Source organism: Lactuca serriola, chromosome 7, assembly GCF_051521515.1.
Source record: "Lactuca serriola cultivar US96UC23 chromosome 7, Lser_US96UC23_V15, whole genome shotgun sequence".
Lineage (NCBI taxonomy): Eukaryota > Viridiplantae > Streptophyta > Magnoliopsida > Asterales > Asteraceae > Lactuca > Lactuca serriola.
In genome coordinates, this window is record NC_136414.1 from 128643904 (window position 1) to 128715992 (window position 72089).

General features: G+C 41.0%; 1 protein-coding gene across 1 annotated transcript; it reads left to right on the forward strand.

The window, feature by feature from the left end:
• Nucleotides 1-29360: 29360 nt before the first annotated feature.
• LOC145064910 (topless-related protein 3-like) lies at nt 29361-36315 on the forward strand. The gene is made up of 25 exons (XM_079012276.1): nt 29361-29648; nt 30059-30238; nt 30334-30447; nt 30527-30685; nt 30763-30937; nt 31032-31161; nt 31241-31356; nt 31448-31583; nt 31677-31786; nt 31869-31938; nt 32008-32081; nt 32180-32275; nt 32383-32475; nt 32553-32680; nt 32762-32999; nt 33079-33249; nt 33328-33414; nt 34006-34155; nt 34236-34346; nt 34729-34908; nt 34978-35106; nt 35181-35276; nt 35363-35545; nt 35644-35825; nt 36023-36315. The coding sequence occupies exons 1-25, from the start codon at nt 29569-29571 to the stop codon at nt 36165-36167; spliced, it is 3333 nt and encodes a 1110-aa protein (XP_078868402.1). The 5' UTR covers nt 29361-29568; the 3' UTR covers nt 36168-36315.
• The last annotated feature ends 35774 nt before the right edge of the window (nt 36316-72089 follow it).

Here is a 72089-nt window from a genome sequence, read left to right on the forward strand (position 1 = left end):
ATGCAAAGGCTTAAAGGTTTCGACTTTATGGCTTAAGAGACATTAGAGAGCTTAGATCTGAGATATGAGCCTAGGTCTTAATCTATTCAGACTAAAAATGAAGGAAGTATGAAACTGGGACTTACGATAGGCTTAATCCCAGTACGCGTTGCGTAAGGGGTCAAGTTCCCCGATTCTGGATTGTCGGTGTACGCCTCGCGTACAGGAGGTGGTACGCCCCGCGTACTGCCTTCTGTTGACTTTCGTTGACTTTTAGGGTTTTGGTCAACATTTGGACTTTTGAGTCAAGGAAGGGTAAAATGGTCTTTTACCCTTCTGTGGAATTATAGGAAGGGTTTAATCTAGCCTTTGAGATCCGTTGTTTATTTGAGGAATTGGTCTATGTGGTTAGGCGGAGGCTAGATCAGTATTCCGAGTTCGAGATTATCCGAGATACCCGAGGTGAGTCTTCTCACTATACATTACCTAGAGTGGTATCTATGTGCAGAACGGAGGGTCTTATGTGTTACGTGTGTGTTTGAGATTATGTGTATTGTGATATATGTATGTTATATGTTATATAGACCGGACTGGAGAGTCCAATGATATAGACTAGACCGAAAAGTCTAGCGATATAGACCATACCGAAGGGTCCAACGATTCAGACCGGACCAAAGGGTCCAACGAGCTGTGACCGGACCAGAGGGTCCAACGAGCTACGGGACTGGTGGGTCCTGTTGAGACACATCGACCAGAGGGTCGTACCCAGTTGTAGCCTCGAGTGGCATATGTGTTGTATGTGGTATTTTGGGGGACTCACTAAGCATTATGCTTACAGTGTTTTGGTGTGATGTATTTCAGGTACCAGTGAGGATCGCGGGAAGGCGCCGGCAAGAATTGTACACACTGAATGAGGATTGTATTTTGTGATCTTGGGATATGTTTTATGATAATGACATTTGATGAACATGAGATTTGAGAATATTATATAAGCTTTATGTTGTTTGAAAAATGAAAAAAAAAATTGTTTTAAAATTTTTATGTCGTTACAAGTTGGTATCAGAGCCTTGGTTTGAGGGATTTAGATGCACCTTCGGGCATATCTGAACTCAAACTGAGGATTTAAGAAAGTTTTTCATAAAAAGGAACATTTTTTCTAAAAGGATAAAAGACTTTGAGAAAAGCAGAAAGAAGCAGTGTGTACGATCAGCCAGCGCCCGAACGGTGATTTCCCAAAATACCCTTACATTATGTGTTATGATATGTGATATGATATGTTATGCATGCTAGAGTCGGCTAGGTATTCCTATTAGGACTAGAGTGGCCTGATTTGTGATGCCTTAGCCTAGGAGATTACTGCTGCTATGAGATGCTTCGAGAGTGAGTAGGTAGCAGTGAGGAGCTTATGAGAAGTCTACCGAAGGGTAGCCTATGTTTAGCGAGATGCAGAGTACTTGTGATTTGGGATCCTAGGAGGAGGACTTGGAATGAATGTTGATGCGGTGTGGAAGGTAGTATAGGACCCGTACTACTGAAAACACTGGATCAGTGCGCAGTCCAAGTAAGAATCCTTAGGGTACTAAGGAGCAAGTAGGGATGGGTTATCGAGTGTGAGTACACTCGAGCGAGTCTCTGATACTTTTGTGTTGTATTTCAGAGACATCATGGTTGGGATGTGCCACAGGCCAGAGACCAGCGGCGTGAGTGACAAGGAGCTTCATCAGATGATCCATGATGAGGTGGCTGCGGCTATCCACGCAGAGATACCGGAGATGTTTGGGTCTATCAAGACCACCTTGATTGAGGCATTTGACGAGAGATACGTAGTGGTTACTGAGGCTGCGGCTGCTATAGCTACTGCAGCTATGGCTGCCGCTAGACCTCAGGGGGTGACTCGTTGCTGTTCTTGGAGTTCAACAACACGAAGCCACCGGAGTTTGATGGGACGCATGATCCGATTGCTGCGATGAGGTGGATTTCTGATATCGAGGGATGTTTTTACACCTGTTCGTGTCCGGAGCATCTGAGGGTTCGGTTTGCACTGAACCAGCTTCGCTTGGAAGCGAAGGACTGGTGGAAGTTTGTGACGGCGGATTTCACTACTGCGGAGATTTTGGCGGTGACCTGGGAGAGGTTCACCACCATGTTCAGGGATGAATATGTTCCCCCGATGGAGAGGGAACGGTTGGCACAAGAGTTCTTGTCCCTCAAGAAGGGGACGAAGTCTGTGACGGTGATCACACGGATGTTTCACGAGAGAGCATTGTTTTGCCCTGAGCACATGTCGTTTGAGCAGGCACGCATGAGCCGATACTTGAGCATACTGAGGAGGGACATTCGTGAGTTCGTGGTGAACTCGTCATACCGGACATTTGCCGAGGTCCAGGAAAATTCCCGGAAGAGGGAGATTGAGCTGGAGACTCAGGTCAGGGAGGAGGCCGAGTCTCAGAAGAGGGACATATGACCGGCACAGGCTCAGCCGGCCGCCAAGCGGGCCAAGCCCGCTGATTCGAGATCTGGAGGTCCGAAGGGCCGCACTTGTGGGAAGTGTGGCAAGAGTCACGAGGGGGTGTGTAGAGCTGGGGTGTGTTACAAGTGTGGGAAAGAGGGGCATTATGCAAGGGATTGCCCTAAGGGATTCACGGTTTGCTTTCATTGCAACCAGACCGGCCATCGGAAGGCTGAGTGCCCACAACTGCTGTAGGGATCGGCACACGGATCTGCACCTGCTGCCCGAGCTACTGAGATCTGGCCAACAAAGGCCGAGGCACCGAAGGCTCGCGGGAGAGCCTTCCAGTTGACAGCGGAGGAGGTCTGCGCAGCGCCCGACGTCATGGCTGGTATGTATCCTTTTATTTCTTATTGCTGAGTTTGAGATTTTGTGCTTATATTGTGGTATGCTTAGGTACTTTTCTTTTGAATTATGTACCTGCTTTGGTGTTATTTTACTCGGGTGCGATTCGATCTTTCGTGTCAGTAGCGTTCAGTCAGCACATCAGTATCCGACGAGAGACGTCGAGTCGACCTCTACGAGTTTCTATAGCCGACGCGCGAATGATATATGCTATTGATGTGATTCGAGGATGTGTACTCGAAATTTTTGGTGTTGAGTTTCCGATAGATCTGGTACCGATTGTGATGGGGGATGTTTGTGTCATTGTGGGCATGGACTAGTTGAGCCGATTCGGAGCCGTTATCGACTGCGAGCGTCAGTTGGTGACCATACGATACCCTAGTATGGGAGTACTTACGGTGTATGGCGAGGGTACCCAATTTGGGTCAGCATTTTGTTCGGCTACCAGAGCGAGGAAAAGTTTACAGCAATGCTATAAAGGGTTCATAGCCTATGTGATGGACGTGCGAGTTGCCGCTAAGAGGTCGAGTTCTGTCGTGGAGGTCCCGATAGTACGCGAGCTCCCAGATGTTTTTCCCGAGGAGTTGTCGGGTGTGCCTCCGGAGAGGCAGGTGGAGTTTCACATTGATTTGGTTCTGGGAGCAGCGCCTATCGCCAAGGCGCCTTATCGCCTTGCGCCGCCCAAGATGCAGGAGTTATCCTCGCAGCTTCAGGATCTACTGGGGAACGGATTTATTCAACCTAGTAGCTCGCCGTGGGGAGCATCGATCCTTTTTGTCAAGAAGAAGGATGGCTCACACCAGATGTGTATTGATTACTGGGAGCTGAACAAGTTGATGGTCAAGAACCGTTATCCGCTACCGAGGATCGACGATCTATTCGATCAGTTGCAGGGTGCATCTTGGTTCTCCAAGATTGACTTGAGGTCTGGATATCATCATATGAGGGTGCGGGATGAGGATATCCCGAAGACAGCATTCAGGACTCGTTATGGGCATTACGAGTTCATGGTGATGCATTTTGGGCTAACCAATGCACCGGCAACGTTCATGGATCTCATGAACCGGGTGTGCATGCTGATGTTGGATCGTTCGGTGATTATGCTCATTGATGATATTCTAGTGTATTCGAGATCCAGATAGCAGCATGAGGAGCATCTGAGAGAGATCCTTGGAGCATTGAGATCGGAGAGGCTTTATGCCAAATTCTCCAAGTGTGATTTCTGCTTACGAGAGTTCCAGTTATTGGGAAACCTCATTAATTAGAATGGGATATTGGTCAATCCGGCCAAGATTGAGGGGGTTATTGATGGGTTTTGAGCATTCTAACACTTCCTAAGTGTACATGCAACCCTAATAACCTTGGATCTATGTTTGTCTAATTATCATGCAAAGTTGAATTCCAAGGTTATATTCCTATCTAGCATACATGGGGAACATTTTTAACTTGAATGAAAGATAGAATAACTTACCTTGTTGTTGATTATGATCCTTGAAACCTTGTGAGCCTAGCACCCCAAGTGTGATGCCTCAAATGCTTCATACAACACCAAATGCAAAGGAGTAAACTTTTTGAGAGAATACACACTTGAAAAATCGGCCTAGCCCTCACTTGTTCATGTGTAGCCGATTTTGGTGGAGAACATGTTCTTTATATAGTGTTGACACATCTAGGGTTACACCATGTAAACCCTAATGTGTCTTGACTCTTTATTTCCATGACCCATGGGTTTGTAACTCCCATGGAGCATTATATGGGTTTAACCCAACTTGATAATCTATGGAGCCTCTTAGCCCACTATACAAGTTATGGATGATTTACATAATCAACCCATATATTTAATTAGTTATCTTTTGATCACTTAATTAATTCTAAGTTAATTCTTGATCAAACTAATTAAATAATACAATTAATATATTAGAACTTATAATATATTAATAAACCACAAGTGTTATTTCTCTCATTTAGTCTATCCAATTTCATGGTGCCATGCAACCCAAATGGACCATGCCGGGTCAGGTCAAGTACATACCAGAAATAGTTATGGACTTAGACACATTATCCAACAGTCTCCCACTTGGATAAGTCTAATAACTATAACTGCAAGTATGACTTCAGGAACCGATCGGCAATCATAGCTCTTTCAAGGTATCCCGGAACTGAGAAGATGATGATACGCCATTTAAGATAAGTGATCATATAATCCTCTATTCTAGATATCAGTCGGACAAATGCATGGAACAATGTCTTACTTATTGTCCAACAGTTTGTTTCCCGATTTCCGATTTGTTTGACAAAGAACTTAATTGAACACATCAACTTAGTTCTGACCGGGTCTGGTACATAGGTCAAAACAAAATCATCAAGGGGCCCAGATATCAGCTTCTAATCCAAGAAGGAACAGATAAACTTTGACTCATATGTTTGTTCTACTACTCATTGAATTATACACAAAAGCACGTTTTATAACATCTAGTTACCAATGCGTTTACATGCAATCAATGCATAACCAACTCATAAGTAACAAATCATATCTCTAGGTTTGAAGATTTATATGATATTACCGTCTCACGATCACCCGAGATAAATTCCATGAAGTGATACCAGTGAGCGTGGGTTGAGTCTAATGCTCAGAACTTATGAGCACTCATGATTGTTGTAGCCATGTCAAACACCTTAGACCTGTGCAACCAATCATGACAGTCTTGATTCATACCTACTTCCGACATATGACCGACTGTGGAGGTTCGAATAATATGATATACCAAACATAATTATTTTGGAAGTCAAAACATGCAAAAGAAATATAGTAAACGATCGACAAGAGATAGCAACACTTTACTCATAAATAAAACACATTTTATTCATCATCTAATGTCGATTACACTTTACAAATTTCAAGGTTATCTAACTACTGAATCTAATATCATCCTTCAGCCCTATGCTCCGAGCATGCTGGAGATGCTTAACCCGAGTCAGTCCCTTCGTGAGGGGATCTGCTGGATTCTCATCCGATGATACCCTCTTCGCCACGAGGAGTCCTTCTTCTATTCGATGTCTAATGAAATGGTATTTTCTGTCGATGTGTCTGGATCTCCCGTGATCCCTTGGTTCCTTGGCTAAGGCAACAACACTTTCACTATCACAGAAAATTTCCATTGGCTCTTTAATAGCTGGTACAACTCCAAGGTCTCCAATGAAGTTCTTCATCCATATCACCTCCTTTGCTACCTCGCTCGCTGCTATATACTCTGATTCACAAGTTAAATCAGCCACTGTCTCTTGCTTGGAACTCTTCCAAGAAATTGCTCCTCCGTTTAAGGTAAAGACCCAGCCTGACTGAGAGCGGAAATTATGCCTATCAGTCTGGAAGCTAGCATCACTATACCCTACAACTCTCAATTCATCACTCCCACCGAGGGTAAGAACCCAGTCCTTAGTCCTCTGTATGTACTTGAGGATATTCTTTACTTCAGTCCAGTGTGCCTTGCCATGGTTCCCCTGATACCTGCTAACCATGCTTAAAGCAAAAGCTACATCAGGTCGAGTACACGTCATAGCACACATGATCGATCCTACAGCTGAAGCATAAGGTACTCGACTCATTTCGGCTATCTCAGCCTCAGTAATCGGGCTTTGTGTCCTACTCAATCTGGCGTTACTCTGGATGGGTAACTCTCCTTTCTTGGAGTCTGCATGCTGAACCTCTTCAGCACCTTATCCAAGTAGGTACTCTGACTACGTCCAATTAGTCTTTTACTCCAGTCTCTCAAGATCCTTATCCCTAGAATATAGGCAGCTTCTCCTAGGTCCTTCATAGAGAAACACTTCCCAAGCCAGGACTTAACTTTCTGCAGAGTTGGGATGTCATTTCCTATGAGTAGTATGTCATCCACCTACAATACCAAAAAGCTAACTATACTCCCACTAGCCTTGACATATACACAAGATTCATCTTCACTCCTAGAAAAGCCAAATTCCTTGACTTTCTCATCAAAGCAAAGATTCCATCTGCGAGGTGCTTGCTTTAATCCATAAATGGATTTCTCAAGCTTACACACTCTATTTGTGTACTTTGTGTTGAAAAAACCCTTTGGCTGACTCATGTAAACATCCTCAGCCAACTTTCCATTAAGGAAAGCAGTTTTGACATCCATTTGCCATATTTCATAGTCATGAAATGCAGCTATGGCTAACAGAACCCTAATAGACTTAATCTTGGCCACTGGAGAAAAGGTCTCATCATAATCAACTCCCAGAGTTTGTGAGAAACCCTTTGCAACCAGTCGTACTTTATAAGTGTGTACATTACCATCCATGTCGGTCTTCTTCTTGAAGATCCATTTGCACCCTACAGTATTACGACCTGGTACATTCTCAACCAAGTTCCAAACTTGATTGTCATACATGGACTGTATCTCGCTGTCTATTGCCTCTTTCCACTTGGCTGACTCAGGTCCTGCCATGGCTTCCGCGTAACTGTTAGGTTCATCCAGACCTATCAGTGTCTCATAACTGATAAGTGTATCACCTTCCGCAGTAATATGGAATCGATAGTAATGCTCAGGTTCATTCCTAACCCTTGTGGAACGCGTCAGAGGTACATACTAGTCAATTGGCACAACAGGAGTTTCCTCCTCAAGTTGAGCGCTAGGATTTGAAGTTCCTTCACCACTTGACTCTTGAATTTCTTCAAGGTCAACTTGCCTCCCACTGTTTCCTAGGCTTATGAACTCTCTCTCTCGAAAGACAGCCCTCCTAGCTAGAAAGACCACATTTTCACTAGGTCTGTAGAAGAGGTAACCAAAGGATTGATGTGGGTAGCCGATGAAAATACACCTCTCACTTCGAGGTTCGAGCTTATCATGAGTCTCGCGTCTCACGAAAGCCTCGCAACCCCAAATCTTCATGTGGTCTAGTTTGGGTACTTTACCAGTCCACATCTCATGAGGAGTTTTGGCAACTTTCTTTGTAGGGACTAGATTAAGGATATGGTCGGCAATCTCTAAGGCATACCCCCAAAATGAGATTGGTAGCGAAGCTCGACTCGTCATGGAACGAACCATATCCAACAAGGTTCGATTTCGCCTCTCAGTTACACCATTCAACTGCGGTGTCCTGGGAGGTGTCAATTGTGAGACAATCCCACATCCCCTAAGATAGTCAAGGAACTCTGAACTAAGATACTCACCACCTCGATCGGATCGAAGCATCTTAATGTTCCTGCCCAACTGATTCTCGACTTCCTGTTTAAATTCTTTAAACCTTTCAAAAGTCTCTGACTTATGCTTGATTAAGTAGACATATCCATATCTACTGTAATCTTCAGTAATAGTCAAATAATAACGATTTGCATCCCTTGTGGCATGTTTGAAGGGTCCACACACATCCGTGTGTACAAGATCCAACAAACCTTCACCCTTCTCACAAGAACCTGTGAAGGGTGACTTTGTCATTTTTCCAAGTAAGCATTATTCGCAACTATCATCTGACTTTAGGTCAAATGACTCCAAGACTCCATCCTTTTGGAGTTGGCCTATACGTTTCTTGCTTATATGTCCAAGACGACAATGCCATAATGATGTTTTATCCAAGTTATTATCATTAACATAATCAATACATAATACATTATTTCCTAAGTTATCAACCACATATACAGTTTCATACACACCATCACAAGGTAATGCTTTAAAATAAAGAACATTATTAAAGAAAGCATTAATCGAACCAACTTCATTATCAAATGAAAAGGTGAAGCCTTGTTTATACAATGCATGAAAGGAAATAATATTTCTTGCCATTTCTGGCAAATAACAACATTTATTCAAATCTAAACTAAACCCACTACTTAGCGATAAAGTATAAACTCCAATCTTGGTGATAGGTAAAGCTTTCCTATTCCCCATGATTAAGTTTATTCTTCCATGCTCCACATTCTCACTTCTTCTTAGTCCCTGCAAATCAGAACATATATGAATACCACAACCGGTATCAAGGACCCAAGAGTTAGAATGGGGTGAGTTATTAGATAAGATAATGTAAATACCTGCATGGTTGGGTTTAACTTTCCCATCCTTCATATCTTGCTGGTATTTTGGGCAGTTCCGCTTCCAATGTGACTTTTCATGGCAATAGAAGCATTCAGCCTCTTTTGGGTCAGAAGAAGGAGTGATGAAACCTTTCTTGGTTCCACTTGAAGAAGAGCCATCAAGGGTCCTAGCCTTGGTACCCTTCGAAGAACTCTTCCTCTTCTTCCCTCGACCTTTCCCGATTGCCAAAACCGGGGCGGAGTTTTGAGTAGGAGTGTTAACACCGAATTACCCTTAAGACCTGTTTCTACGGTCTTGAGGAGTCCCTAAAGTTTGTTGAGTGTGACCTCTTCCTTATTCATGTGATATGTCATGCGGAATTGATCATAGCACGATGGTAAGGAGTGCAAAATGATATCTATTGCAAGCTCCTTAGGGAAGTTCACATTAAGCTTCAACAACCAATCCACATACCTTTGCATTTTCTGCATGTGGCTTGTGACGGATTCCCCATCCTTCATCATGGTTGTTATGATAGAGCAGATGATTTCATACCTCTCTTGTCGTGCACTTTGATGGTATCTTTCCATCAGATCTTGGTGCATTTCAAAAGGGTAGAAGTCCTCATAGGACTTTTGGAGTTCCGCTGTCATGGTGGCCAACATGATGCATCCCACTTTTGTAGCATCCCTTTCATGTGCCCGGAAGTCAACGATCTCCTGGGGAGTTGCAGTGGTCTCATCAATCTCCTTAAGCTCCTTGTCAAGGACATATTCTTTGTCCTCGTAGCGGGTAATCATCCTGATGTTTCTGATCCATTCATTGAAGTTGATCCATCTAAAGTGACTTTCCCACACAAGTTCATAAGGGTAAAGGAGCCATTAGGATTAGAGCCAGAAACAACGTTGTTTGAAGACATCTGAAAGAAGAGGACAAGATTAGTTTAGATATTAAGAGATTCCTTAATAAAACACCCAAATGTAGTATTAAGGCTAGGATCCAATCACAATATATTATAACTTAGAAGAGGTATGTCGTAATCCAAGCTATAACATATTTGAAAGGTAGGTGAATGACGATTCACCAATTTCCACCATAAAAAAATATATATATATATATATATAATTATTAGGTTTTTAATTGGTTATTAGAAATTCCTAGATTCTTTTGAGATTTAATGAACTTTTCAAAGGCATGTTTCAATCTCGATTGTGCCCTCCAAGTTTTGTGACTGGGATACCGAGGATCACAAAATGAGGTGTAAAGTAACCATGCAAATCACTTGGTACCCTTAAAGTTTATCACTCAATCGATGTGCCAGTAAACCACACAAGCTCCACTGATACTATGATAAACCTTAAGTCACCCTTTACCTACCTTGTTAAGTCCAAGTTAGTGTGTCGGTTAACCACACACGCTCCACCAACGGCTTAAACAAAGTGTAAAGTGTAATTTCATGGATTAGCACCTTATTCACATTTTTCCTAAAGTAACTAAGATTAGGAATTTAATAAAAGCATTTAATTACTTTATAATATTAATCATAATTTTTAATGAGAATTTATAAGTCCTTGTCTTACCCGTTCGTCTAACGACCCTCCACCGATCAAAGAAGCGGTGGGTGAGAGTGGACACCCATTAAGTTGCCATTTTATAGGCAACAACCTTATACCCCCTTATAGAATGGCTTTGTGAATGAGGTGTACTAGCGGTAAGGCAACTTAATCTTATACATATATATATTATTAACTTATAATATAAAGTATAAAGGTTGAATTTTAACTTTTAAAATTCTAAGGGTTGGAACTAAAGTTTTAATCAAGACTTTACTTGTTCCAAAACTTGAGGGCAAGTTTTGTAAACTTTCAAAACTTTTCATTTCTTATAACTAATGAGTTAATTGAGTAATAAAATGAAGACTCTTCATTTTTATAACTCTTGTGTTCTTTTAATGGCTTTAATAAAAGTGTGACTTTTGGTTTTCCATAACTTGAGGACAAGTTATGGACTCCATTAAAACACATTATGATCATGAATTAAACTACCATGAAGGTTACAAGCAATTCCTATGATCATCTAGTCTTCATAAGTTCAAGAACATGAATATGAACACTTTCAAGAATCAAAAATTACACTTAAAACTTGTAATTTTGATAATTGCCATTGTAAATGGATTAGCTTAAACATTACACCATCTAAAACAAGTTTTAAAACACCAAAACAGTTTAGGGTAATGTTTCTAGTCCATTTCTAGCAACAAATGTCGAAATTATAAAAATTGCAGCCTCTACTCGTCGAGTGCAAGAACAGACTCGACGAGTAGCTTGCATTTGTTCATGGACTCGTCGAGTCCCCCATGGACTCGGCGAGTTCATACGAGCAGAAAACAGAAAATCAATTTTTTCAAGCAGTTTGCATAAATAATCAACAAACAAGCCTAGGCTCTGATACCACTAATGAGTTTTGAGCATTCTAAAACTTCCTAAGTGTACATGCAACCCTAATAACCATGGATCTATGTTTGTATAATTATCATGCAAAGTTGAATTCCAAGGTTATATTCCTATCTAGCATACATGGGAAACATTTTTAACTTGAATGAACGATAGAATAACTTACCTTGTTGTTGATTATGATCCATGAAACCTTGTGAGCCTAGCACCCCAAGTGTGATGCCTCAAATGCTTCACACAACACCAAATGAAAAGGAGTAAACTTTTTGAGAGAATACACACTTGAAAAATCGGCCTAGCCCTCACTTGTTCATGTGTAGTCGATTTTGGTGGAGAATATGTTCTTTATATAGTGTTGACACATCTGGGGTTACACCATGTAAACCCTAATGTGTCATGACTCTTCATCTCCATGACCCATGGGTTTGTAACTCCCATGGAGCATCCTATGGGTTTAATCCAACTTGATAATCCATGGATCCTCTTAGCCCACTATACAAGTTATGGATGATTTACATAATCAACCCATATATTTAATTAGTTATCTTTTGATCACTTAATTAATTCTAAATTAATTCTTGATCAAACTAATTAAATAATACAATTAATATATTAGAACTTATAATATATTAATAAACCACAAGTGTTATTTCTCTCATTTAGTCTATCCAATTGCATGGTGCCATGCAACCCAAATGGACCATGCCGGGTCGGGTCAAGTACATACCAGAAATAGTTATGGACTTAGACACCTTATCCAACAGTTATGATGTAACGACCCAAAAATCATGACTAAAAATTTCTTTTTAAAACATTACTAAACCATATTTATAAAAACGTATCATAAGTCATAACATAACTTTCGAGTATTAAATTCAAACATAATCTCATTATCAGAGTAAAACATTCCCCAGGCTAACTGACTATGGTGTGTGCACTGCAACCTCTCCGAGCTCCTCTTTTGAAAACTGAGTACCTGAAACCAAAACTGAAAACCGTAAGCACGAAGCTTAGTGAGCTCCCCCAATCTACCACATACCATACAATAACATATAAAGCACATACTGGGCCTTGCCCACTGCATCGGACCTAGGTCCGGACTAACTGGGGCCTTGCCCCCTGCATCGGACCGAAGTCCGGAAACTGACTGGGACCTTGTCCCCTACATCGGACCAAAGTCCGGACTAACTGGGGCCTTGCCCCCTGCATCGGACCGAAGTCCGGAAATTGACTGGGACCTTGTCCCCTGCATTGGAACGAAGTCCGAACTAACTGGGGCCTTGCCCCCTGCATCGGACCGAAGTCCGGAACTAACTGAACATAACATAACATAAACATATCAACTAGCATGAACACACATATACTGCATACTGCATCGGGCCGTAGCCCGGAACACATAACACATAAATCCTGTTTGAGCCACGAAGGCATCAAACATACTAACTACTGCATCAGATCAAAATCCGGAAACTACTGCTAGCTAAACGGGCTGGCATTGTGGCCTTAGACCCGTTCCTATTGGAAGGAAACTCACCTGAACTGCTGAGCTCCGCCGATAATCCTCTGGCTGCTAATCGACAATCCCCTGAGCCGCTGCTCCTCCAACTCTCCGAGCTACCAATATCAATATGACACTTAGTTTGACAGTCCTCTAAAAGTCAACTAAGTCAACTCTGGTCAAAGTTAAAATCTTGGTCAAAGTCAACCTTCCAGGTCAACCCTACTCGCCGAGTCCATATGCTCAGGGTCCTTCTATTCGCGACTCGACTCGCCGAGTCAGTCCATGACTCGCCGAGTCCAACGATTTCCGAGTCCTGACCTGTCCAACTCGCTGAGTCTCCACCCGACTCACTGATTCGAGTCTCAACTCGAAGGGTTTGGGGTTTCACGACCTGACTCTTCGAGTCCACGAATAGACTCGCCGAGCCCAAGGCAATCTTCAACCAACTCGTCGAGTTGTTCTTCCAACTCGCCGAGTTCATGCCCAACTTCATCCGACTCGACGAGTTGTTCATCCCACTCGTCGAGTTCCTCCTCATCTTCATGCTACTCGCCGAGTCCACTAGAAGGACTTGCCGAGTCCATTCAGATCTACATACATGCAGAGGACTTTTGAGTCATGCATGGACTCCAAACTATAGATCCACTCTTCTAAAGCCTATTCCTTACGTAAAGTGGAAAACTTTACGTGTAGCTAAGGAGATCTAGGCTCAAAACACTATAAACTAGGGTTTGAGACAAAGGGGCTTAACAATCAACCCATAGACTGATGCTTTATGATTCTCTAGGCCAAGATACACATAGATCTGAAGTAGCCACTTCAGATCTGGGCTTCTAACTCGAAATGGTTCATAAACTTGTCCTAAAAGCCCCAAATCTCATGATAAAGGTTGATCTATATGCAAAAGAGGGAAGGTAGCGACTCATTACCTTCAAATGTTCTGGAAGACCTCACAAACTCTGGATCTACTGCCAATCCTTGAATCCCCAATGGGTGCCTTCTTCCTTCTTCCTTCAAATCACCCAAAATGGCAAGAAAGCTTGAATGAGCAACAATAGAGGCTTAGGGTTTCTGGTTCTGGAATATAGGGGCCGCAAATGAGCCGTAAGGAAGAGAATAAGATGCTTAAATAGGGTACCAAGTCCCGAAATTAGGGTTTCCCAACCCAGACCAAACTCGCCGAGTCGGTCACTTACTTTACAACCGGATCCTGCTCCAACTCGCCGAGTTCCTCCCTGGACTCGCCGAGTCAACCCTCTTTAACTTAGGGTTTCTCCTTTCCTTTCTTGACCTTTCAGATTTCGGGTGTTACAACTCTCCCCCACTTAAACTAAACTTTATCCTCGAAGTTCTCTATGATCAACTGACCTGCAATCCGCCTCAACACCCTGCCTGGTGACTTTAACCCTTTTGTCCATCACTCCAGCCACTCACAGTGCTAGTCACTACTGTTGGTACATTCTGAATTCTTCTTTTTTCCATAATTTCCTTAACGTTATTTCCTCCGACTGAAAATTTTGTTACCCCTCATCCGCCTACCGGATGCACTGAGACCACCCTGGTCCAACTAATATGCCGATATCTGAGTTACCAGACTCCCACCGGTCCCTACACCCCATCGCAACCTACTAGTTGCTTCCAGCTACTTTTGAAGATACTTCGATTATATAACTGTTCTATCCACTCTGCCGCTTATACTGAAACGATGCTGCCGGAACCAGCTTGCTTATCTCCCATCTGATTACTCAACTCCTACTAACTCGAGCCTTCCATCTTGAAAGAAAAGCTACCTTCTTAGCTATCCTTACAGATCACTTATACTTGGCAGAAGGCTCAACTGATCCTGCTGAGAGGGACTTGCCATTTCCAAATCAACCAACTATACCATCAGCACTTGCATTCCAACACACATACTAATACTGACCATCACACTGTAACTATCCGAAACACTGAACTGCCTGCAACACTGAGCTGCCTGCAACACTGAACTGCCTGAAACACTGAACTGCCGGAAACACCGAACTACCTGAAACACTGAACTGCCTGAAACACTGAACTGCCATATGGCTGCTTCCCAACTATCTCGAGACCTTCCTGGTCTCCAATCATTCGTTGGTTATTTGCAACACCGAGCTCCAACTCAATTGTGGAGTCAAAGGACTCCTCACTTAGTTGCTCCCATGACTTCTGAATGAAATCTTTCTCTGGAACTAGTTTCCACTAGTTATCCTGTCACTGTGGCTCTAACAACCTTCCAATCCACCGATCAGGTCCCAACGTCATATCCTGACATCATCAATTCCACGACTAACAACATGATGGCTCCCAGACTGACGGTAGCCCTTAACATACACGAACCCAAACGGTCCACTGCTTTCCTAATCTCATAACCGAGGTGACGATCTACTGACAAATCGCCGACTTAACCATAATTGAACCATTTGGGAAATCTGAAATCCAACTTGTGGATTCCCATATCCTCACTACTGCACCCGAACTGGTGGGTACTACTGCTTCCCCCGTGTCCAACAACGCGTTCATGCTGCCTACCAACCTGATAAAGGCCACGGCTACACCCGCGGACTTACAACTCTCTAATACTATATGGCTGCTAGTGAATGCTATGGCTACCCCTGCGGACTTACAACACTCTACTACTATCTGACTGCTAGTGAATGCTACGGCTACCCCCGCAGACTTACAACACTCTACTACTATCTAACTGCTAGTGAATGCTATGGCTACCCCCGCAGACTTACAACACTCTACTACTATCTGACTGCTAGTGAATGCTACGGCTACCCCCGCAGACTTACAACACTCTACTACTATCTAACTGCTAGTGAATACTACGGCTACCCCCGCAGACTTACAACACTCAACTACTATCCCAAGGACATCCTGACTATCCCTAGTCCTACTAGTGATTCCTCATCCTGATTTCTCAAAACCAGTCCTCCGTCTTCGAATACTACATCAACCTCGACATCCTATTTCCTTGATATACTTAGCACTTCGTCGAGGAATTCTTCGGCTTGGTTCCCAAACCAACCGTCTACTAATCCGGATACAAGAAGCTATTGTTGGGAAGTTTCCAAACTCCCAACTCCTGAATCTACACAACCCTGCATGCTGACTCTGTCACTGGCTACTAATACGAAAGCATCTCTTGCTAACCGCTCTCAGGATCCCCATTCCGACTCACTAGAGTCCTACAGGCGATCCTCCAATCCTGGATTCTCAACCAACTACTAACCATCTCAATCACATGAACTCATTGTTGGGAAGTTCCTCAAACTCCCAACTCTGGACTCCTCAATCCATCAATTGCAGCACTACTATCTTTTTTTTTCAGAGTTCGTGTACTCATTCTGGAACTGCGTGCTCTTACCCTTGTATACTCGAAGGGTTCTCCCCCACTTGGATCCGGCTAACTCCTTACTGCTCACTGGTCGAAAGGATTCCCCAACCTTCCTTCCATTAAAAGGGCGGTATGCTGTCCGCCAACGTTTACGTCTGTCAGCGCTCCAACTAACTTTTTCCAGATCCGAACCATTCTTGCTATCTAACTGAGCACCCTTCAATCCTTAACCATATTTGCTTTAGGGACTGCATCCTGAGAACCTGCGTTTGGGGTGCACATCCCCAACCCACTTCTTTACTGCCTGCTGGCTACCTCACTAGAAGCTCTAAATTGTCACTACTAAGGATTTAACTGATCAATCCCGAATGATACCTTTCGAAAATAGTGAGGCATTACTGATTCTTACACATACATGCTACAGTCACTGTATCCGAAGTAACCTGATCTAGAGAGGACGACCTCCAATTCACCATTAAATTCCAAGGTATGCAGATGGCATAAAACTCCATCACAAGCAGGTAATATAATACCCAACACATATGCTTATTGACATCAATGAAGCAACATAACAATAGTATCATGAATAATAATTGATAGGGAGGTAAAAGATACATACCTCCATCACTCAGCGCTGCTCGAATGCTTGCTGAAATCAACCGGAAAAACTCGGCTCCGAGCCGTGGGCGCCCTTGCCCGGCCTCGGCAACCACTGGCGGTACTTGAAGTCCCAAGGGCAGGAGCTGGCACCTGCCCTGCTGTATACAAACTCGGACAGTGGGCCTTCTTGTGGCCCCTCTGACTGCAATGGAAACATATTAGATCAAGTCCATGGGCGATGGTAACAATACAATCCCTGCTAAAATGGCCAATCTAGCCGCACTTGAAACATCCGGCATCGCCACCACTTCTACGCCTGCACGCACCCAGGTGCGTCCTACCGCACTTCCTGCATCGATTGCGGCTCTGATAGTCCCTTGTCCTCAAATCCGACCCCTTGGGCCTCTTACCCGAACCTGTGGCTACCTGAGTCTCATCCGTTTTCCTCTTCCTTTCCAATTCCCTGCCCGTCTCTCGCTCATGCGTTACCTTGTCGACACCGCCCGTCGACTGAACAACAGCTGTCTGATCCTGGAGCTTCGCAATCAACCTATCAGTGATCTTCACAACCATGTCAGGCAGATCCTCGCGAATGGCTCGCGTAACCTCCTCAACTATCCAATCATGCAAAGGTCTCTCTTGGAGACAGGGTGCCCCACTCACTCCTGTCCCTTGATGGCAAAAACTAGAAATGGGATCTCCTTTCCCGATGGATCCCTAAATTCCATAAGAATCGGGGTCTAGACGATCCCCAATCTGTCCTGAAACTATCCCGGCCTTAAAGGCCTCAAGATGACTGTCCATGAGCTCCACAATGGCCTCTCTAACCGAATCGAAAATCACTGGAGTCTGATCAATGATGTTGCGCATGATCTCTGCGGAAATGAAATCCCTCATCTGATCATCAAGTTGCCCGGCTCTAGAGCCTGAGCCAGATCCCTCCCCGGCACCTGAACTGCCAACTGATATCTCGCGCAACGTCACCATGCTGAAAATATAACAATTCCTGATCAATTTACACACTACTGCTGAGGGATCTCTGACACGCTCTACTAGTTCCCTGGTTTTGCCTTGGCCCCTCTTGAATCGAGTACGGATCCTCTGCTTTCAGTTGTATGGGCCCATACTTCCTTCCACATCTATCCGTACTTTCCTCAAGAGTTACCTCAACTCCACCAAGTCCTCTTTTCTCTACTACTAATCTCTGCTACTCTCATCCTAGGCTTGCCCTAGGGAACCTCTGACTCTACCCAAATAGTCCTTAGCTGCTGAAGGCCTCCTTGTAATGCCAATTAGCCACCACCTGAATACCATCACATGTGACGAGGCTCAGATAATCCTTCGAGTAAAAGACTCGTCCCTACAACGGTTGGACTCAGACAAGATCTGCACAATAGGGCCAAATCCAGCACTCTGAGATTATTCAACCCTGCTCACATGCGATGTGACGTATTCACCTAATGGCTAACTCCCATCATTCAGAGTCCCACCAAGCACAAAGCATGCAGCATTCGGACACAGGAAACTACTCAAGCAATCTATTCTCATAACGAGAAACTATACTAGCATACAATGTTAATCTCATACTATCATGCATAACCTACACAGGCTATCCTACTGCTGTCTACTCAATACTAGCGTGAAATTTTTATCAAGCTGAAACACATAAAGCAGGCACATAAGGCATCATCCTAGATCCTTAGTCCTATTCTAGCATGTTGTTCTACTGAAACTGAAACTGATAATCATAACATAAACTTGTATGGGTAATTTGGGAGTACTTACTTGAGCTCGGCTGATTGTATGCACCACACCCTTTTTCTCTTTTCAAGTTATTTACTTTCTAAATATTCTTTCCGCTTTTTATAAAACTCTTTTCTTTTCTCAAACTCCTTTTTACCATAAATTTCTTTCAAAAATATTTTTCTTTTGAAAACCTTTTACCGTTTCCTTAGTTTGAGTCCAGACACACTCTCAAGTATGTCCGAATCCCTCAAACCAAGGCTCTGATACCAACTTGTAACGACCCAAAAATCATGACTAAAAATTTCTTTTTAAAACATTACTAAACCATATTTATAAAAACATATCATAAGTCATAACATAACTTTCGAGTATTAAATTCAAACATAATCTCATTATCAGAGTAAAACATTCCCCATGCTAACTGACTATGGTGTGTGCACTGCAACCTCTCCGAGCTCCTCTTTTGAAAACTACATACCTGAAACCAAAACTGAAAACCATAAGCACGAAGCTTAATGAGCTCCCCTAATCTACCACATACCATACAATAACATACAAAGCACATACTGGGCCTTGCCCACTGCATCGGACCGAGGTCCGGACTAACTGGGGCCTTGCCCCCTGCATCGGACCGAAGTCCGGAAACTGACTGGGACCTTGTCCCCTACATCGGACCAAAGTCCGGACTAACTGGGGCCTTGCCCCTTGCATTGGACCGAAGTCCGGACTAACTGGGGCCTTGCCCCCTGCATCGGACCGAAGTCCGGAAACTGACTGGGACCTTGTCCCCTGCATCGGACCGAAGTCCGGACTAACTGGGGCCTTGCCCCTGCATCGGACCGAAGTCCGAAACTAACTGAACATAACATAACATAAACATATCAACTAGCATGAACACACATATACTTCATACTGCATCGGGCCGTAGCCCGGAACACATAACACATAAATCCTGTCTGAGCCACGAAGGCATCAAACATACTAACTACTACATCAGATCAAAATCTGGAAACTACTGCTAGCTAAACGGGCCGGCATTGTGGCCTTAGACCCATTCCTACTGGAAGGAAACTCACCTGAACTATTGAGCTCCGCCGATAATCCTCTGGCTGCTAATCGATAATCCCCTGAGCCGCTGCTCCTCCAGCTCTCCGAGCTACCAATATCAATATGACACTTAGTCTGACAGTCCTCTAAAAGTCAACTAAGTCAACTCTGGTCAAAGTCAAAATCCTGGTCAAAGTCAACTTTCCAGGTCAACCCTACTCGCCGAGTCCATATGCTCAGGGTCCTTCTATTCACGACTCGACTCTCCGAGTCAGTCCATGACTCGCCGAGTCCAACGATTTCCGAGTCCTGACCTGTCCAACTCGCTGAGTCTCCACCCGACTCACTGATTCGAGTCTTAACTCGAAGGGTTTGGGGTTTCGCGACCTGACTCGCCGAGTCCACGAATAGACTCGCCGAGCCCAAGGCAATCTTCAACCAACTCGTCGAGTTGTTCTTCCAACTCGCTGAGTTCATGCCCAACTTCATCCGACTCGACGAGTTGTTCATCCCACTCTTCGAGTTCCTCCTCATCTTCATGCTACTCGCCGAGTCCATTCAAATCTACATACATGCAGAGGACTTTTGAGTCATGCATGGACTCCAAACTGTAGATCCACTCTTCTAAAGCCTATTCCTTACGTAAAGTGGCAAACTTTACGTGTAGCTAAGGAGATCTAGGCTCAAAACACTATAAACTAGGGTTTGAGACAAAGGGGCTTAACAATCAACCAATAGACTGATGCTTTATGATTCTCTAGGCCAAGATACACATAGATCTGAAGTAGCAACTTCAGATCTGGGCTTCTAACTCAAAATGGTTCATAAACTTGTCCTAAAAGCCCCAAATCTCATGATAAAGGTTGATCTATATGCAAAAGAGGGAAGGCAGTGACTCATTACCTTCAAATGTTCTGGAAGACCTCACAAACTCTGGATCTACTGCCAATCCTTGAATCCCCAATGGGTGCCTTCATCCTTCTTCCTTCAAATCACCCAAAATGGAAAGAAAGTTTGAATGAGCAACAATGGAGGCTTAGGGTTTCTGGTTCTGGACTATAGGGGCCGCAAATGAGCCCTAAGGAAGAGAATAAGATGCTTAAATAGGGTACCAATTCCCGAAATTAGGGTTTCCCAACCCAGACCAGACTCGTCGAGTCCACTTGCTGACTCGCCGAGTTGGTCACTTACTTTACACCCGGATCCCACTCCGACTCACCGAGTTCCTCCCTGGACTCGCCGAGTCAACCCTCTTTAACTTAGGGTTTCTCCTTTCCTTTCTTGACCTTTCAGATTTCGGGTGTTACATATGAGTTGGGAGGTGCCGAGATCCCCCACCGAGATCAGGAGTTTTCTGGGGTTGGCTAGCTATTATCGGAGGTTTATCAAGGATTTCTCCAAGATTGTCGTTCCTCTCACCAGATTGACCGGGAAGGGTGTTGCTTTTATTTGGGGTCCCGAGCAGCAGACCTCGTTTGAGATTCTTCGTCAGAGATTATGTGAAGCCTCGGTGTTAGCCCTTCCGGAGGGAATGGAATATTTTGTGGTGTATTTTGACGCATCGATATCGGGGTTGGGTGTGGTGCTTATGCAGAGAGGGCACGTGATAGCATACGCATCGAGGCAGCTGAAGCCTCATGAGACGAGGTATCCCACCCATGATTTGGATTTGGGGGCTGTGGTGTTCGCCCTCAAAATTTGACGTCATTATTTATATGGGGTTCGGTGTACCATATACACGAACCACAAGAGTTTGAAGTATCTGATGGATCAGCCCAACCTGAATATGCGCCAGAGGAGATGGTTGGATGTGGTGAAGGATTATGATTGTGAGATCATGTACCACCCGGGCAAGGCTAACGTTGTAGCCGATGCCCTGAGTCGCAGGGCGGAGAGTGCCTCTATTCGAGATGTTTGTATGAGGATGACGGTAATGAATCCGGTGTTGGATACCATCCGAGAGGCCTAAGTAGAGGCTGTGAGACCGGAGAACCGCAAGAGGGAATAGGTGATTGGGCAGGTATCCGAGTTTGTTACCGATAGCCGAGGGCTTATGACCTTTCATGTTCGGATTTGGGTGCCATTTATGGGGGGGGGGGGGGGGCACGTAGTATATTGATGGAGGAGGCACATAGATCGAGGTTCTCAATCCATCCCGAGGCAACTAAGATGTATTTGGACCTGAAGAGAGATTACTAGTGGCCCTGTATGAAGAGGGATGTTGCGTGGGTTGTTTTGAGGTGATTGACCTGTCGTCAAGTTAAGGACGAGCACCAATGTCCGCATGGGAAATTGCAGCCATTAGAGGTTCCCCAGTGGAAGTGGGAACACATTTCGATGGATTTCATCACCAAATTGTCGAGGACCGCGAGGGGTGTCAACGCAATTTGGGTGATTGTGGATCGACTAACGAAGAGCGCTTACTTTCTTACTATCAGTGAGAGCTCTTCTGCGATGAGGTTGGCAGAGATATATGTGAGAGAGGTGGTGTCGCGGCACGGAGTGCCGATCTCGATTGTGTCAGACCGAGATGTAGGTTTCACTTCCATGTTCTGGAAGAAGTTCCATGAGGAGTTGGGTACGAGGTTGCACTTCAATACCGCGTACCACCCACAGACAGATGGACAGAGTGAGCGGACGATGCAGACGCTCGAGGACATGCTTCGAGCATGTGTATTGGAATTCGGTGGAAGTTGGGATACATACCTACCTTTGGCTGAGTTTTCCTATAACAACAACCACCATTCGAGTATTGGTTATGCCTCCCTTTGAGCTGTTGTATGGAAGGAGGTGTAGGACCCCCATCTGTTGGGGAGAGGTAGGGCAGCGAGTAATGGGTAACACTGAGATAGTGCTTTAGACTTCTGAGCAGATACAATAGGTCAGACAGAGGTTACTGGCAGCTCAGAGCCGCCAGAAGAGTTATGCGGATAGACGGCGATCCGAGCTCGAGTTCCAGGTTGGAGACTTTGTTCTCCTGAAGGTATCTCCTTGGAAAGGAGTGATCCGATTCAGGAAAAGGGGCAAGCTGGGGCCCCGGTACATTGGTTCATTTAGGGTGATTGCGAGGGTGGGCAGGGTAGTGTATCATTTGGAGCTACCTGCAGAGTTGATTCGGATACATGATACCTTCCACGTGTCCTAGTTGAGGAAGTGTATAGCCGATGAGACGGCAGTAGTACCGCTGGAGGATATTCAGGTGGATGCGAGCCTAAATTACGTTGAGAGACCAATCGCAATAGTGGATCAGAAGATCAAGGTTCTGAGGAATAAGGAAGTGCCCTTGGTTCAGGTCCAGTGGCAGCATCGGAGAGCGTCCAAGCTGACTTGGGAGCCGGAGTTGGAGATGCGGGAGCAGCATCCGGGGTTGTTTACGACATGAGACTTCGATGGCGAAGTCTGGTTCTAGTGGGGGAAAATTGTAACATTTTGAAATTCAAGTGCATCTCTTAAACCCTTCTTCTTTACCAAGTTATCAAGTTTAGGCCCTAAAGGAAAAATATGGCAATTAAGTACGCTGCGCGTACTCATGCGCTTATTTTGGACGCGAACTCACTTAGGTACGCTAGGCATACCAAGGTTACGCTAGGCGTAGCTGTCCCAGATGCAAAACCCTAAATGTGACTTGAGGACTATAAAAGGAATGATATGGTCTTTTCCCCAGCCACCATTCCACAGAGAGAAACCCTAGGAGAGCAATATCATCGTTCTAAAGCTTGTGTGTGAGTGTTCTTGAGCTAGAAAGTGCCTTTGTGTGATAGTGAAGAAGAAGAGGAGGTTCTTGTGGAGGCTAGAAGTTGGAGTACAAGCTTGGATCTGAGTTCTACAGAGGGTGGAGCTTCACTTGGAGGTAAAAAGCTCAAAGCTTTCCTTACCATTTTTGAGTTGTGCTTCATGGACCAATTTTTTGGTTTTTTGGTCCCAAGGTGGAAACTTTATGAGCAAATGGTCTCCATAAGCTTAGATTTGCCCTATTTCAGAGTAGTATGAGTTGTGGGTTCATAAAAATCCAATCTTGGACGTTAAGATTAAGTCATGCATGAGATTAGGGCTTAATGAGGAAGAGGTTATATGTTTGAAGTGAGTGATGACCTTTACAGCCATGCAAAGGCTTAAAGGTTTCGACTTTATGGCTTAAGAGACATTAGAGAGCTTAGATCTGAGATATGAGCCTAGGTCTTAATCATTTCAGACTAAAAATGAAGGAAGTATGAAACTGGGACTTACGATGGGCTTAATCCCAGTACGCGTCGCGTAAGGGGTCAAGTTCCCCGATTCTGGATTGTCGGTGTACGCCTCGCGTACAGGAGGTGGTACGCCCCGCGTACTGCCTTCTGTTGACTTTCGTTGACTTTTAGGGTTTTGGTCAACATTTGGACTTTTGAGTCAAGGAAGGGTAAAATGGTCTTTTACCCTTCTGTGGAATTATATGAAGGGTTTAATCTAGCCTTTGAGAGCCGTTGTTTATTTGAGGAATTGGTCTATGTGGTTAGGCGGAGGCTAGATCAGTATTCCGAGTTTGAGATTATCCAAGATACCCGAGGTGAGTCTTCTCACTATACATTACCTAGAGTGGTATCTATGTGCAGACCGGAGGGTCTTATGTGTTACGTGTGTGTTTGAGATTATGTGTCTTGTGATATATGTATGCTATATGTTATATAGACCGGACTGGAGAGTCCAATGATATAGACCGGACCGAAGAGTCCAACGATATAGACCAGACCGAAGGGTCCAATGATTCAGACCGGACCAGAGGGTCCAACGAGCTGTGACCGAACCAGAGGATCCAACGAGCTACGGGACTGGAGGGTCCTGCTGAGACACATCGACCAGAGGGTCATACCCAGTTGTAGCCTCGAGTGGCATATGTGTTGTATGTGGTATTTTGGGGAACTCACTAAGCATTATGCTTATAGTGTTTTGGTGTGATGTATTTCAGGTACCAGTGAGGATCGCGGGAAGGCGCCGGCAAGAATTGTACACACTGACTGAGGATTGTATTTTGTGATCTTGGGATATGTTTTATGATAATGACATTTGATGAACATGAGATTTGAGAATATTATATGAGCTTTATGTTGTTTAAAAATGAAAAAAAAATTTAAAACTTTTATGTCGTTACATAATCAGACTGGGGAACTTGACGAGTTCAGAGAGGGACTTGACGAGTTGATTCATTTTGTCCCAATTCATTTTAAGGTAGAACTCGACGAGTCTATGAAGGGACTCGACGAGTTGATTCTCCAAATCGCGACTATGAGTAGCCAGGGAACTCGGCGAGTTAGGGGGATGACTCGACGAGTTGGATCGTGATTTTAGGGTTTTTTATTCATAGAACTCGACGAGTTGAGTCAACCCAGAGCGTTGACTTTGAACATAATGTTAACTTTGATCAAGGTCATTTTACCCTATGAAGGAGTATCAGATTTTGACTAAGTGTTATTGTGATAATGATAGTCGGGGAGTCGTTGGAGCAGCCGTCGGAGATTCCTCACCACGAGATTTCACAGTCAGCTTTGCGAGGTGAGTTTCCTTCAGTAGGAATGGGTTGAAGGCACCAATGTCGGCCCGTGTTTATGATTAGTAGCTAAGTGTGGGCAAGGCCCATATCTTGGACTTATTTATGTTTAGGACTTATTTATGTTTAGTAGCTAAGTGTGGGCAGGGCCCGTATCTCAGACTTGTTAGGATTAGTAGCTAAGTGTGGGCAGGGCCCGTATCTTAGACTTGTTATGATTAGTAGCTAAGTGTGGGCAGGGACCGTATCTTAGTATTATCTGAGTTTGATTATGAAATGGTAGATTAAGGTATACCTGTTGTCTGTGTGATACTTGCATGCATGTGTAGATAGCGGAGCATGGGCGAGGCACGTACCTCCTAGCCAGCTGAGTATGGGCGAGGCCCGTATCTCATAGATAGCTGAGTGTGGGCGAGGCCCGTCTCTCATAAGTTAGCCGAGTGTGGGCGGGGGCCCGTATCTCCTTGAGTGTGGGCGAGGCCCTTATCTCCTAGCTGCATGTTATATGTTACGTGTATGGTATGTGGTAGTTTGGGGAGACTCACTAAGCTTCGTGCTTACAGTTTTCAGTTTGGTTTCAGGTACTTCCGGTAGCAAAGGGAAGAGCTCGGGATGACTGCACTGCACACACCACAACATTTTAGCCTGGGAGAATTTACTCTGATATTTTGATATATGACTTGGATACGGTGTTTTGACATGGTGTTTTGAGATATTACCACTTATGTTTTTTTATGTGATGATTGGATTACTATGATTTTATAATGATTTAAAACGAAAATTGTGGACCATATTTTTGGGGTGTTTCAGAATCTCGCGTCATGAGAATAGTAAAATCAGAAAAATTATTTTTTGCAGAAAAATTACTTTTTGCGCTTACTTTTTTGGGTTTTTACCCCACAAAAAGGATCAATTAACCTAAAGCAATTAAATTAACAACTGAAATATTCATTCCCGGACAACGGCGCCAAAAACTTGATGTGCACAAAAATATACTTATCTAGCTTTAAATTTATAACCTAACTACTTAACTACTAATGCACCTATAGGCAGTTTACCAAGTCAATTTATAGTACAGTAAAGTAAGTTGGATATCGAACACAGAGAACGGATTCAGTATACTAAAATAACTACTAAAGATTAATCTAAAAGCAAAAAATAATTAAAAAGGGTTTTTATCTGATTTTGCAAGTTCAGACTAACTTAAGCACTCAACTAAATACGATTGTATTCAAGATATTAAAAACACTTTCGTTTAGTTTCAAATCGACCTTTTTCCTATGGTTAGGTCTTATTTATGGATTAATGAAGTTGGTTACCAATTTATATGTAATTAGCAATCTTGGTCCAATCTACTAATATTTTTATCAATTCATGTACTACTATGTAATGGTCATACACAAGCAACCACATAATTGATTAATAATGATAATTGAGCTATGTAAGATATATCTAGATAGTTTTTTATGGTCAAGACAATTAATCAAACACAATTATGATCAAATTATGTTCTCCAACACATCTAAAGTTGTTACCTTTATCACTTAATCTAAGATGTGGTTAATCATAGCTCTAGCAATTTAATAGTCACTAAACTACTAGGCAAGCAAGTTCATGTAATTTAATGGTCACTAAACTACACTTAAACTTGAATTATAGAAAAACTATCAAAACTTTAACATCCTAAATAATAATAATCAAACACATGCATAAATCAAATTCATATAATCCATAAAATAAGAAAACTAGCACATAGTATTAGGTTTCTTTTCACTCTCAAGACAAGGCTCTCTCTCTTTTATAAAGCGAAGCGTTTCCTCTAACTAAACGGAAGTCTACTATATTAGCTACTCATGGCAGAAAGTAAACACATTAGATCATAAGAATTCAACATGATTGAATTAATGCAAACCGAATGTGATGTGTAGTTGGTAATGCAAACTGAATAATATCTTTTATTATTCAAACGGAAATATATAAAGTTATAATTTACGAGTAGGTTATGCATTGGTATTACGTAAATGCATCAGTAAGATGTTATAAAACGTAGTGTCATGTATGATTTGATGAGTAAAAGATACAGTTATAGATACAGTTATATAGTCAAATTTTATTCATTCATTTTTCCTTAACGAGAAAAGTGATATCTTTGGGGCCCTCGGTGATTTGGTGTTGACATTATAGTGATGGGCTCAGTCAGGACTGAATCGATATGCTTAATTGGTAGTCTAATGACGTCGTCACAAATCGGGAAATCGAGAAACAAAATCTTAGATAATGAGATTTATTATAATACATGTCTCGTGTCCATATGATATCTTGAAGAACGAAGTAATTGTTGATCACTTATCTTAGCGCTAATGTCTGATTAGATCAAAGTTCGATAGTTGCTTTAGAAAGCATACTTTGTTGTTTGATTTAGAAGTTATACTTGCAATTGTAGTTATGGACTTATCCAGGGAGACTATTGGATTAAGGTGTTTAAGATCATAACTAAATTGGTATATACTTAAATTGAAAGCAAAGTCATTTTTGTGTTGCCTTCAGAATTAGTAATTGTGTAGAATGACATTTGGAGAGAGATGTTGATTTATTGATTTATTATATGATTAATAAATAGTAATAAATGATTTTTAATATATTATTTGATTAATATATTAATTATAAATAATATTATTTAATTAATAATTAATCACAAATTAATTGGATTATTTAAAAATGCAAGGACTTATGTTATAATTGATCAATAGTTGAACAAGAAGGCATTCTAGAACCTTCCAGTTTTGGAGGGTATCTTAGGGTTTCTGAAATATTCCTTATAGATAAATAAGGGATTGAGTAATTGTCTAATTTGAAATATTAATATTATATTCAAATTAGGGTTTCTAGGGTTCCTTGTATCAACTAGACCTCTTGCCTATTGAATTTCGTTCCTCTCGTTCTCACAAGCTAAGAGCTGAAATTTTGCTCTCTCATCTCCTCTCTCTCCTCAAGTCTTCTTGTTACTAGAGTTTGGATACAAACCATTAAAGGCACCAAGCTTTTGGTGTTTGCTTTCCAACATTTCAAGAAAGGAATTGTTGGTGTGATTATTTGCTATAATAATCAAGATGTATGTAAACCGTATTGTTTCTTGTAATTTCGAAATACCTAGGGTTTGCTAAGGTTCTTGATGTTCATAGTTTATTGTTATCAATTAGATAAAACATAGATCATTTATAGGTTACATGTGAACTTAACGGTTAAATTTCATTTCATATATAATTTTATATCCTATAAAACTTATCAGTTTCTTGGACATTCTCATATCTCATGGAAACTAAAAACAGGTGACCATCTCCAGATCTTCTACTGAAGCGGAATATCGCTCCATGACAGCGCTGACATGCGAGCTTAACTGGTTAAAAGGTCTTATGTATAGTCTTGAAGTGAGTCACCCTCGTGCGATGAACTTACATTGTGATAATCAGTCTGCTCTTTATCTGGCAGAAAATCTCTTGTTTCATGAAAGGTCAAAACACATCGAGGTGGATTGCCACTTCTTGAGAGATGTTATACTAGATTGTACAATTAATTCATCTTATGTTCCTACTACGAGTCAATTGGCAGGTATCTTTAAGAAGGTCTTGGGTCAAAAAACAGTTTAGTTTTCTTCTATGCAAGTTGGTCCCTTTTATATGTTGTTTTTTCTAGTTTAGTTCAAGTACAAAATGACTGTTATTATAAAAAATAATTACCGACTAATTAGATTTAACAATAAAAACAAAATTCTCAATTATAACCATGGAATACCCATGTAACATTTAATAAATCCATCTATTTAATTTTAGGTAGATTTTTTATTTAATTAAAATATCAAAATAAAAAAATCAATGAATCCGAAGTTAACGGATGACTCAAGCATGGCCCCACTTATCCATCCCATCTCAACCACACCACCACTTTCTCTTTTCGATTTCTCTTCAATAACTCCTGATAAACTAAAATCCCGTGATAAAATAAAAAATAAAAAACTAGTAAATAAAACGAAAGCGACACTTAAAATTAAAAAAATGATAAATAAATATGGCAGGTGCCTCCGTGGCGTAACTGAACTCGAATATTCAACCAAATTTCAATCACTCATTTCAAATCCGCCAAACAGTACACTCACGTCATCTACCACTTCGCCAATGATAAGCAAGATAGCTTATAGCATTCCACTTTAAACGCAATGATAAGCAGATGTACATATTATTTTGATAAGACCAGTAGAAAATGGTAGACTCTTCTGCCAAAATACGCATCGAAGATCGCGAGACTAAGTCCCCCCACCCCAACTTTCTCTTTTCCTTCTCTCTCTCTTTCTATCTTCTTCGCATCCTTGGAAATTTATACATTGGACTTTTGCTGAAAACCCTAGAAATACAGCTTATTTTGTTGGGTTTAGGTGCTTTGATCTCGGTTTTTGGGACTTTGTTGATGATAATTTGTTTCAATGTCGTCACTGAGTAGAGAATTGGTGTTTCTCATACTTCAATTTCTCGAAGAGGAGAAGTTTAAGGAGGCTGTACACAGGTATCTCTCTCTTTCAAATATATATCTCCTCAGGTGATGTGTAAATTTCAAGGAAGAAATTGTTTAAATCGTTTTTGTGTTTTTTATTATAGTTTGTTTGTGAGGTTCAATTTGTCTGGATGTACTTGTTTCGCTGTTGCGACCTCTGTTTCCATTTCGAGATATAATGAGTAACAAAAACGTAAATTCTCACCCGAACTTTTTGGATTCTGTATTTGACGAATATCGAAGCTTGAACTATGCACGGATTGGTAATCGGAGTTTTTGACTGGTTTATTGTGTGCTTTTGTGGGGAAATGTTGGATGGGTTTATCAATTAGATTTTCGTGTTACCTATTTTGCGATGAAGCTAGATTCTAGCGTTAAATCAGTGTGATTAGATGTTTATTACAGTTAACGTGTTTATGTAGGCTTGAACAAGAATCTGGATTTTACTTTAATGTTAAGTATTTTGAGGAGAAAGTCCATGCTGGTGAATGGGATGAAGTTGAGAAATACCTGTCTGGATACACCAAGGTTGATGATAACCGATACTCAATGAAGATTTTCTTTGAAATCAGAAAACAAAAGTATCTTGAAGCTCTTGATAGGTAAGACTTGACTGAATCCTTCCTGTTGAATATGGTGATTGATATGTTAATCTAAGTTGAGACTACCTACAAATGATTGTACCTGACTTTACTAGGCAAGACAAGCCAAAGGCAGTTGAGATATTGGTAAATGATCTGAAAGTCTTCTCAACATTCAATGAAGATTTATTTAAGGAAATTACACAGCTCTTGACACTTACAAATTTCAGGTAATGTGCTCCTTTTGCCTAAAGTTTCCTGTTTATTATGATTTATTGTTCATTTACTAATTAAACTTTTCGATTACAGGGAAAATGAGCAGCTATCCAAGTATGGTGATACTAAAACAGCTCGTAGCATCATGTTAGTAGAGCTTAAAAAGCTAATAGAAGCAAATCCCCTTTTCCGAGAAAAGCTTGTTTTTCCTACCTTGAAGTCATCAAGATTGAGGACTCTGATTAACCAAAGGTAAGAAGACTTCATTTATCTGTTAGTTGTTTAAATTGGAATTACAATAATGATTTTGTGCTCTATGATCTATCCAGTTTAAATTGGCAACACCAGTTGTGTAAGAATCCAAGGCCAAATCCAGATATCAAGACTTTATTCATAGACCACTCATGCACACCTGCAAATGGCAGTATCGTACCTACACCTGTCAATCTTTCACCTGCTGCAGTCACGAAACCCAGTGTTTATACATCGCTTGGTGCACATGGTGTATGATGCCTTTTTTATATTAATGACCTTCTTGCCCCTAGGTTATGTACTCTTCTAAGTTCTAATCAATTGCTTTCATGAAATTACATTTCAGCCCTTTCCCCCTACTGCAGCCAATGCAAATGCTAATGCTTTAGCAGGTTGGATGGCAAATGCTGCTGCTTCTTCTTCTGTCCAGGCAGGTGTTGTTTCTGCATCATCTTTAGCTGCTCCACCAAATCAAGGTTAGGTAGTTTATTTGTTCCTCTTTTGCCCTTAATGGGAAAAGCAATAGAAACTTAGTATTTTTCTTATGTGATCCAGTATCCTTTTTGAAACGTGCTGCAACGCCCCTTACAACACTTGGTATTGCGGAGTATCAGAGTCCTGATCATGAACAATTAATGAAACGTTTGCGGCCTTCACAGCCTGTTGAAGAGGTAACACTAACATTAAAGAACATCTGCATATTCCATGTCTTATTGCATGAATTCCCATGAAATTTATCATTTATACCACACATATCTTCAGGTTACATATCAATCTACACGACAACAAGTTTCATGGTCCATGGAGGACTTGCCTAGAACCGTAGCCTTTAGTATGCATCAAGGATCAACTGTAACAACCATGGATTTTCATCCTTCTCATCAAACATTGCTTCTTGGTATATATATGGTGGTTAATTGTATTTGTATCCCCTCTTGAAATGAATAATGTGTGTGTTTTTTTTTCTTACTTTTTAATTTCAATCTTCTAGTTGGATCTGTGAATGGTGACATCACGATTTGGGAAGTTGGTTCGCGTGAGAAACTGACATCAAAATCGTTTAAAATATGGGACATGTCAACTTGCTCTTTGTCCTTTCAGGTTTGACTATATTTTGGAGACCATTGACCTCTCATGTCTTGTTATTATTGAATGTAAATACTCACAGTCCTTTGTTGTGCAGGCCTCATTTGCCAAAGATGCACCCATGTCTGTGAACCGTGTTAAATGGAGTCCAGATGGAAATATTATTGGTAGGTATGTTTTTATTTTCTTAAAATTGTAGGTCTTAAGTTAATAATTGTGTTGCCGCATTGTCACAGGTGTGGCTTTCAGTAAACATTTAATCCATTTATATGCTTATGGTGCGCCAAATGATTTACGCCAGCAGTTAGAGGTGAGTTGACTTGAGATAATGCTGACATTTTGCCAGCTCAGCAAAGGAAAGTGATCATATTTTTGAAACTGCTATCTTTTATTTTTATTTTCATGCAGATTGATGCTCATGTTGGAGGTGTGAATGACTTGGCCTTTGCTCATCCAAACAAACAGCTGTGTGTTGTTACCTGCGGGGATGATAAGTTAATAAAGGTGTAAATGCTAAATAGTTTCTAGAACCTTGTATAATTTAATAAAAAACAAGAAAATATCTGTCTCTTTTTTTATTCTGGAAAGAAACTAACAGGGAAATGGATCAGGTGTGGGATTTAACTGGACGGAAACTATTCAATTTTGAAGGACATGAAGCACCGGTTTACTCTATATGCCCTCATCAGAAAGAAAATATTCATGTATGTCACTATATACATACATACATACACAGTTGATATCTACAAATTATCATTCAGCTGCCATTTTCATTTTTCAGTTCATATTTTCAACTGCAATTGATGGTAAGATTAAGGCATGGCTGTATGACAACATGGGATCTAGAGTTGACTATTCTGCCCCTGGTCATGGCTGCACCACTATGCTATACAGTGCCGATGGCAGTCGGTAATATAATTTCTTGAATACATTTATTTATTGATCAAAAATGTTAGTAATTGCAAATTGCAATACTATCATCTGTTTCAGGTTGTTTTCTTGTGGAACAAGTAAAGAAGGGGAGTCTTTTCTTGTTGAATGGAATGAAAGTGAAGGAGCACTTAAGAAGACTTACACTGGTTTCAGAAAGAAATCAAGTGGTGGTGTTGCACATTTTGACACAACTCAGAACCACTTTTTGGCTGTTGGAGAAGAAAACCAAATAAAGTTTTGGGACATGGATAGTATCAATATTCTTGCTACCACAGATGCTGATGGTGGACTACCGGTTAGTAATAGTAAATTTCTTTTTCTTTTTCCACAATATTTTATTATATCAATACATATTTAAATGATTATTATTTCAGATTTTTCCACGCTTGAGGTTCAACAAGGAAGGTAATCTTCTTGCTGTTGCTACTGCTGACAATGGGATCAAGATTCTTGCAAATGCTTCTGGCTTGAGGTCTGTAAGAGTAACTGAAGCCCCCCCGGCTTTTGAAGGATCAAAGTCTTCAGTTGAACCAACTGCAATTAAGGTGTGTGTTGTGTTAACTGATTTAACATTTTTGTTAATGTGATATTTATCAAGTAGTTCATGTTCTATGATGGATCAGATACCTACCTCTTCTGCTATTGCTACTGCTAGTGCTGTTAACTGTAAAGTGGAGAAAACCTCACCTGTCAGACCTTCCAACTTTCTCGTGAGTCAACTATACTTCACTTCCTTCTCCTCCCCAAAAAAAAACATAAATATGTATCCAATATGCTTATAGCATACTTTTTTTTTATTATAGCATCGTAATTTGAAAATTCATCCAAATTATAGCATTGTAATTTGAACTACAATGCTATAATTGAATAGAATTCTCATACTACAATGCTTTAATAAGAAAAAATAAAAGGTATAGTGTTGTAATAGAAAGAAATGAAAGTATAATGCTATAATACACAAATAAATTTCCTTGTTTATTATATCATATTACTTTCATTTGTTTGTATTACAACATTGTACTTTTAAAATCTACCCAATTATAGCAATGTCATTCAAAATACATAGCAACTTTCAAAACTATATTTTGGTAAAATTTTCAATGTATAACATCCTAATAAGAAAAAAATTGGAAGTATAATTAGATATATTTTCATACTAAAATGCTTTAACAAGAAAAAACTGAAAGTACAATACTGCTGCAGAAAAAATGAAATTATGTAGCCATTTTTTGCATTTAGCCCTAGAAAGGTATACAAGTGGTGATTCTTGTGCATCTTGGTTGATCTTATGTTATGTTCAGAATGGTGATTCTGTGGGCCAAAGCTTAGAAAAGGCAAGGAATCTGGATGATGTAACTGATAAGATGAAACCATGGAAGTTGACAGAGATTGTAGATGCCGCCAACTGCCGCCTAGTCACCATGCCAGACAGCTCAGATGCCTCCAATAGGGTATAATAAGAAAAGAAAAGAAAAGTTTTTCATGATAATTTTGTTGCATGCAAGATGACAAGATAACTATGTGTGTGCAGGTTGCTCGACTTCTTTATACAAATTCTGGGGTTGGGGTTGTAGCCCTTGGATCAAATGGTGTTCAAAGGCTGTGGAAGTGGGCTCGCAATGAACAAAATCCAACTGGAAAAGTATTGCCATTAATTACACTATTCATCATTTTGTTATCTATTATTTCTTTAGGGTTAGGGTTAAATACAAGAAATAGCAATCTACTTCTTTGAAAATCTATCCAGTTATACTATAACAATGTCATCCAAACACAACAATTTTCACTGCTATGATTTCATATATTTGAAAGAAAAAAAAAGTGTAGATTTTCCAAAATATGATGCCTTAATAAGAAAAAAGATGGATGGATGTACAATGTTGTAATAGAAAAAAAAATGAATGTAGGATGCTATAATAGACAAGTACACAAAAGTACATTGCTATTGCTTGCATTGAGTGTATTTAATTATTATCATCATTATTTAATGTTTGATGATTATTAATTTGTTGTGATGTTTAAAGGCCACTGCCAATGTTATTCCACAACATTGGCAACCAAACAGTGGTCTTCTTATGACAAATGATGTGACAGGTGTGAACCTTGAAGAAGCAGTTCCATGCATAGCACTCTCAAAGAATGATTCTTATGTGATGTCTGCTTCAGGTGGGAAAATTTCATTGTTCAACATGATGACATTCAAGGTATATGTAAAAACTATCTTTAAAATATATTCAATTATGCACATCCTAATTTTTTTTTATTTTTTTTAGGTTATGACAACATTTATGCCACCTCCACCTGCTTCAACCTTCCTAGCATTTCATCCTCAAGATAACAATATTATTGCTATTGGTATGGAGGATTCAACAATTCACATATACAATGTTCGGGTGGATGAGGTGATTATTCATTATAAATATAATTATTTTGTTTTTTGGGTCATTTAATTAATGTAATTGGTATGGCTTGTTAGGTGAAATCGAAGCTAAGAGGTCATCAAAAGAGGATAACTGGTCTTGCTTTTTCTACCCATTTGAAAATATTGGTTTCATCGGCTGCTGATGCTCATGTGAGCTTCTTCCCTTTTAAGTACTTGAGACCGATTGTTGTTTGTAAGGGTAAATGCAGGATATGAAATTTGACTATACTATGTAGATTTGTTTTTGGAGCATTGATTCATGGGAAAAGAGGAAAATGGTACAAATACAACTACCTCCTGGTAAGTCGCCTACAGGTGACACTCGAGTCCAGTTCCACTCGGATCAGACACAATTGCTGGTATCCCACGAAACACAGTTGGCACTATACGATGCTTACAAGATGGAACACATCCGTCAGGTACAAATTTCAAATTATCTACCTTGAAACCCTATGTTTCTAAGATTCAGGGTTTAGTATGATATAACTATTATGTCTTGTGAATACATGTGTTGCAGTGGGTCCCTCAAGACAACCTTTCGGCACCTATATCTTACGCTTCATACTCATGCAACAGTCGCCTAGTCTATGCTTCCTTTTGCAATGGCAATATCGGTGTATTTGATGCTGACAACTTAAAACTAAGATGTCGCATTGCCCCTTCTGTATATATACCACTACCACCATCACTATCAAACGGGTAAGAACATCGGATCTTAACCACAGTTAGTTAGTCAGTTCCTGGGTTGCAGTATGCGAGTTTCAGTTCTAATATGTGGGCCAGCCACCTAATGTTAGATGTTTCTAGGACAAGACAAGACAAGACAGTGTGGACCAGGGCAGGGGTTGCTAGAAGAATAACCATTTTGTCTGTTTTATGTTTTTTTTTTTTTGCAGAAATCAAGGACCGTACCCGGTTGTGGTGGCAGCGCATCCGCAGGAGCAAAATCAGTTTGCGGTGGGAATGTCAGATGGAGCTGTTAAGGTAATAGAACCTTTGGAATCCGAAGGAAAATGGGGTGTAAGTCAACCTGACGAGTAGAATACGGTTATATAGATTTTTATTGTTATTATTATTATTTAAGGTAGGAATGTGGCGTGTTTATAATAATCTTCAATCTCTGTAGTGGTTGATTAATTTTATGAATTTATTCATTAATCAAAAGTATAATGCCTGTTTTACTCGCTAATTCTTTTATGTGTATATGGAATGTGTATGAATTGTGATGATCGAAACCTTCCCAGTCAAGAATGATGTAATGGACTCTAGTTGTTTTTGGAACGATTCTTGAAGTTTGTTAGTTTTTAAAAACATGGATAAAACAATTCTTAAAGTTTGTACAGGATTGAAATCATTTTAATCTAGTGAAAAATAGAGATTATATGCACAATTTATGATGTTTTTACGATTTTTTATGAATTAAAAAATAATGAATGATATGACAAATATTAGTGTAAACAAACTTTTTATTAAACAAATTGTTTAATATTTTACAATATCTTACATACGAAAAATTAAATACATGATACGAAAATTAAGTACAAAATCCAAATTATTCCTAATAAAGCCCCCAAAATATTACAAATAAAATAGAAGACCATAGAAATATTATGAAGCCTCTTCTTTTAGAAAAAAAAAATCCACAAAAGAAAGCTCTTCAAGAATCTGTCAATAACTAATCAAGAAATATTTAAGACTATGATTTTAGATTTAGATGATAATTCAAAAAAAAAAAAAATAAAATAAAAAAAAAAAAATAAAACTATTGCTGAAGATGAATTAAGAAAAGATAGTCATTTGTGAGTTTACTTGTCATGTCCAAATGATGATGTCTTTAACAAATAAAGTCGAAGCAATAATTTAGAAAACCTATTTGATTCAAATGAACACAACAATTGATCAAATGATGCATTCTCTTTTGATTTAATTGCTAGACACGATCTCACCAATTGAAGATTTTTCTACATGTGACAAAAGAATTACTATTGAAAATTCTTCAAAATATAAAAATGTTATCAATAATAGACAAGACCATCACTACTACTATTATAAGATTTCATTTTGACTTATATATGACAACTTTTATTATTAGTGTTACGAGTATTAATAGCAAAGACCTTAATTATCATAATTTTTCATCTGTCAACTTTATGAAGCAACTATCCAAAGACATCATAATGCATAAAAACGACACTTGTATTATGAGTGTTACAAGAATTAATAGCAAAGACCTCCACCACCACAAATTTCTATCTTGTCAACTTTATGAAACTACTATTCAAACAGGGGCGGAGCTTCAACATTTGATTCGGGGGGGACAAATATATAATATGTATAAAACTTGGTAAGCAGGGGGGGGGGGGGCAATTTCAAAATTTTATATTTTTGGGTATAAAATTAAACTATAAGGGCTATTTAGAACCAAAAAATCAGGGGGGGGCCACAGCCCCCCTTGGCCCTAATAATGCTCCGCCAAAAAATCAGTGAGAGGATGAATATGAAAGAGAGGAGAAAGGGTATCTTGCTCCAAAAACGACTCTTCTAAGGTTTCTCCAAGGGGTGGTCGGAATCTAGAGCCTATGGGGTCTATTTATACTTGAGGCTAGCTAGGGTTTCAAGGTGGAAACTCTAATCCCTTAGCTTAGGGCCTAAGCAAGTCCATGGACCTCCTTACATTAGGCCCCTTAGATGAAAACTGCTAGATCCTTCTAGGATTTTCGGCCTAACCCTAATAAAGGTGATCCAATTGTCCAAAGCCTCAACTATCAAATAATTACAAAACAGCTCATGTACTTTTAATCAGTTCCTTTAATCCCAAAATTAATTCCAAATTAGTTTCGAATTAAATACTAATTAATAATATGATTCCAAATTATATATTATTCATATAATATATTAATAAATCATATATATGCCCCAATTTATTATTCTTAATAATAAACCAGCCTCTCTCCTCAACAGTCATCATGTCTAGTCACCAGTGTGAAGGCAACCCAAAAGGACCATGCTACTATCGGGTCAAGTACATCCTATTTATAGTTATGGGCTTAGACACCTAATCCAACAGTCTCCCACTTAGATAAGTCAAATAACTATAACTGCCAATGTAACTTCAAAATCCGATTAGCAATCGTAGCTCTCAATAGCCGTTGTCGAACTCTTACCTAGTCAATGACACGTCCTTTAGATAAGTGATCATATATTCCTCCATTCTAGATATCGTATGAACTGAGACATGGATTATAATCTTTCTCTTTTTTCATGTGTTGTTTCCCAATTTCCGATTTAAGACGACTGACAACAGACTACAATTAAACACATCAACTTAGTCCAGGCTTGGCCAAGCGCTTAGGGTGTCATCACTAAATCATTGAGGGGCCCACATATATCGCTTTTATCCCACTTTTGGTAAAAGGAACAGATAAACGTCGACTCATATGCTTGCACTATTTACTCATCAAATCACACACAACAATATGTTTTATAACATCATGTTCCTGATGCGTTTACGTATTATCAATGCGCAACTGACTCGCAAACAACAACTCATATCTCTTAGTTTCAAGAATATAAGATATTATCGTCTCACTAATCACTTGTGATAAAATCCATGAAGTGATTTAAGTGAGCGTGGGTTTGATCTAATACTCAAATCTTAGTTCAGGAGTACTCATGAACACTGCAACAGACTTTTGTTATGTCTAAACACTTAGACAATCTACAGTCGAATACATGGCAGTCTTACCTCATTACCTACTTCTAAAGTATGATTGACTGTGGATGTTTGAATAAGCTAGTTATTTTAGAAGTCAAAACATGTGAAGTGAAACACAAGAATAATCAAATCCAATATGGCCTTAAACTTTTGAGCAGAAATAAAACACCTTTTATTTAATCACCATATCAATTACACATTATTCATTGTATAATGTTTCGAATAATCAACTTAATACTTGAATTATAACAATATTCGTCCCATGCTCCAAGCATGTACATTATGTTTGCCTACGGTCCTAGCTTTGTGAAATAGATTAATTGAAAAGATTTCCAATGATGTTCATTTCCCAATTCCCAATCCTTATCACAAGTGTAAGAATACCAAATTCATGCCACTATTAGAATATGTTAGATTCTAACATTTCATGCAATGATCCTTTTGTAATTTCATAGCACTAAAGTCATCAAGACTTTGCCAATGAAATTACAAAGTGCTCTATTGAAGATTTTCACAAGACAACTCTATAGACATGAAGTCTCAAATTCAAATTACATTCCTTTGAACATCCTTCTTGCATAAAAGTTTCTAATCTACATAAATCCTTAATATCCAACTCCCATCATAGAAACATTTCCATATTTTCCATATGACAACACATTCTAAATAGAATCCTATCTATTCATAATAATGTCAATATGGTCCATCCATCACTATACTTCCAACTTCCCACAAGTAACCAATCCTTGGCGAACCTTAGATTGTACTTGATAGTTGTTTAACTTACTTTAGTCATATCTGATTCTTGTCATTTTTCCCTCTTAACACTCTAGGCATTTGGAATAGACAGAATGGTTGAATATTACAGCATATGCAAACGATCCTATACCCGAAGCGTATGGGATACGATACATAATGCCTTACATAAAGACATGATACTTTACCAGTCTCTCGCTATAATATTGCTATGTATAGAATTCCTTTATGTTGAATCCTTTCAACATACCATTCATATATGTCCTTTGACTAAATTTGATTCAAATTTCTCGATCTAAGCTTTTAGATTTGAAATGAAGTATAAGTTCTTCTCCCTTAATTATAGCAAAACAACTTTTCAACCTCTTGCGAATTGAAACTTTTGTTTTCTATAATTAATATTGCTAACTCGCAATACTTAACATAATAATCATGCTCCCACTAACATGATGATTATATCCTTACCAGCATCACACTTATGCTCCCAATAGCTTTGACATGTATTCAGAACTCAGTTGGACTTCTAGAAATCAATACTTATTGACTATCTTACAAAAGTTCATATTTCTGATACGTGATGCTTCGATAAGACTTTATCTAAGCTTCTCAAACTCATACACCTTTCCTTAGATAAATCATATGTGTGTAAACAATTCTTAGAACTTACATCAATAAGTCTTAAATGTTCAAACTATTTTCCTTTTCTCATAATTCGAACAATGAAGAGGGATTCCGTAATCATAATCGAATTCGAGAATGCAAATATCAAAATCTTTATCTCCTTAAAAATTTCCTAGTGAAAGTGTTTTGTAACACCGTAAAAATTAAAAAAAAAAATTTCACTTTTGAAAACACATTTTTAATTAAACAATTCGTTCACAAAAGGTTATAACACCAAGTTTTCAAATCACAATGTCTCCCAAGATCAAAATACATCCAATTCCCATATGTGTGTACGAATCAAGCCGGCGCCTTCCCGCGGTCATCACTGGTACCTGAACACATAACAATGAACACTGTAAGCATAAGCTTAGTGAGTTTCCCCAAAATACCACAATAATCACATAATAGCCACTCGAGGCTGTAACTCTGTTGACCCTCTGGTCAATGTGTCTCAGTGGGGCCTTCCAGCCCCAACTCTCTGTGGGCCCTCTGGCCCTAACTCTAGGGACCCGAAAGTCCCAACTCTGTAACTCTGAATCATGCATATCACATATCACAATAAATCACAACACATAATAACATGCAATCACACTGGCATATAACTCTATAATACTCTGTCTCTTAACTCTGTTACCACACTAGGTAAAGTATAGTGAGAAGACTCACCTCGGGTATCTCGGTAAATCTCTGACTCGGTAAATGCTGGCCTAGCCTCCGTCTAATCATATAAAATAATACTCTATTCAGTATAACTCTCAAGGCTAGACTATGCTCTCTTATGACACTCTCAGAAGGGTAAAAGACCATTTTACCCCTCCCATAGCTCAAAGGCCCCACAATATACCATACCCTAAAAGTCAACCAAAAGTCAACTCTCCGGGTTACGCTGCGCGTACCAGATGTGTACGTTGGGCGTACCCGGCTGCACCACAGAATCGAGGAGCGCCTCCCAGTACGCGGCGCGTACTAGGAATTACGCTCGGCGTACTCCCCTGCATCAGCCCTCTTGCTCTTGAGGTCTTAATCAGTTAAGACCTACGTCCATATTTTAGATCTGACCCCTTCTAAGCCCCTTAATCCATAAAGTTGATGACTTTAAGCCTTTGCATGGCTGAACAAGTCACTAACTCCCAAAATGATCCAACCTTCAACTCTAGAAGGCTTAAAACACATGTATGACTCCAAAGTAACATCTAAGATGGGAACTTTATCGCTCTACATCACTAATAACACTGAAAAGGGACAGATCTCGGACCATGGAGTACTTTACACTCATAAAGTCTCCACCTTTGGGGTTTTTAGCTCTAAAAATGACACATACAACAACAACCAAAAGAAGAGGAAAGTTTTGAACTTTATACCTCCAAGAGTAGCTCTTTCCTTTGTAGATCTCAGATCCAAAATGGCACCTCAATCTTTAGCCTCCAAGTTCTCCTTTCCTTCTTCTTCACCAAGCCTCTAAAGCACCAACAAGCTCAAATCAACACTCTCACACACTAAGAACGATGGGGCTCTCTTTTAGGGTTTCACTCACTGATATGGAGGCTAAGGAATGAGCCATAACACCCTTTAAATAGTGCACGAGGAGGATTAGGGTTTTTGCACCTGGGCCGGGTACGCCCGGCGTAACTCTAGGTACGCCCAGCGTACCTTGCCGACTCTGCGTCCAAATTAAGTGCGTGAGTACGCGCAAAGTACCCCCTTGGTACGCCCAGCTTACTCACTTGCTATACATTCTCCACTCAAGGACTAAACATGACAATACAATAAAGAACAAGGATGAAAGATATGCACCTGAATCTCGGGGTGTTACAATTCTCCCCTACTAGAACTAGACTTCGCCCTCAAAGTCTCATTCCTCGAACAACTCTGGATGCTGCCCTCGCATCTCCGACTCTGACTCCCAAGTCATCTCGGATCCCTTCCGATGTTGCCACTGAACCAAAACCAAAGGCACCTCCTTGTTCCTCAAAACCTTGATCTTCCAATCTCTGATTGCCACCGGTCTCTCAGCATAATTCAGGATCGTATCCACCTGAATATCCTCCAATGGTACCACTGCCGACTCATCGGCTATACACTTCCGCAATTGCGACACGTGGAAAGTGTCATGGATCTAACCTAACTCTGCAGGTAGCTCCAACTGGTAGGCTACCCTGCCTACCCTTGCAATTATCAAAAAAGGACCAATATAACGGGGCCCCAACTTGCCCCTCTTCCTGAATCGGATCACTCCTTTCCAAGGAGAGACCTTCAGGAGTACAAAGTCGCCGACCTGGAACTCGAGCTCGGACCGATGCCTGTCCGCATAACTCTTTTGAAGACTCTGAGCGGTCAATAACCTCTGCCTGACCTGTTGTGTTGGGCTGAAAAGAGTTTTGATGTTGCGTCTTTTGGGCTCGGTAGATTAGCCTTTTATTCTCCGGTTTGGGCCTGTCCAACCGAGAGCCTTTTATGTATTGTATATAAGTTAAATGCTTGCATGCATATTAAAAAAAGATTCTAGAGATTATCGATATAGCGATTTATCAAGAGTACAATATTTTCCAGTAATCGTTCTTGTAATCTTCCAATCCTTTACAGTTGATGTTCTTAATCGAGCTCTTCTAAGGATTTTATTTAATCATTCGACACGTTTGATTCAAGCTGTTTTGTTCTTAATATTGCGTTCTGCTTTGTTTTAATATTGTGTTCTTGCTGTTTCATATTCATATACTTGTTCAAGATCTAATCGATCTTCATAGATTAAAAGTTGGTTTAATCCCATCAATTGGTATCAGAGCAGGAGGCTGTGTAATCGATACACATCTTTTCTATGAAAAAGATTTCCATTAGGGTTTTCCGCAATCATCGATATTTATTGAGCCGTCATCTTAATTGACGTATCTTAGTATTTATTGTTTTGCCATAATCTGCTTTATTACAAGTCTGATCTTTGAACAGGTTATTACGATCATAATGGACGCGACGCAATCAAACCCTATTAATATTTCCAACAGCATCGGTTCAACGACAAAGATTCCAATCTTGTACACCCATGACTATGAAGTATGGGCGCATCATTTTGAAGATTACGTGATTGGATCGGAGGACAATGGTTTTCTCATATGGGAAGCCATCATCAATGGACCGTTTTCTCATTCTGCTACATCCAGAATCATTAAGACGCAAAAAGAGTACAACGGTCTGCTTAAGGACGTGAGAAATATTGCGCAAGATGAAAAAGATAAATTTCAGTGCAATATTAAGGCACTAAGGTTGATCAGATTCGCCCTTCAGTCCGATACATTCAGACTGGTCAGCTCATGCACTACGGCGAAGGAAGTGTGGGATAGACTTCGCGAACTGTATTCCACAGACGAAGATCTTGAACATTCCATCCAAACCTTGCTTCTATCTGAATTTGGTGAATTCAGGCAAGGGGCCGAAGAAACTGTGACCCAGACGTTTGATCGCTTCAATCATCTTCTCAGCAAGATGATCAAACACGACATTGAAAGGAAGCTCATCGAACAAAAGGTTACTTTCTTGAACGGACTACGATCTGAATGGAGAGCAGTTGTTTCCACAGTCAAAGCCCATGAACAGTTTAAATCATATTCCTTGGCGAAACTGGTGGGTATTCTAAAGTCCCAAGAGAAGATTGTGGTTCAAGAGAAGAATGTTGTCTCAAGTCTTGGTTCGTTGGCCCTCCTATCCAAAAGTAAAGCCGTGATGGAGGATGAAGAGCTCAACTTGGAAGAATATGACATCTCAACTGAGGATTATGCCATGATGGTATCCAATCCTAAGAGGTTCATAAAGAAGAGATTCCCCAGCAACAAAAACCAAAACTGGCAGGGGAGTTATAGCTCAGAAAAAGCAAACAATGAACCGAAAGCTGAGGAGCCCAAGAAGGAACCGAAGGCAGATGGCGATTCCGGAGTAAGCTGCTTCTACTGTGGTGGCAAGAACCACTATGCTAAGGACTGTGTTCTTAAGAAGATGGCTGAAAAGGACGATGGAAAGGATGAGGAAGCCGTGCTGCAGAAGAGATTGGATGAGTTGAGAAAGAAAAAGTCTACCGATAACCCTTCTATTAATGCTCTTATTGTGCAGGGTTCGGTTAATGACGATGAGTTCGGTAGCACCGAAGTTTGGTCTACTGACTCAGAAGACGAAGAAGTGAGGAAGCCTACTCATGGAAAGGCTTATATGGCTAAGGAGGAAAGTAGTGGTGGAAAATGCTTCATGGTGTCTGGTGTATCTCAGATGAGGGGATACAATACCGATGGAGGAAGCAATGGACCGAAGGTGCAGGAGGATATGTGCTTTACGGCCAAACCACTCAGCCAGCAGTTCAATGAACTCGATGAACTGATAAAGAAGGTACAATCTGCTTTTATTTCATCTAAAGTACCACCATCCTCTTACGAGAAAGAACTAAAAAACGTTAACACAAGAATTTCTCATTTAGATAGTAGCTTAACTCAAACTCGAGTCACCAATTCTAACCTGACTGATCAATTAAGCAGGGTGGCGTCGAAGAGTGAGGAGCGGCGTATGTGGATTGAGTTAAAAGAGTCGGAATTAGTTAAAGTTAAAGACGAAAACATTTATTTACAGAGAGACAATTTGAAATTGTTGAAACAACGAAATGTTTTTTGTTTAATAGCTAAACGTTTATATTCCAATATTACTCAACTTCACTTGGACTGTGAGATAGGCCAAAAGATCCATCGTATGATTTTGCCCTTCCTAGAATTTAAGGAGGATGAAATCGATGCCGAAGCTTACAATTGTGAGAGTGTGATATCGTCTGATGATGTCAACCCAACTTATAAAATCGGACTGGACAAAATTGAGTCCTTCATTAAATCCAAAGACCACAAGGTCATGCTCAAAAATCTTTTGGATGAAAATGACAGACTTAAACTGAGAACCGAAACTATACAAAAATTTGACTCTCTTAACGCCAACGTAAGCTCAGAAAACAAAATCGATGTTGAAAATGCATCTGAGCTTAACGAGGATGAAAACATGAGTGAAATTTCTATGGAGGATACGGTTGACTGCTCAGAATTTGTTAAAAGCGAAACTGAAAACCACAAAAATCTTATTTCTGAAAATTCTGTGGAATTCGCTAGATTGTCCCAACAAAAGTCCCCGAAATTAGTAGAAAAAGCTGTTGTGTATCAAAAGGTCAGGACCACTCCAAATCAAGTATACAAAGTGACTGGAGTAACCGAACATCAAACAGCTGAACTCACAGCTATTGTTAACGAAGACAATGCTGATGGCTGTGATGAGTATTTCTGGGAAGCTCCTATTGATAATGGAAACGAAACCATTGGTCTTTCTGAAAGAACCTCCTGGATGAAGAAAGGGAGGTACATACCTGAACCCTTGAACAAGCCTGATAATTTCAGTGAACCAAGTACAAGTGGTACCAAAGAAATTCCTCAAGAGGATGATCGTTTAGAAAAAGAAGACATTCCTTCAACACCTACAGCTCGAAGCGAAACTTCATCAGATACTCCTTCCACTTCCTCAGGGCAAACTGAATCTTCTTCAGATATTCCATCTGCTCCCTCTGCTCAAAGAAAAACTCCTGAAGTTCAAAAGGAATCAGTCAAAGTGACAGCAAAAACGAAAGCGAACGTTCATCATCAACCTAAGCAGATGAGGGATAAGAAGATAGAGAGGAACCAAAGATACAGGAAAAATCTTTCTGAAAGGAAACAATTCTGGCACTCCCAGAACGCATACTATACACACAAGGACAAGAATCTGAAGTATGAACACAATCCTGCACGAAAGCCTGAAAGTTCCTCCAACCGAAAGCCAAGGTTCGGTTCGCAAGAAGACACCAACCGAAAGCCAAGGTTCGGTTCGCAAGAAGATACCAACCGAAAGTCAAGGTTCGGTTCGCAAGAAGATACCAACCGAAAGCCAAGGTTCGGTTCTGAAAAGGACTTCGACCGAAACCAAAGGTTCGGTTCCAAGAACAACTCCAACCGAACACAGAGGTTCGGCTCCGAAATAAAAAAGGAACAAGACTCAAAGGTTAACCCCACCAACGATCAAAAGCAAAAGGGTCACCTAGAGTCATCAGCAAGGAAGACATCTCAATCCAAATCCAAATCCTCTCTTCCTAATTCTTCTCGTTCTTCTACTTCCACTCATTCATCTCCATCTAGTTCCAAAACTAATCTTGCTTGCCCTCAAAAACCTCAATCTTCAGCTGAACAGAAGGGAAAGCAAAAGGTCGATGAATCCAAACCTGAGTCCAAAACGAACATCCCTAATGTCAATAAAATAAAAGTCTTTACCATTAAAAAGAAAGATGAAACAACTCTAATAAAACGAACATATCTAGTTGACATCTCTCTTACTATTCCTGTTCCCATGAAAAGCTCACATGGACCCAAGAAACTTTGGGTTCCTAAATCTGCTTAATTTTTGCAGGTTATAAGTGACGAGCAGTTTGACGATGAATGGTACATCGACAGTGGCTGCTCGCGTCATATGACAGGGAGGAAAGAAGAACTCAGGGAATACAGATCTCTTGCAAAGGGTGGCAACGTTAAGTTTGGAAATAACTCTTTCGGCACCATAAAGGGATACGGGATGATAACGAATGGTGATTTTACCATAAGGAAGGTGGCCTATGTGGAAGGACTTCAACACAACCTCATCAGTGTATCTCAGCTTGTTGGAGGTACATGTCTCAAAGTTTCATTCGATGATGAAGGTTCTGAAATCATAGAGAAAAAGACAAAGAAAGTGATTCTGAAGTCAGAGAGAAAGGGTGAAATGTTTCCTCTGAACATGAAACCCATCAAAGGAAACCCAGCCATATGTCTGCTATCAAAAGCTCAATCCGACGAAAGCTGGTTATGGCACAGAAGACTCTCTCATCTCAATTTTAAAGATATCAATCGACTTGTCACTGGAGGTCATGTTAGGGGTCTTCCATTGCTCAAGTTTGACAGAGAGCATTTATGTGCTGCATGTGAAATGGGAAAGCAGAGTCGTCAAAGTCACCCATCCATAATTAACACAAAAGTTGTTGAACCACTCGAATTGCTTCATATCGATTTGTGTGGTCCTTCATCTATTGAAAGCATCGGTGGTAGCAAGTACATTCTTGTTATCGTTGATGACTTCTCTCGATTTACATGGGTGTTCTTTCTAAAGCTCAAATCTGAAGCGACTCAAAAGCTGAAAGTGTTTATCAAGCAAATTGAAGTCCAGCTCAAGAAGGTCGTTCGCAACATCAGGAGCGACAATGGTCTCGAATTCAAGAACAGGGAGTTTGAAGAGTTTCTTGCAAAAAAGGGAATTAGCCATAATTTCTCAGCTCCCTACACACCACAGCAGAACGGGATAGTCGAAAGACGAAACCGATCTCTGTGTGAAGCTGTCCGAACTATGTTAAGTTTCGCTTCCTTACCTCTTTATTTTTGGGCTGACGCTATTTCTGCTGCTTGTTATACACAAAACAGGTCCTATCTCAACAAGCGATTCACGCTCACACCATATGAGATATTAAACAACAGAAAGCCCAACGTGAAATTTTTCCATGTGTTTGGCTCAAGGTGTTTCATCTTTAACTCTAAAGAACACCGCAACAAGTTTGACGTCAAAGCTGACGAGGGAATCTTTCTGGGTTACTCACTCACATCCAAGGCGTACAGGATCCTAAACAAACGATCAAGAAGGATTGAAGAGACATACTATGTGACCTTCGACGATAACTACGTCAAGAAGCTACAGGCCATAGATGACACTGCCGGAGAAATATTTCCTCAAACTGGCCAAGTCACAGTCTCAATCGCCAATTTGTACGAGAAATTTCTGGAACTCTTTGACGAACCGGAAAAAGCTTCTCTCTCCGAAGCAGGTGCAGCTGACAACAAAATAGATCATATGAAGCAGATTGTCGAAAATGCTGCAAGAAGAATGCATGAAGAAGAATCGCCCACTGATGACTCTCCAACCAACAATGCTTCAGTCGAGGGGGAGCCAAGTTCTCATGTCGAGGGGGAGCAAAGCTCTACCACTTCACCCGAAGGTCCTTCACCAACCGAAGGTACCTCTCCAACCGAAGGTGCCCCTCCAAACGAAGGTGCTTCAGTGCCTGAAAGTCCAGCACCGCAAGAAACCCCTGAACCTCATGTTTCTCAAGACTCATCAATTGAGGGGGAGCATGATGATATGATGCTTGATTTTGATAGTCAATCTGAGCCCGAAGAGATGATCAACGCTGAACTAGATCCAACCTTCGATCCGAATTACCCTCCTCTTACAAAATGGACCAGAGATCATCCTATCTCTCAAGTAGTTGGTGATGTATCTGATAAGGTCTTGACCCGATCTCAACTGAAGGCAAAACAAACATCTTTATTCTCAAAGGTAGAGTTTTGTATGTTTAACTCATTCGTATCAAAAGTTGAACCGAAGATAGTGAATACTGCACTCGATCACTCTGATTGGGTTCAAGCAATGCAAGACGAACTCAACGAGTTTGAAAGGAACAAAGTCTGGCGCCTCATTCCAACTCCTCCAAATGCTTCGGTTGTTGGTCTTAAATGGGTTTTTAGAAACAAAATGGACAAGGAAGGTAATGTCATAAGGAACAAGGCTCGTCTGGTTGTCAAGGGATACTGTCAGGAGGAAGGGATAGATTACGAAGAGACGTTCGCTCCAGTAGCTAGGCTAGAATCGGTTAGAATATTTCTGGCCTATGCTGCTCACAAAAACTTTGAGGTTTTCCAAATGGACGTCAAGTGTGCATTTCTCAATGGAGAACTTGAAGAAACTGTGTATGTGGAGCAACCTCCTGGGTTCGTGAACGAAAAGTATCCAAATCATTGCTATATTCTGGATAAAGCTGTGTACGGCCTCAAACAAGCTCCGAGAGCCTGGTATGAAACGCTTACAAAATTTTTAAAGATGTCCAAATTCAAACAAGGTTCGGTTGACCCAACCTTCTTTCGCAAAAAGGAAGGTAACCACCTTATGATAGTTCAAATTTATGTTGATGACATCATCTTTGGCTCTACGAATCCCAGCTTAACAGCTGAATTCAGAAAGTTGATGGAGACTAAGTTTGAAATGAGCTCAATGGGTCCTATTAATTTTTTCCTTGGTTTAAATATAAGACAGGGACCCGAAGGCATCTTTATCAATCAGGAAGCTTACACAAAGACTCTCCTAGCAAAGTTTGGCATGATGGGAGACTCAAAAGTCAAAGTCCCAATGGCATTCGGCACCAAACTTACCCCTTCTCTAGACAAACCGGCTGTCGACATCACGCTCTATCGTCAAATGATAGGCTCACTGATGTATCTAACTGCTAGCAGGCCTGATATCATGTTTTCTGTGTGTTATTGTGCTCGATTTCAGGCTAACCCACGCGAACCTCACATGCTGGCAGTGAAGAACATCCTACGCTATCTCAAGCGAACCGCCTCCTTAGGTCTATGGTATCCATCCAATTCAGGCTTTTTCGTTCAAGCCTATTCTGATGCTGACCTTGGAGGATGTGGACTCGACCGCAAAAGCACAACTGGTGGCTGTCAATTTCTTGATGGGAAGTTGGTCAGCTGGCAATCCAAGAAACAAACATGTGTGTCGCTGTCTACTGCTGAAGCGGAATACATTGCCGTTGCATCCTGCACATCACAAGTGATTTGGATCCAGAGTCAACTTCGAGACTATGGACTCAATATGAAGAAGATCCCACTATATTGCGACTCTGAAAGTGCAATTAGGATCTGTCATAACCCAGTGCAACACTCTAAAACCAAACACATAGCACTGAGGTATCACTTCATCAAAGATCATGTGGAAGATGGAAATGTCGAAGTTCACTTCGTAAGAACCACTGATCAACTGGCTGATGTCTTTACCAAAGCTCTTCCTGAAGCATCATTCAATAAAATATTGCAAGGGCTAGGTATGATGGAATCAGCGTCAGTACCTCACACTACCTCTCAAACTCAACCGTAAGAAGCGAAACCAACCGAACGTTCGGGTTCGGTTCACCCATTTCACTCGCTCATTACTTCAAAGGTAGTTTTTCTGGGTTGTATATTTCTTGTGCAAAATTTGTTTTTCTTTATGTAAAAAGTTTTTTTTTCATATTGCATATCTAAACTCCTTGGTTTCTTAAAAATTTTCCAAAACCGAAACCTCCAGAAGGTTCGGGTTCGGTTTTTCAAAATTTTCAAGAACCGAAACCAACCGAAGGTTCGGGTTCGGTTTTTCAAAATTTTCCTGAACCGAAACCAACCGAAGGTTCGGGTTCGGTTTTTCAAAATTTTCCAGAACCGAAACCAACCGAAGGTTCGGGTTCGGTTTTTCAAAATTTTGTGCAACCGAAACCAACCGAACGTTCTGGTTCGGTTTCCCAAAATTTTCTACAACCAATTCCAACCGAACGTTCGGGTTCGGTTTTTCAATTTTTCGAAAGTTTTTTTATTATTTTTTTTCTTTTCTTCAATATTTTATTTTTTTTTAAATAATATCAAAAATCCAAATTTTTTTTTGTGTATGCTCATTTGTTTATGGGGATCTATTTGATGACTTACTTAAGTGTCCCTAGAAGCATGCTGCTGTATGTGTCCCAAGCCTCATAAGATTTTGAATAATAGCCTTCATGACCTGGTATACACAAACCTTGTCTTCCCAATAAGGCTAACTCATTTATTCTAATCGTGAGCTACCTCACTCTTTTCTCACATAAGTTCAGAGTCTCCTGCTTGGTCCTTTTGTTCGCAGCAGAGGTACTATGTCTTCTTTCACCATCCCTATTACCCTTCTCCATAACATTCGTTTCATCACTGTAACCCTTGAGACTCTCAGAAACTACCACTGAGGTTTATGGTTACACAACATCTGTGTTTATGATCTTAGCTTTGTGCCACTACAAGCTGAGTGAAACCCAAAATTCAACACCAACGAATTGACGGTGACCAATTAACTTGATCAAGTTTTCACCAATGAATTGACGAATGTACCTTCATGAAAACTCCATTTTTTTTCGTGATTCCAATGAAATTGTTACACACCATAACATTTCTTCCCATGGGATCCAGTTTTAAATTTTTATCTGAGATTTCATATTTATCCAACCCACTACAAAATCAACTCAAACCTACTTGTTCAACAGACTACACTGGTCTCACAAGTACTTTGTTCACATTCGTTCTTATATCAAGAATTGCATTGTTGAATCAAAGCGAAACCACCATTAATTAGCCTAATTAAAAGAAGCCTTTCAACATTTCTTAATAAATGTTTGATCGTACTTCAACGGGATTCCACATTAACACTTTGAGGTTCTTCTGGACCTTGAAGGAAGAGATTCGTGCCCGGGATCATCAGTTTCGTGTCATTATTGACATCACAGATTATCCTAAAAAGAGTTGCTTTATTTCTTTTTTCTTTTACACTCTTTGCACGAAAATCCAAGATTTTCCAATATTCCGTTCCTAATTATTTTACAGGCTGGATATTTACTGGATGGTTACACATGAAGTTGTGGTCAAAAATTAGCCACGTGGATCAATAATTGGAAACAGCCGTTTAAAAGGGGATAAGACAAAAAGTTGCTGACTCGGCGGGAGTTAAAAGGATAGAAATTCAAACGACGGTAAAAAGGAGGGCGCGTGAATTTGAAACGGCCGCGCTTTTTTCTGACACTTGAGGACGCGTGTGCAATGTCGAAGCGTCATATCTCTGAAGTTACAGGCGCGTGTGGAAATGGAAACGATTTCTTTCTCTGAACCGGCGCTTATTGGGCGGCGTGATCCTAGGAATCTGACACTCTCTCTCCTACGTGATCATCGCACGTCCCAACTGTCACCAATCAGTCACTCCAAAAACACCCGTTTCGTATTTCCATAAGAGATTTGAAACGATCTTTCTCTCTCCTATCACCTACTATAAAAACCCATCAACACCACCTTTTACCTCTTTACTGCCCCCATAATTTCTAAAGCAAAAATACTTCCAAACTCTCTCCCGGTTATCTTCTTCTCCAAACCTGCAACAATGGCTGAATCCTCTTCCGTCCATGCTACTTCTCAGATTCTTCCAATCAGACCTCAACAATGCCTCGTCATTGATCTGAACCCAATGGCCTATGATCCCTACATGTCGCCGGTTATCGAATGCCTCAAGTACTCCCAGCTTGCTCCGGCATTGTCCAGAATTGAAACGGTGCCACTGGTGGCTCTATCTCAGGTCTATGCGACGGCCTACTACGACAAGGGCGTCGACCGGGTATTCTTTGAAGTGGGAGATCACAAGACTTCCATTTCTCGCCCCCGTTTCTGCACGTTGTTAGGGTTTGCCACTGACCCATCGCGTGTTCACCCGGAGACGATTCCGGTTGGTATGCTCTACAACATGTTCTACAACATGGGCTACACGGAAGTTCTTACCTCCGTTGCAAGGTTCAAGAAGTCCTGCCTACCGCCCCAGTGGAATGGGTTATTTACAGTTCTCTTCAAGGGACTGTCAGAAAGGAGCTCAGGATCGGACGGGGCCAGTCGTCTTTTCCTGTCAATTATGTATGGGGTGTACTACGGGATCAATCTGGACTACGGGTTTGTCCTCTGGCAACAGCTGCTTTAGAGCCTCTCTTCTACTTCTCGACACTCCGAGGTGTCGCTGGCCCGGTTCTGGATCTTGATCACAAGATGGGCTATGGACAGGTTTGATGTCCCAACTGCTGACGGTGCACCGATGTCTTCTATTGGTACGTTCCATACCAAGAAGATCATCGTCTCGGATGCATCAAAATTCTCCTTCATTGGCTCCATCCCGGAGACTATGTATGGAAGTGTGCCTTCAGACAGCAGTATGATCAAGGCGATCAAGGAGTTAGGGCCATCTGGTCCGAGGGAACTGACACCGGACATGCTGCGCTCGATTCATGATGCCGACAAACCAGTGGCCAGGGGTAAGAAGGCAGACAAGGGGAAGAAACCATCCAAAGCCCCAAAACCTTCTCCCAAGAAGCGTAAACAACCGAAGGCTGCTTCATCCCCACAACCGAAAAGGAGGAAGACCCAACCGAAACGAAAGTTCCTCATACCCTCCTCTTCAAGCGAATCCGAAGGTGGGAGTTCGGACTCTGAGGGCTCACAAGGAGACGACTCTCCACAACGAGGCAACACACCCCCTCGGTCTCCAACCCCGGAGATGGAACTTCACCAATCCCCAGTTCCTTCCCCTCCACCCACAATTCCTATTTCCATTCCCACCATAAACCCTACTATACCACCAACCTCATTCCCTATACCTCCACCCATATTCACCACATCAACCGAAACACCACCTGTAACCGAAACCCCTCCCGTAACCGAACCTCCACAAACCGAAACCCATACACCACCACCACCCGAAACTAACCCCCCACCCACTCAACCTGAACCAACCAAACCCACAACACCCCCAGCTTCACCACCACCTCAATCTCCAGACGCCGCCTCCGATGGCGATGATCAATACCTTGGTGGTGATCACATGAACTTTGATTCGGTCTACTATAGTCCGTTTCAAGTTCAAAGTGATGAGGAGGATGATGCTCCAGTGACAAAGAAGCATCTCCGCGAGCTTAACGAGAAGGTTGATCAACTTCTCGCCTCCTCTTCCAACCAGCAGTCATCCTTATCTGAAGCTGCCCTTCAGAAGATAGTTGATGCCTTCTCCAGGGCTCAACATGACTCAGTGGCCTCAGCAACTGCTGCGATAGACGCCTCCACCCGAGCTTGTGAGGCTGCGACCGAAAAAGTCGATAAACTATTCTCCGACGCTTCTGACCTGCTGCAGTCTCTGCAGGAAAGCGCCAATGCCACAAAGACAAATCTGGAACCGATTGTTCAGCAATTGGCCAAGTTCGTCTCGACGGAGTTGACTTCGTTCGCTACCCTCCGACAAAATATCAGCGACGACAACTCGGCACTCCGTGCCTCCATCGATGCCCATCTGGCAAAACTCCAAGAGGATCTTGCGGCAGAAAACTCTCTGATGGACGTTCTGGCGAGTAAAACAACTGCCCTAAAGGTCAAGAGCACGCAGCTTTCCAACTCCGAACAACAATTGGAAGCTCTTCGATCCGAGAGGGAAGTCATAAAGACGTGTGTTTCGGATGTCCACGCCGCTCTATCCAACATCCTGGAAGCACACGATCCCATCCTTAATCATTCGGTGAGGCGCACCCTCGCTGAAAAGCTCTCCCCGGCCATGGACCTCTTAAGCAAAATTGAAGGCCTTCCGAGTTTCGTGTCCATTCCGAAACAAGGGGGAGATGAGAAGAAAGGATCGAAACCACCTCCGTCCTCCAAAGCTACTCACACAACCGAACCACCCCCAACTGGTCATGCCTCGGGTTCGGGTGTGAAGAACAAAGGCAAACACATAGCAGAGGATGAAGATGAAGATGAAGATGAAGACAAGGAGACCATTGCGGACATGTTAATAAGAAAGAACAGTCGCAATGCTGAAGACGATGCCAGTCGTGTGGCGCGTGAGGCTGAAGAAGCCGAACGAAAGCAAAAAGAAGCCCACGATCTCCTTGAGAGCCGAAAGTTGCTCTTCCCTGCCTGGACCAGGGATCGTTTGATAAAAGAGGCCATAGAGACTCCAAGCATACTATGGCTCGAGCCGGTGATATCGTTCGACTGCAACAACACCATCGATTCGCAGTTCGATATGCCACTGACTCGAAAGGCGTTCATCTTCCACGCCTTCTCTAATATTTTTGAAGTCCCGCATCCGAACGATGAGCTTGACAGGGAGCTCATTGACTTCTACCTGGAGGCCGCTCGCCCTCAATTCCTTACATGGAGCGCCCAGAAGATTGTCAATGTTCGGGTGATGAAGCCTTTTGCAGTGGGGAGATTCACAAACGTCAAGTTCAAGCTTATCCGAGGATCTGCAAGGACTGCTCACATGATCTCTCTGGCGGATCTGCCCAATCTGAACCCTCATGATTGGATAGTCTTGTACAATATCCTGCTGACAAACGAAGGCGAATATGGTCCCATCTTAGACCATGTCAAAAGGATGCTGGCATGCTATATCATGGAGGTGGCCCTAATGGATCAGGAGGTTGCCACAGTTTTTAAGAAGAAACCGAAAGTCAAGCCTGTGGGATCGGCCAGTGATCTGAATCAAATGCAAATGGGCAAGATAGATTCGAGGCGAAACTCTGTGATGTTCACTAGAGCCGAAGGACAGAAATGTCTCTTCGCTTTAGCTGACAAACATCTTTACACTACAACTTGCTTGGAGCACATCTTATTCATCATCAAGCAGTGTAAAGACAATTCGGCTGATGATATCAAGTACTTCAATGATATGATCAATTGGTACATCCGGTTTAGACAGACCATCCTTTCCATAACCAAGTGTCTGTTTAGTACCGTGAAGAAGAAGGTACCAGCTTCAGCCGCCGGCCCAAGTAGAAAGTGAAGGTCTCGCTCCAAATTGACGCAAAGGGGGAGATTGTTGGGCTGAAAAGAGTTTTGATGTTGCGTCTTTTGGGCTCGGTAGATTAGCCTTTTATTCTCCGGTTTGGGCCTGTCCAACCGAGAGCCTTTTATGTATTGTATATAAGTTAAATGCTTGCATGCATATTAAAAAAAGATTCTAGAGATTATCGATATAGCGATTTATCAAGAGTACAATATTTTCCAGTAATCGTTCTTGTAATCTTCCAATCTTTTACAGTTGATGTTCTTAATCGAGCTCTTCTAAGGATTTTATTTAATCATTCGACACGTTTGATTCAAGCTGTTTTGTTCTTAATATTGCGTTCTGCTTTGTTTTAATATTGTGTTCTTGCTGTTTCATATTCATATACTTGTTCAAGATCTAATCGATCTTCATAGATTAAAAGTTGGTTTAATCCCATCATGTTGTATCTGCTCAGTCGTCTGCAGCACAATCTATGTACTACCCATAACACGCTGCCCGACCTCACCCCAGTAAATGGGAGTCCGACACCTCCTCCCATACAACAACTCAAAAGGTGGCATACCAATGCTCGAATGATGGTTGTTGTTGTAGGAAAACTCTGCCAAGGGAAAATACGTGTCCCAGCTCCCCCCGAAATCCAATACACACGCCCGGAGCATATCCTCGAGCGTCTGAATTGTCCGCTCACTCTGTCCGTCAGTCTAGGGGTGATATGCGGTACTAAAATGCAGCCTAGTACCCAACTCTTCATGAAACTTCTTCCAGAATCTGGAAGTGAAACGCACATCTCGGTCTGAGACAATCGAGATATCAGCACTCCATGCCGAGATACCACTTCCTTCACGTATATCTCTGCCAACTTCTATGCGGAAGAGCTCTCACTGATAGCAAGGAAGTGGGCGCTCTTTGTCAACCTGTCCACAATCACCCAAATTGCATCGACTCCCCTAGCAGTCCTTGGCAATTTGGTGATAAAATCCATGGTAATCTGTTCCCACTTCCATTCGGGAACCTCCAACGGCTGCAACTTACCATGCGATCTCTGGTGCTCGGCCTTAACCCAACGGTAGGTTAAGCACCTCTCAACAAACCATGCGACATCCCTCTTCATACATGGCCACCAATACTCCCTCCTCAGGTCTAAATACATCTTAGTGGCCCCAGGATGGATCGATAACTTCGACCGATGAGCCTCCTCCATCAAAATGGTACGCGTCCCTCCCACAAACGGTACCCAGATACGCCCCTGAAAAGTCATAAGCCCCTGGCCATCAGTAACGAACTCCGATACCAACCCAACAACTCGCTCTTTCTTCTGCATCTCAGGCTGCACAGCCTCAGCCTGTGCCCCACGAATGGCGTCCAACACTGGAGCTATCACGGTCAATCTCAAACATACATCTCGCAATGGGGTGCTCTCCGCCCTGCGGCTCAGTGCATCAGCTACAACATTAGCCTTGCCCGGGTGGTACAGGATCTCACAATCATAATCCTTGACCACGTCCAACCACCTCCTCTGTCGCATGTTTAGGTTGGGCTGATCCATCAAATACTTCAGGCTCTTGTGGTCCGTGTATATCGTACACCGAACCCCGTACAGATAGTGACGCCAAATCTTGAGGGCGAACACCACTGCCCCCAACTCAAGATCGTGGGTGGGATACCTCGTCTCATGAGGCTTCAGCTACCTCGATGCGTATGTTATCACATGCCCTCTCTGCATCAGTACTGCTCCCAACCCCAATATCGATGCATCACAATACACCACAAAGTCCTCCATCCCCTCCGGGAGGGCTAACACCGGGGCTTCACATAGCCTCTAGTGAAGCGTCTCAAAGGAGGTCTGCTGCTCTGGTCCCCATGAAAAAGCGACACCCTTCCGGGTTAACCTGGTGAGTGGCACGGCGATCTTGGAGAAATCCCTGATAAATCTCCGATAATAGCCTGCCAACCCCAAGAAACTCCTGATCTCGGACGGTGACCTCGGCACCTCCCAACTCATCACTGCCTCCACTTTGGCCGGGTCGACCAAAATCCCCTTCTGGTTAACGAGGTGCCCTAGGAACTGGACCTCTCGCAACTAGAAATCACACTTGGAAAATTTGGCGTAAAGCCTCTCCGATCTCAGAATTCCGAGGATCTCCTTCAAATGCTCCTCATGCTGCTCTCTGGATCTCGAATACACCAAAATATCGTCGATGAACACGATCACCGACCGATCCAACATCGGCCTGCACACTTTGTTCATGAGATCCATGAACACTGCCGAGGCATTGGTGAGTCCGAAAGGCATCACCACAAACTCATAATGCCCATAACGAGTCCTGAGTGCTGTCTTCTGGATGTCCTCATCTCGCACCCTTACCTGATGATACCCCGACCTCAAATCGATCTTGGAGAACCAAGATGCTCCCTGCAACTGATCAAACAAATCATCGATCCTTGGCAACGGGTAACGGTTCTTGACCGTCAGCTTGTTCAACTCCCGGTAATCAATGCACATCTGGCGTGAACCATCCTTCTTCTTGAAAAAAAGGATAGGCGCTCCCCACGGCAAGCTGCTCGGCCGAATAAACCCCTTCCCCAACAGCTCCTGAAGCTACAAGGATAACTCTTGCATCTCTGGAGGTGCAAGGCGATAGGGCACCTTGGCAATAGGCGCGGCCCCCGGAACCAAATCGATATTGAACTCCACTTGCCTCACGGGAGGCACACCCGGCAACTCCTCTGGAAATACATCCGGGAACTCACGCACTATCGAAACCTCCTCAACTGACCTTGGTCTCCCTGAATCAACCCGCGTAACCATCACATACGCCACAAAGCCCTTATAGCCCTGCTGTAGACACTGCCTCACCCTAGCGGCCAAACAAAACGCTGACCCAGAACATGTACCCTCGCCGTAGACCGTAAGAACTCCCCCACTAGGGTCTCGTATGGTCACCAGTTGTCGCTCGCAGTCGATAACCGCACCGAATCTACTCAACCAGTCCATGCCCACAATGACACAGACATCACCCATCGCAATAGGAATCAAATCAATCGGGAACTCAACACCGAAAATCTCGAATACACACCCTCGGATCACCTCTGTGGCATAAATCACCCTCTCGTCAGCTATGGAAACTCTCAGAGGCCGGATCAACGCCTCACGACTAACACTTATATGCTGACTAAAAGCCAAAGATACAACAGACCGACTCGCACCCGAGTCAAATAACACCAAGGCAGGTACAGAATTCACAAGAAAAGTACCTACGCATAACATAATATAAGCACAATATCTCAACATCAAAATAAATACATGAAAGAATACATACCAGCCACAACAGCGGGCACTGCGCGAACCTCCTCCGCGGTCAACTGAAAGGCTCTCCCTCATGCCCTCGGCGCTTCGGCCTTCACTGGCCGACTCTCGGTAGCTCTGATGGCGGCAGGGGCAGATCCTTGAGGTGCTCCCTGTGCTGATCCCCGCAACTGCGGACACTCTGCCTTCCGGTGTCCGGTCTGGTTGCAGTGAAAACATACTGCAAACCCCTTGGGGCAGTCCTTGGCCATATGCCCCTCCTTGCCACATTTGTAGCAAGACCCTGCTCTACACACTCCGTCGTGGCTCTTGTCGCACTTGCCACACGTGCGGCCCCTCTGGTTCCCTGATCTCGAATCGGCGGGCTTGGCCCGCTTGGCTACCGGCTGGGACTACGCCGGTCGCCGATCCCTCCCCTGAGACTCAGCCTCCTCCCTAGCCTGAGTCTCCAGCTCTATCTCCCTCTTCCGGGCATTTGCCTGAAGCTCAGCAAATGTCCGGTACGTCGAGTTCGCCACGAACTCACGTATGTCCCTCCTCAGAATGCTCAAATATCGACTCATACGTGTCTGCTCGGAGGATACGTGCTCTGGGCAGAACATCGCCCGCTCATGAAACATCTTCATGATCACAGTAACAGACTCAGTACCCTACTTGAGGGTCAGAAACTCCTGGGCCAAACGCTCCCTCTCCACCTGGGGAACGTACTCATCTCGGAACATAGCAGTGAACCTCTCCCAGGTCACTGCTGCAAGCTCAGCAGGCGTATAGTGTGCCGTCACAAATTTCCACCAGTCCTTCGCCCCCAAGCGAAGCTGGTTCAGCGCGAACCGGACTCTCAAATGCTCAGGAGATGAGCAAGTGAAGAAACACCCCTCTATGTCTGAAATCCATCTCATCGCCGCAATCGGGTCCTGGGTCCCGTCAAACTCCGGTGGTTTCGTGTTGCTGAACTCTTGGAACAGCAACGCATCACCACCCTGCGGCCTCTTCGCAGCTATGGTTGTAGTGGCTGCAGCAACAGCAGCCTCAGAAAGAGCAGCGTACTTCTCATCGAATGTCTCTATCAACGTGGTCTTGATAGACCCGAACATCTCTGGTATCTCTGCCCTGATGGCCGCAGCCACCTCCTCCTGGATGATCCTACGGATCTCTTCATCCCTCGTGTCACTGGTCCCTGATGTCTGGCGAGTCCCAACCATGATCTCTCTCTCTGAAATACAACATAAGAATAATATCAGGGACTCGCTCGATTATACTCACACTCGAGTACTCCATCCTACTTGTTCCCTGGTACTCCAAAGATTCTTACTTGGACTGTGCACTGACCCGGTGTCTTCAGTAGTACGGGCCCAATACTACCGTCCACACCGCATCAGCATCCACCCCAAGTCCTCCTCCCAGAGTCCCAAGTCCCAAGCACTCTACTCTCTCTAATCATATGATACTCGCAACAGATCTCTCAAAATCTCCTCGCTGCTACCTAACCACTCTGAAATATTCATAGCAGCAAGACTCCTAGACTCAGGCATCACATTTCAGGCCACTCTAGTCCTAATAAGAATACCTAGTCTACTCTAGCATGCATATCATAGCTCATCAAATAACATATTACATCATATATTATAACACTTATAATGATGGTATTTTGGGAAATCACCGTTCGGGCGCTGGCTGTTCGTACACACGACTCTGCTCTGTTTATCTCGCAAGTTCTTCTTTTGAAAACTTTTTTTATTATCAAAAATTTTCTCAAATCCTCGGTTTGAGTTCAGATACACCCGAAGGTGCACCCGAATCCCTCAAACCTAGGCTCTGATACCAACTTGTAACACCGTAAAAATTAAAACATTTTTTCACTTTTGAAAACACATTTTTAATTAAACAATTCGTTCACAAAATGTTATAACATCAAGTTTTCAAATCACAATGTCTCCCAAGATCAAAATACATCCAATTCCCATATGTGTGTACGAATCAAGCCGGCGCCTTCCCGCGGTCATCACTGGTACCTGAAACACATAACACTGAACACTGTAAGCATAAGCTTAGTGAGTTTCCCTAAAATACCACAATAATCACATAATAGCCACTCGAGGCTGTAACTCTATTGACCTTCTGGTCAATGTGTCTTAGTGGGGCCCTCCAGCCCCAACTCTCTGTGGGCCCTCTGGCCCTAACTCTAGGGACCCGAAAGTCCCAACTCTGTAACTCTGAATCATGCATATCACATATCACAATAAATCACAACACATAATAACATGCAATCACACTGGCATATAACTCTATAATACTCTGTCTCTTAACTCTGTTACCACACTAGGTAAAGTATAGTGAGAAGACTCACCTCGGGTATCTCGGTAAATCTCTGACTCGGTAAATGTTGGCCTAGCCTCCGTCTAATCATTTAAAATAATACTCTACTTAGTATAACTCTCAAGGCTAGACTATGCTCTCTTATGACACTCTCAGAAGGGTAAAAGACCATTTTACCCTTCCCATAGCTCAAAGGCCCCACAATAGACCATACCCTAAAAGTCAACCAAAAGTCAACTCTCCGGGTTACGCTGCGCGTACCAGATGTGTACGCTGGGCGTACCCGGCTGCACCACAGAATCAGGGAGCGCCTCCCAGTACGCGGCGCGTACTAGGAATTACGCTCGGCGTACTCCCCTTCATCAGCCCTCTTGCTCTTGAGGTCTTAATCAGTTAAGACCTACGTCCATATTTTAGATCTGACCCCTTCTAAGCCCCTTAGTCCATAAAGTTGATGACTTTAAGCCTTTTCATGGCTGAACAAGTCACTAACTCCCAAAATGATCCAACCTTCAACTCTAGAAGGCTTAAAACACATGCATGACTCCAAAGTAACATCTAAGATGGGAACTTTGTGGCTCTACATCACTAATAACACTGAAAAGGGACAGATCTCGGACCATGGAGTACTTTACACTCATAAAGTCTCCACCTTTGGGGTTTTTAGCTCTAAAAATGACACATACAACAACAACCAAAAGAAGAGGAAAGTTTTGAACTTTATACCTCCAAGAGTAGCTCTTTCCTTTGTAGATCTCATATCCAAAATGGCACCTCAATCTTTAGCCTCCAAGTTCTCCTTTCCTTCTTCTTCACCAAGCCTCTAAAGCACCAACAAGCTCAAATCAACACTCTCACACACTAAGAATGATGGGGCTCTCTTTTAGGGTTTCACTCACTGATATGGAGGCTAAGGAATGAGCCATAACACCCTTTAAATAGTGCACGAGGAGGATTAGGGTTTTTGCACCTGGGCCGGGTACGCCCGGCGTAACTCTAGGTACGCCCAGCGTACCTTGCCGACTCTGCGTCCAAATTAAGTGCGTGAGTACGCGCAACGTAACCCCTTGGTACGCCCAGCTTACTCACTTGCTATACATTCTCCACTCAAGGACTAAACATGACAATACAATAAAGAACAAGGATGAAAGATATGCACCTGAATCTCGGGGTGTTACATGTTTCCTCACAATCATTTTCATTAAGTGGAGAGAAACCTTACCACTTAGATTTTATGGTGTATGCGTTCCCATCCATGTAAATTTGTCATAACCATTTGTCACAAGACAAGGTTTGTGACAAATTCAAACTTATATGGACTGAACTTGTTCAATCTTTATTTCTTGCCATCTGGCAGCACAAGGGCCTACCATGTCTTCCAAGTAGTTGAGCAACTCACTCACACATATCAATGAACTTCCATTGATTAAGGTGTTTTGCCTTTATGCATTCAAATGAGAATTCATAGAACTCACATGCATAGTCAACTCAACTGGAATGACACAGAAACAAGAATATGTCAACACGATAAGTTACAAACCTCACGTCGTGTGCTAGTGATAAATAATAGGTTTATTCTTGATTAGTTCTTGAAACTTTTCAAGATCATTTAGAATCCCACTGACCTCTTGACATATAAAATTCTCTTGTCAAGAAACATTCCTTAACAAACTAATATTCAAGAGTTAGTGCGGGTTCTTATCAAGACAAACATTTCACACAATTGGTCCTAGTTGGGCTTTGTCTTATCCAAGACATCACAACTTACCAATTTCAAACATGCAGGAGTAAGATATTTTCTACTCCATATTTAATGAGTGTTATAAACCTTCTTAAGATGATATCACTCAAGTCACAATCTTGGAGTATGATTCTATGACTTGATTTTGGAATGAAATATGATTCACCTTTTGACTTAACCATTTCAACAATTTCCGATTCCTCTTCTTATCCATACTAGTGTACTAAGGTGTCCTTAGAGGATCAACTGTGACACGGTTTCATAATCACTAAGTTAATCATAAAACATGATACTTAAGTACTCTCCCTTCTTTTCAGATTGGAGAAACTTTTATCTTTCTGCCTAATTGATTCTTCCTATTCGCTCTGCCATACATTGAAACTTTTCAATGATTCAAAATTACACTTAATCTTGTTAGCATAACCATATTTACTGAACTTTTAGCAAATTATGATGAATATTTTTATTGTTCTTTGGGGTGGACTTGACCTAGTGCACAACAATGCGTACTAGATCCTTTGGTCCTTCACTTGACTCACATACTTATGTGAACAAGGAATTAGTATTAATTTCCCAAATACGAAGATTCGCATTCATCATACAAATACAAGTCGCATGATTCCAAGTTTCTGTCCAATTGAAACTTGGGTGATGAGAATGTTTCCTTATTTGGTAAATTTTCGATATTACTACAAATAACATAACTAAGAATCACATCCATTTTCAATATTTCTAGCAATAGAAACATACAAACATCAATTTTCACAAAAGTCGTTGCAAGGATATATAAATAAGACAAAAATCAAAGTTTATTTTATTTATGAAAACACGGAAAAACTTGTCCTTACAACGCAATTACAAATGAAATTTAAGTTACTAAATGTCTCTAAGAAATCTATCTAACTTCCAAGCAACAACTCAAAAGTTTTATCATCGAACCATGCAATCGAAATCCATTTCTTCACGATCAGACTCAGCTCACTCTTTCCTTTAAGCTTCCTTTCTTTTCTTCGATCCTACAAAACATCAAAATGCAATCTTATCACATCATGTATTAAGAATCTACTAATAGGAACTTAATAGAGTTAGATAGTGGATTTTACCTGAAGCAGAGTCATACATCTTGACTCTCCCATCCTTCCGATCCTTCAGGTAAATATGGCAGCTTTGCATCCAATGCTCCTTCTCTTGGTAGTAGAAACAAATGGACTCTTTTGGAATAGCACATGGGACAATCTCAGATTAAGCATTTCCTTTTACCATCCGGTCATACGGTTTGACCTTGGCTGATCCCTTTCCATTAGGAAGAGAAGACTTTTCTGGACTTCCAATGTTGCGATTGTTAATGTCCATGGAAGTTTGGGAGGTTGATTTACCATTCAAATTTGCTTTACCAGTGCCCCAAATCATTGCTGATTCGGCAGCAATGAGCAAATAGGTAAGATCAATGAGAGTCACGTCATGGTCCATCATATAGTAATCTTTAATGAACTTACTATATGAGTCAGGAAGTGATTGAAGAACCAAGTCAACCGCCAACTTCCTTGAGACATCGACACCCAACATTCCCAACTTGTCAATATATAACTTCATCTCCAAGATGTGAGCACATACGAACTTTCCATCTTCATGTATGCTTGCCAATAGGGCTTGAGTGACCTTGAACTTTTCAAGTCGACGAACACGTGGTTTAGGGAGAATTATTGGAGGAGGTGTAGGAAGTGAAGCATGATTTCCATTTCCATGATCCAAGCGTGGAACATCATCTTCATGTGGAAAGCTTTTTCCACAGGGTTTGAGAAAACCATAGTTGTTAGATTTTGACATCTACAAAACGGGAGAAATTCAAGTTAGTTGATTCAATCCTTAATATAACACCGAAATGAAATATTAAGGCTAAGACCCAACACAATATTCTATAACTCGAAAGAGGGATGCCCTAATACAGCTGTAGAATATTTGAAGGTAGGTAAATGACGATTTACCAATTTCCACAATGAAAAACGAAAATGAAGATTAGGTTTTAAATGAATTGAAACTCCTAGATCTTTTGAGATTCATTTAACTTTTCAATGGCATGTTTAATCTCGATTATGCCCTTCAATTTTGTGAGTGGGATGTCGAGGATCAAAAACAAGGTTTGAATAACCATGCAAATTAGCTTGGTGCTCTTGAAGACATATATCACCTAATCAATGTGCCGGTTAACCACACACGCTCCATTGATATATGATAATCTACGAGCTACCCATTGCCATCCTTCATTGGTCCCATATTAGTGTGGCGGTTAACCACACACGCTCCACAAACGACCAAAAAGGTGCAATGTGCAATTTCATGGATTAGCACCAAATTCACATTTTTCCTAAAGTAACTAAGATTTGGGAATTTATAAAGGTGTTTAGTTACTTCATATTTAATTATATTTATAAAGGAATGTTGTGTCCTATCCTTTGTAAGAAAATCGGGATAAAAATAGCCTTGGAAATTCTAAGAATTGTGGTTTCACTTTCAGATTAAAGTATTTGGGTGGTACTCCCAATCTTTAATCGGATAAGACTCAGAATTGAGAGCAAGAACAGAAAATATGGTTGTTATGAATTTCGTGATTGTTGTTGTACCCAGAAAAAATGATGACCAAAAAGATTAAGTAGTTCATTTGTCTGAAAACTGTCAATGCAATTTTCTTTGTCCAAAAACTACTCCAACTGTCAAAACCAATAACAGTCATCAAAACGGATTTTTAATAAAGGTCCAAATGAATAATAGTTTTCTTTGTCCAAAAACTACTCCAACTGTCAAAAACTACTCTGCCCCTTGGAGCCCGCCAGGGGCTGCCGCCCCTTGGATTCCGCTCCCAGGGGTGCTGCTCCCGGACCCCCGTTCGTTTAGGGGCTTTGCCCCTAAATGACGGTCTACTTTGAATCTTGAATAAATTTAAACAAGTGTGCACTCCACACCATCCTTACTTGTTTAATATTCATCAAGATTGAATTTTGGTCAACAAGTCAATCCATTACACTTAAATACACATTGATGATACAAAATCACCAACATCCTACCCATTCGGCTAACGACCCTCCACTAGTCAAGGGTGCGGTAGGTAAGAGTGGATATCCAATGACGGTCATTTTATAGGTTGCTTCCTTAAACACCCCTTATAGACCAGCTTCGTGAATGGGGCCTACTAACGGTAAGACTGACATTTACTTATACATATATAATATTAAACTTTTAATTCTATATAGTATAAGGGTGTATTTTATACTTTTAAAATACTAGGTGTTTTAATCAAATTTAAAAATTTTCGAAAATTAATACTTTTTAATTTTAAAATTTTAAATATCAAAACTTTGATTTAATAATTATCCAAAATTAAACAATTAATTTAAATTATTAAATCTTGAAGGATTATCCATTAAATTAAACAATGAATTTAACCTAATCCCTTTATCCCCTAAAATTCGAAAATTTGGGATGGGATAATTCAAAGATCTTTAATTATCTATATAAACAATTAAAGGGATAATTACAAAAGATGGTATTATCCTAATTCCTAAAATCTTGGAATCTTATATTGGGGGTAAGGAATTTTCAAAAACCATAGGTTAGACAACCCTAATTTCGAAATCTTGATGCCAAAGGAAAGGGCTCAAGAAACCCTAACAAAATTCGAAAACTAGGGTTTTGGAACCCTAATTTCGAAAATTCAAGCCCTAGGGTTTTTTAGCCATAAACCCTAATTTTTCAAGTTCATAATTTTATATCAAATCCAATTGAAAACAAAAACCAAAGGCTCTGATACCACTGTTGGGTTTTATATAAACAATCATATGTGTGCATGCAACCTTAATTTGGATATATGTTTTCACTATTAGACATATAACAAATGAACACAAAAGAAACCTAGCATGCATATACTATTTTCGAAAACGATAAATCAAAGAATAGAATACATATCTTTGTTGCTATATAGTAATAACAACTAAATCTTGAAGTTCCTTTGCTCTTGAGAACAAGTACCACAAATGTAATGGCTCACAAACACACTTGAGTGAGAGGATGAATATGAAAGAGAGGAGAAAGGGTAGCTTGCTCCAAAAACGACTCTTCTAGGGTTTCTCCAAGGGGTGGTCGAAATCTAGAGCCTAGGGGGTCTATTTATACTTGAGGCTAGCTAGGGTTTCAGGGTGGAAACCCTAATCCCTTAGCTTAGGGCCTAAGCAAGTCCATGGACCTCCTTACATTAGAACCTTGGACGAAAACTCCTAGATCCTTTTAGGATTTTCGGCCTAGCCCTAATAAAGGTGATCCAATGGTCCAAAGCCTCAACTATCAAATAATTACAAAACAACCTCTGTACTTTTAATCAGTTCCTTTAATCCCAAAACTAATTCCAAATTAATTTCTGTTTAAATACTAATTAATAATATGATTCCAAATTAATATATTATTCATATAATATATTAATAAATCATATGTATGCCCCAATTTATTATTCTTAATAATAAATCAGCCTCTCTCCTCAACAGGCATCCTGTCTAGTCACCAGTGTGAAGGCAACCCAAAAGGACCATGCTACTATCGGGTCAAGTACATCCCATTTATAGTTATATGCTTAGACCTAATCCAATAGAAATAATCATAGATTCTAAGTGTACATGCACCCTAGGATCTAAGTTTTATGTTATTACTCCTAGCTTATGAAAAACATAAATCATAAGGAAGAATATTATATATATATATATATATATATATATATATATATATATATATATTATGTAGCTATTGATCTACATGCTTGAGATCTTGTCCTCCTCAAATTTTATTGGATGAGAGGATCCAAACCAGAATCCTTCTAATGGTATCACACTCAATGACACCAAAGAGTGGAATAAAAATAACTAGTAGAATGGTGAATTTCACAACCCTAAGAGAGTTAGAAATTATCCACACACACACACACACATAGAGAAAGAGAGAGAGAGAGAGAGAGAGAGAGAGAGAGAGAGGAAGAAGGTTGGAAAAAAGTTAAGCCAAGGTGTAAGGAAGTATGAGATCCCTAAAGTCCTATTTATAGCATTAGATTCCTTCCTAGGTTTTATACTCCATCCTATGTGGGATGGGATGCAAATTTCGAAATTCTCTCTTATCCAATAGAGATTTCGTCCAACCTTATCTCCCATAAGGGTTCTGGAACAATTCAGATTAATCAACTACTGATTAATTAATATTCAACCCTTTAATTAATTAAACTGTTCAGTTATCCCCAAAATATATTTCTAATTAGTTTCTGATTAATTATTAACCATAATAATTAATAAAAAATAATTTTCATTTATTTATTGTATCAATTTGGGTCTTGAGGGCAACCCAAAAGACTCTATTATTATTAGAAATATTATCAATAGTTAATGACATTGAACACTCTTTCTAACATGTTTGGTGGGGCCCATTATTCAGTGTGGGGAACGTTAATTAGGTTGGGGCCCATCATTCAGGGTGAGACCCATTATTCTGAGTCGTATGTGGTATTTTAAGGAACTCACTAAGTTTTATGCTTAGGGTTTCAAGTTTAAAATGTTTTAGGTCATTTTGAGAGCAAGAGGAAGGGTGTGACTTGATTGTATCGCATCCATTGAAGATTTCCGCACTTTATGACTTTTGTGTTTATTACTCTGATATTTTGTTTCAGAATTTCAAACTCACATTTTGGTTATCTAATTATCTTGGAATGAAATTGGGATGATTTTTATTATTATTAAAAAACAAATTTTTTTTCTAAAATTTGGGACGTTACAAACTAATAAATTATTTTGGAATTAGTTAAATAGTTTTTATTTAATTAAATGGGTTGAATATTAATTAATTCATTAGTAATTAACTGGAATATTTAAGAACCCTCCAGAATAATGGCAACGACGAAAATAGGTTTTTGAATGACTTTAGGATAAAGCTGGAGGTTATAAATACAATACTAGGGATCAAACCCTGGTCCTCCTTGACCCTCTATTTTCGTCCAAGCTTCCTTCTCTTCTTCCTTTTACAAAAATAATAACTCTCCAAGGGTTATTGTGAGTTTTGAATACCTCGTCTCTCTTTGGGTTTTCCGGTTTGTTATTTGGTGTCTTCGGTGTAAAACAAAAGAGAGAGATACCTGGTTTGGGTCCTCATCATCCAAAACAAAGTGGCTATTATTAGATCTCAAGCAAGGAACCAAAAAGATCAAGAACAAGATGTTAGTAATTTTACAACTTTTAAAGTACGTTGCTATAATAGTAAAACTTAGATCCATAGGATGTATGTACACATGAGTTTTTTTTTCAATGCACAAACTAGTGTGTATATATTCATTGCTATTAAAAAAATTGAAACTTCGTAAGACATGATCCACCCTATTTATATGGTTTAAAATGGAAACTGCAAACTGCTCGAAAATTATCGCAAAAGTGCATCACTTGAAAAACCGCACATCACAATTTTAAGATTACAAAAACCGATGCATGCGATTTGCAGTTTAGTTTTAACCTAAAACCACACCATGCTCACCCTTAGAGCATCTAGGTCACAAGAAGACAATTTGGGGGGGGGAGGGGAAAATTAGCGACCAAATGATGTTTTTCGGCAATAAAACATGCGAAATTAGATATGAAAATTCTAATAGGCAATGATTTCTTTGAATGCTTTTTAGATTTGTTTCGTTAAATATAGAATTTATAGAGATTACAAATATGGTTGTAACTGATCTTTTCCCAAAAGTCTTTATGATTATAATATATAACTAGTGAAGGTTCCCCCGCTTTGCAGGGGTTGGAAGCCTTCGGTTGATTCCAAACGAATGACATTCTGTGTTCTGCATTGGTAAATAAGAGACCACTTTGACCGAAATGCCTTTGGTGCTGCTCTAGTTCACATATTGTTGTTTAGGGTGACTGTTTCGTTGTTTCATTGTTGTAAGTCTGCATAAAATTTGTCAAAACAAATGGTTAGGGCCATAAGGTCACAAGCACCAAAAAAAACAACATTTACCCTCAGGCTCAAATCTAAGCTTCACATTTTTGGATGTCGGCTAATGAACATACAAAAAAAACTCTACAGCTGTTGATTTGACTGCAATTGAAATTGTAACAACAGTACATATGGACATAATTGCAGGATCCACTCTAACAACCTCAAGTTTCCTGCATTAATTATCATTGTAAATATAAGCATCACATAGTAGTTATTTTTTGTCTGCCATAAAAACAAATCTAAACAAATTAAGTGAAATTACTTTTGAACTTCAAACCATAAAACCAAACATTGCCACATACCTGTTTCCAGCTGCTCTGTGATTGAGTTAGCCTTGCCTAAACTTTCACCAATAGTATATACTCGACTCCTTGAAAGGACCACAAGGACTGTGGATTTTAAAATGGGATCATATCCACATAAAATTAAATCAGAAAATCATTAGCTACTATTTTAATGCGGAAAACTAACTGGGATCTTATTGATATGCTACAATTACAATCTTTATCAAGTTCAAATATCATACCTATGGTAGAGATGGACAAAAACAACATGAAAAAAATAAGGTTGCATTATTATTCAAGATTAATGCATGTAGCCTCAGAAGATTGCTTACCTCCTCCATTGGTTGGAGCATTTTACTGCTATCATTAAGTACCTGCTTCAAAAAGTAGTTTATAAAACGGATAATGGTAGTGTAGGCACGGTAGATTACAATTATGTATGTTCACCAATCAAGGTAATACTTACATAATTGATTTTTTATCTATTTATTTATTCCAATATAGATAATGAGGTTAATTTGGTCTTTAAAAGTCACACCCCCAAACCAGAATGGCGGAAACATTCGGGGGTGGATGACTTCACGTAGTATCATAACAGTTGAATATTGTAAAGAAAGTAAACACAACCATCATAAATATAATAAAAGCTTACATTGTTGCGTGTAATACATGTTTCAAAAGAATATTACAAATATGATGATTTAAAATGTTTTGATAATAGACGCTTTAGCGTTCCTTCTCCAAAACCTGATGGTTACCTGTATTACTGATTCCCTGAGAAATACAAGTAGTTTTGAAAAAGGTTCAACAAGTAAGTTGGTGAGTTCATAAGCGTTTTTGTACTGAAATTTGTATGTCCTTTAGCAAAAATACTTGAACGTGTTTTCGAGAAAATTCAATATTTTCTACATATAGTTTGAAAAAGTTCCAAGGCTGGAGTGCAATAGTATCTTTCGTGCTCAAAATGGTGAAAGTGTATTTATACTCAAATAATGTATTTACTGAATGCATTCAAGAGTCTCGTAAATCAAACCTATTTTAATACTTTCGTGTGAGTTTTATAACCATGTTATTGACCCAGACTGCCTGTAACAACGTTCTTCAGGCGTTGTAGTGTCATAACGTTTATCACCCCAGACCTGCCGGTCTAACTGTAGCTAACAGTTTAGGTGTGGGATTGTCAATCACGTATAGATCTATACACAAGTATCACGCTCTCTCTCCAAGAGATTATGGTTTATAATACAGGACTTGAAATGCGTACTTGAGAGTACGTTGAAGCTGAATGTCTCACAACACTAAGTATTAATAGATTTACAAAAAAAAGTCTATATTTCATGTAGATGAAAGTATTTCATTTTCGCGATGTTTACGTAAAGATGTAATGACTAACCCGTAAACTATACCCATTATAGTTTTTCTGAAAGTGTGTTCCAGTTAGTGATAAAAACTCGATATAATATTAAGTTTGCATGTAAAGTATAACATCGATATCAATGTTATTCAACATGTGTAAAAATGTAGATGATGTATTTGAATCCGTATAAAACGATAAGTTTTTCTCGTATTGCACTTGTATTCCCCCCCCCCCCTAAAACATGAAAAGACGTGAAAATGTAGGGGTATGAACTCACGTGGAAAGTGTGATGATTCGAAGAAAAAGAGATTTTTCTCAGGCGGTACTTCGACCGGA

Bases quoted from the DNA above. Each gene is read 5' to 3' on its own strand.
- LOC145064910 (XM_079012276.1), top strand. From the start codon at position 29,569: ATGTCGTCACTGAGTAGAGAATTGGTGTTTCTCATACTTCAATTTCTC. The intron at 30,938-31,031 runs GTATGATGCCTT...ATTACATTTCAG, and splicing joins CATCGCTTGGTGCACATGGT to CCCTTTCCCCCTACTGCAGC. The intron at 33,000-33,078 runs GTTAGTAATAGT...TTATTATTTCAG, and splicing joins ATGCTGATGGTGGACTACCG to ATTTTTCCACGCTTGAGGTT.